The sequence below is a fragment of the Acipenser ruthenus genome, chromosome 6 (genome assembly GCF_902713425.1).
Source record: "Acipenser ruthenus chromosome 6, fAciRut3.2 maternal haplotype, whole genome shotgun sequence".
NCBI classification, from domain to species: domain Eukaryota; kingdom Metazoa; phylum Chordata; class Actinopteri; order Acipenseriformes; family Acipenseridae; genus Acipenser; species Acipenser ruthenus.
In genome coordinates, this window is record NC_081194.1 from 47,873,037 (window position 1) to 47,925,365 (window position 52,329).

A 52,329-nucleotide genomic window follows, 5' to 3' on the forward strand; every position below is an offset into this window, starting at 1 on the left:
CCCTCTCTAAAACAATTCAAAAAGGTTTCATTACCTACAAGCTTGACTGGATAAAACAGGTTTTGTGAATAATTTTATCAATAGGACCATTATGAGATATTTTAATATTTTAAAAGACAGATTTATTTTAACAATTTCAGGAGTATTGGTAATTTATTATCATTAGTAGTAGCAGTAGTAGTCGTATTCATAATAATAATAATAATAATAATAATAATAATAATAATAATGAACCTAATACTTTTTTATGCAATAGGTCAAGCATGACAATGAGAAAGGGCTGCAGAGATGAATTGTTAATGGATTGTTTCCTTTGCAATTAAAATGGTTAAACAGAATTGGATTAGCATTGAAAACTCTACACAAAAAACACTTTGTTTCTAAAGTGTCCTGAGAAAGCTGCTTAACTTGAGATAACAAGTTTAGATCTCTTTAACCTTTAGTGTTGCTGCTGTAGCATCATTTTGTCACACTTTTTTCACGCACATCCCCAGATTGCATCGCTGAGCAACTGTATAGAAATGTCTAAACAAGCAAAGCTCTCATTGTCTTTGCTGTAATGTTTTTGGGGAAACATTTGAACATGATACAAAATATTACTTTAATTAAATGAAGAGACAATAATACACTTATTTATTTTGAATGCTTGTCAAGTACCATAAATCCGAGTCTGACCAGGACAAAATTAACTGGTGATAGCAGTTCAGTGGGGTCTAGAGTCACAGTTGTGACTCCAGCCAAGACATGAGTGGATTGAGACAAACTACCATGACTACATACAAGGCTTAACTTTACATGTGCTTTATATTAACTGCGAAATCATTAACGGTAATTACAGAGAAATTATATGGTAAGTTATATGGAGAGCTGTGCATGCACAGCGCACAAACTGTTTTTATCCGTTTCTTGTTTGCATGTTTCTTTGTTTCTGTGAAAGCTTGTGAGGATTATAACTTCTGAACATCATGTTGGATTGATTTAAAATGTTGTATACTGTTTTATGTTTGGGAAACAGGCAATTTCAGGTTTTTATAACAAACTATTGTAACCCCAAGAACCCACCCGCTGACTGATTTAATAGATCTATGAGCATAATCATTTGCGAGCAACTAACTTTGGAGTGTTATCTGTAGTTTTCCAAATAATAGATGTTATTATATATTATGTTAAAGTTTAGATTGAAGCTGGGGTTAGGGTAACACATATAACATAGTATTTGATTATTTCTTCATATAACATTTATATCCTCTGGTAAGGTAATTATTGCCTGGTTAACATCTGTATAGAATACAAGTGACAGCCATACCAACATGCATAACCTAGAGCTGAATCTCATACAGTTTAAAAAGAAACTAGTGGATACAAACTTTGTGTTTCATGGGATGTGTGAGATGATCCTTTTGAACTTTATTTAATTTTACCATGGCCATACTCTACTGTGTACCATGCCTTATTTATTTATCTATTATTATTATTTATTTATTTATTTATTTATTTATTTATTTATTTATTAGCACTTTTGAGACCTGTCACATGCAGTTCAGACAAGATACAGATCAAAGGTTTGGACAACATAAAGTCAATCTTGTTTTTTTCAATGTTGTTTCAATGTTTTTTTAATATTGTAAATGGGTTATTCAGCCAACATTGATTCATTGTTCTTTCAATGAGCAAACTGATGTTGAATCAACATCGGATTTCAACATTGAATCAATATAACTGTCAACATTGATTCACTGTTCTTTCAATGATAAAATTGATGTTTAATCAACATCTATTTCAACATTAATTCAACATAACTCTTAACATTGATTCAATCTTCTTTCAATGAGCAAACTGATGTTGAATCAACATCGGATTTCAACATTGAATCAATATAACTCAGTGTGGAGTAGTGGTTAGGGCTCTGGACTCTTGACCGGAGGGTTGTGGGTTCAATCCCCAGTGGGGGACACTGCTGTTGTACCCTTGAGCAAGGTACTTTACCTCGATTGCTCCAATAAAAACCCAACTGTATAAATGGGTAATTGTATGTAAAAATAATGTGATATCTGTATAATGTGAAATAATGTATAATGTGATATCTTGTAACAATTGTAAGTCGCCCTGGATAAGGGCGTCTGCTAAGAAATAAATAAATAAAAATAAATAACATTGAATCATTATTAGCCTGTTATCTGGGACGTTATTTAAACAGTTGTAGCAACACATGGGGATGTGTAACACTATATTTTTCAGGAACCCCACTACTTACTCTTTAAAGCCCCCTGTAAAACCTTACATTTCCTTGTTTTACAAGACACTTACTCCAGGGGATTTTGCTCAAGAGACAGACATCATTAGGTAGAGGCCTCCAGACTTCCCTTCTTAAATGGTACTATTGCAGAACAGCTAGTCAGGATATTTAGTCAGGATACCTGGGTGCTTCAGTTTCATTCCAAGCACAATTTTTACACAGTAGCCTCCAATTACTTGCCGTTGACCCCAGGGGTCAGAAGTCTCTACTCCGGAATAGGGTAGGAATAGGTCCATATTCTAGACATTTTCAATGACCCTTGGCATTGTGTAATCAATGACTATGTATGCTTTTGCAAGACTTGTATTATTGCAGATTGCCCATATCCATCTCCATCATTATTTCACCTTTGTTTCTTCTTGGCCCCTACTGAGGACGGTTGTTGCAAATTCCTAGTGCCATTGCAAACTGACGCCTTATTCCAGCATCAGCATTAGTGATTGATTGCTAGAAATTTACCATACTCCCCTTAGGGTTGGCATTCATTTGTTACTAGGCTGAGTGACACTGGGAATGCACGACCGGTACTACCCATAACATAAACGACAACCATGTCGTTCATTATATTTAGGGATTCTGTTTTTCTGTTTTTATTAATTTCATTTTTGGGGCTTATTTTTGCTATTTTCCAGCTTTAGGTAATTTTTTTTTTGTTTGTTTTTTTGGGGGCTTTAGCTTTTTATGTATTGTATGAAATGTATTGTTTTCGGTTACTTTCCAAAATGCTTGGACATTTTTTTTCTGTCACAATATGTATAGTAACTGGACAGTACTTGCACACTTAAGTTGTACCTTCTTTCCTTTGCTGTCTTCCACAACTAAATCCCTATGGTCACGGGCACATTCTTCTGGGGTGTGTAGTAATTTTTTTACGTTTTGTCACAATTTGCAATTCTGTTTTAAATCCTCTGTATCTTAACTGTAATACAGCTTTAAATCCTGTGAACACGGGAATTTTCTGCCACTCAGTAGTTGAGGTGGGTTTAAAATATAAAGAACGAATATTTAGTAGTTTTTTGTTTTTTTTGAGTAATCATTTCCAGTGTTTTTCCGGTGTTTATTGGTTATACATCAATTTCATTTTTTAGAAAACCTGTTTTCTTTAGGTACTTTACAGTGGCATACTTACCTCAAACACAAGCTTGAAATGCAGACTTACATTGTACAATTAGCTCAAGATCTTACAGAAGAGATACAGCTGCAGAAACGCTATCAAATTAATTTTCATTATTGTATTTTTACAAGGGATTCTGTAAAATAGAATAAGTACGTTTACAGATATAACTCAACAGGAAGGAGTTACAAACATCTGCAATCTGAGCTGCTAGTACTAATACCTGGCTCATCCTTTCACCTACACTATATTCACCATATGTGTATTCCACGCCACAGCAATAGCCAATAAATGTTTCTCTTCCAAGGTGCCTTAATCAAACCCAGACATTCACAACCCCTCAAACATCAAGCCTTGTTTATTACATGCAGCATTTGACTTTTAGATGGGTGCCCCCTCCAGCCCTAGTCAGGAAATGGTTTGTTTGGGCACATAACAGGTTAATAATCTTCAGGCATTTTAGAATGTGTATTTACTGAAAATATCTACTGAATAGTGGCAGGTATTTATTTGCATGAACTGTTTACTGTTTACTGTACAAGTGAAGTCTGCAGAAATAAAACAATTCTTAAATGAACTTAGAAAACTGTCATATTGTAACTGTCTCTTTTAACATGTGTTCAAACTGCGTCAGTTTGTGTGGGAAGTTTTTACAAATAGAATAAATGAGCACAAACTTGCATAGGGAATTTATGATTATTAAAAAAAAAAACATGAAATGAGAGTTCAATGTTGTTATAATAATGAATGTGTGTAGTCACAGGTGTATTTATTTGATTATTCAAATTATAATACAAACTTGAAAAGATTGTCGAAACAAATAAAAAAGATACATATAACGTATACTTTACATTTATTTACCTTTGGTTTTGCTTAGTGACAGCACTAAGTGAAGGCAGGGGAGATCTGCGGGAAAGTAAGAGTTAACAACAGGGGGAGGGGGAGTTGACAGCAACCCAGCAGAGAGCAGTATAAAACATTACAGAGAGCAGTCATATACAAACAGTGTGTGAAAGAGGAGTCATTAACAAATACCCCGTACACAATAGCTGTACACATAGACTTCATACTTCAGCAGCGTGTAATATAAATATAGAGGGCATTTTTTCACAGAATGCAGTGTTTTTAGTATGAAAGTATAGCGATTCAGATAAGTGTACTGGAGCAACAAAGTGAAGAATCTGACAGAGGAACTTTACGAACAAGTTAAACTACAAGAGAAAAGTGGAAAAGGACATAAGCAAAGGAATATTAAAAAAAAAAAAAAATTGAAGACTTTAAATTTGGATTAAAAATGCGTAAACAATTGAAAACATGCATGCATGGATGATATCAAGAACAAAAAAAAGCCAGTTAGAAGATTGGCAGGATTGCAAGCAAAGCGAAATGTTGCCCGGTCAAATTGGTAAATTCACCTGGAAGAAATACTTGAAATGTCGTGCATCTTTTTAGATATTAATCACTTAAGTAATTAAGTATCGCTTCTTTGTACATATTTATAAACTGGATGCTGTTGGTTCTGTACATTAATCCGGGTATTAAATTAGAACGACTATAAATTTAAACTCAACTACTAACTTTAGTTTTATACAATATATATCAAGTATTCTAGATTAAATATTAGACTACAATTTAATTACAGTATAACAGGTGACTGGAGATATTATTCCTATACATAATCCTAAAACATAAATTAAACTCGTTTAACAATTGCTGAAATTAGGGTATTTCTATTTCTTTAAAATTTACCAGAGCCTATGCTGAATAAGAATTCGAAATATTTTAAGATGTTTAATAATTGCACTCTGGTTTAACTTCGTTCGTTTAGGGTTTAGTTATTTTAGTTCTTAAAACATTTTCCCTAGTTTGTAATTTTTAATCCCGAAGTGGCTCCACTGTGGTGTGACGGCTCCTCGTCCCCGGCGGATCCGGAGAGCGGAGTCTCTACCGCGGGAGGAGGCGGCAGTGGATCCGCTACTCCCCCGCAGGGTCCCAAAGCCGGTAGGCTGAAGAGGATGGTGCGGCTGGTTGCAGAGCTTCTCTTACTGTTAGGGCTTCTCCTCCTAATTTTACACATTACTGTGCTCCGGAGCAGCCCTTTGAATCAAGGAAATGTGACTTACAGCAGCAAGCAAGACATCGTGCTTACGGAGGTAAAGTACCTATCAGTGTTACCATAATACAAATATTTAGCTGTGTGGCTTTCAGCAGTGGCTTCAATAATCTGTTTGTTCCCATGTAGCTAAATTAAACGTTTACTCCTGCACTCGGCACTTTGATCTTGTTGAGTTGTTTCAGGGTGAATTGTAGGCTAGTTCTTGTTCCTAGTTTGTAAAGCTATTAAATACATTTGCACCAGCACGGGCTGCAGTTAACATTGTATATGTTTTTTTTCTTAGTTACAGAAACATCATATTTAGAAATGACATATAATACATCTAGCGTAATTATAACTTGATGTCATATGGATAATAATATTTTTATATATTTAATTGTCATATTGAGGACGGTGTATTATTATTAAGATGCAGTTGCCGCATAACAGTTAATATATAGGCTTGCACAACTCTGTAACTTGATATAAACATATTTTTCGTTTTAAAGGGTGCAAAGGTAGTTGACATTTTTGCTTTCAAAATGTTCAAAGGTTGCAATGCTGGAAGTCATCTCTGTATTTAGTAAACATTGAAAAGAGCCATAGACGTCAACAGGAGAGAGAATTTAATATGGTATCTGAGGGAGAAATGTACTGATAATTATGGTAAAAATGTTGGTGCCAGGGGAAAAGCCATCCCTTCAGCAAGTTCGAGACCAAAATCCCCACAGATAAAATCTATCTATCTAATAGACTTCAAACACTGAAGTTAGGGACGATATTTGCCATGAAAACGACAGTAACCTGCATAAGGACGTTGTTGGCATATTCCTTTCATGATCCGTCTTTACGGGCTGATATGTGTTGAAAAATTGTGGTATTTCATGGACAATGATAGCAATTCCATGACAACTCTGTGGTATGCATTGAACGCACCTACTGTAAATGTCATGCATATATTGATACCAGAACAACATTATTTCGGAGTTACTACTGTCTCTTTTTATATTCTAGGGTTAGTGGGGCAAGTATCTAGCCTATTTTTCACAATTCAGCAAACGTATGTGACTAACTGGTGAGCAACAAATCGGGTTATCTGAATTTGTAAAAATACACGATTTTGTGGGTGAACTACAGTTTGTCTTCGTAGTAATTTGTGCAGTATAGCCAATCACAGCACTTCCAAATGACCGCGTACCATTTTCTGACGTCCAACATTCTGACTATGCAATTTTGTTTTCTGTGGTACACTTATTTGTCGTTAGTTAAAGCAGGATATAAAAAAAAACTCTGCTCTTTAACGCATTTTCTTGCCTGATAAACAAGTGAATTTCACGATCTGCCCACAAGAGGCACAATATAGTTGAAAAAGCAGAATAGACAAACTGGTTATGATTCGTTACACATATACTCGGCCTTAAAAAAAATAAAAAAAATAAAATTAAAAAAAACCGGCTAGTACATCACTGGGCTTAATACATGCATATTCTACTTAGTTCTTAGAAAGAAATAAAAAAAATCTCATAGTACATCTGAAGCATTACAGCAGTTACAAACTACAAAACGTTTTTTTTTTTTTTTTTTTTTAATGTTATGTCATGTGTTCCCGTGTTTTAATTAAATTACTAATGTGACTCGTGCAGGTTCATTTTCATTTTTTGTTTAAATTACAGGTAGTGAGAGGAGAACTAGTGTGTTTTAATTCTGAATTTGCCTTCAAGCAATTCAGTCTCCTGCACAAGCTAAATGCAGAGGTTTCTGTTTGTTAATGTGGAAGACTGTGGTAAAGGACTGAGGACAGAGAATCCTTGAAATGAGATTAAGGACCCTGTACACTAACTACAGCTACTGTATTGTAAAGCATGTGACAGGAGGGGTGGGGGTGGGGGGGAGAATGTGTCTGGAGCCCTAAATTGAATAAGTGATGATTATTTACCATCCAGTCACAGGTGTATAAAAAGGGTAATCACGGGTGTTCATGTTGGAGTTAATGTCGGTGTTGGTGGAGGTACGTGTTGCTGTCCTGTTTATGTTTGTGAGGTTTTTTTTTTTTTTTTTTTAATTTATAGACCTTTTGTTTTGGTCCTTGTGCCTTTTTATTTGTTAATGTGTTTTGTTTCGCTTACTGTACCATGTTAATGAACATGCACAACAGCGCTTGAACTGCAGCTTCTTTGTCTCTGAGTCTCTCTCCCTGCTATTATTATTATTATTATTATTATTATTATTATTATTATTATTATTATTATTATTATTATTATTATTATTATTTATTTCTTAGCAGACGCCCTTATCCAGGGCGACTTACAATCGCAAGCAAATACAAATACATTCAAGTGTTACAATACAAGTAATACAATAAGAGCAAGAAATACAATAATTTTTGTTCAAGTGTGACAAACCACAATTCAATAATACAGCAGATAATAGTGATAGTTACATCAGGATATGATTAAATAGTGATAGTTACATCAGGATATGATTAAGTACAAAATGCTACAGGTTAAACACTTGGCAGATTACAGTATTCTGAAGTACAGGATTAAATGCAGTAAAATAGGGGGCAGATAAGAGCAAAATAAAGCACATTTAAATGAAGGGTGATAGTGTCCCAGGATACAACAGAGTAGTTCTGCAGGTGCTGTTTGAAGAGGTGAGTCTTAAGGAGGCGCCGGAATGTGGTCAGGGACTGGGCAGTCCTGACATCTGTAGGAAGGTCGTTCCACCACTGCGGAGCAAGGGTGGAGAAGGAGCGGGCTCGGGAGGCAGGGGAGCGTAGCGGAGGTAGAGCCAGTCTTCTAGTGCAGGCGGAGCGGAGAGGTCGAGTGGTGGTGTAGGGAGAGATGAGGGTCTGGAGGTAGCTGGGTGCAGTCTGGTCAAGGCATCTGTAGGCTAGTACAAGAGTCTTGAACTGGATGCGAGCGGTGATCGGGAGCCAGTGGAGCGAGCGGAGTAGTGGAGTAGCGTGGGCGAAGCGAGGCAGAGAGAACACCAGGCGGGCAACAGCTTGGCCGTGACGCCACCCTGTCACAAGCATCCATTGCTACACAGGCATGGCCTTTATGTGAACATGCTATGAGTGCAGTGAGATTTATCCATCATTTCATTCATTCCACCTAATTGAACTGAACAGCCATGCGCTGCAGTAGATACAGGACAAATACTGGCTACTTAAAATGTGTATCTCCTGACCACTTACTCTAAATTACAGGCCATTTAAAAAAAAAAAAAAAGACATACACCCACACTGGGCAAGAGATTGTGTAGCTTTAAAGATTGTTGGTGTGACCCCAGTGCTAAAACGGTGCTCAAAATCCACTCTACGGAATGTGTTGCCACTCAATGGAAGCAATAAATACTGAGCAATGGGAACTTGTATATCCAGCCTTCTGTTAAGGAGAAGTTGGGGATCAAAGTTTCTGGTATGTCGTCAAATCTCATACTCATTTTTGCAGTATTTTTAGCACAGAAAATATGGGTGCTGAAGTCTCAGAAGACTTGCTTTTTAGTCCAGACCATCTTCTGAATGTGCACGACTGAAATTCTCATTGACTGTATATTGCACTCCCAGATCCAGACTGACACTCCTTGTACTGCAGCCTCAAAGCCTGACTGGCATACATATATCATACCCAATATAGCCCTTAGGTGCAGTAGTTAGCCCTGATGTATTTTTATGAATAGATTGTTGTACAGAGATTATACAAAGATCAACTACGTTTTTAGATTGTCCCTTGTTTTTATATCCATGTTTCACTCTTGAGAAATCAGCTAAAGTTTATCTTATAGTGTAGCTAGTGATATCAAACAATCACACTTAGTAGTAATACTTGAGGATTTAAGAGACCAGGGAAAATGTAATTTGTTTAGTCACTAAAAAAGTTACATGTTGTACTATGCAGTGCAAAATATGCCTGGAATGTACTGAGTCTGTGTCACACAGAGTAGTGTATAACTACAATCTAGATTTTTACTATCCACTCCAGGGACTCTGAAAAGCATAATGAATTTGATTTACAATGGTGCTTTAACATTGGGAATCCGAACAAAGACCACTGCTGTTCACAATGCAGTGGAAGACATCAAGTCAAACACATTTCTCATCAAAGCCTTGTCGTGCTAATTGGGGCCAGTATGCATATATCCTGCCAGTTATCTAGAATAGTTTTGTATTTTTTTGTTCATATCGGTATGTCGATGCCGCAGTATATGGCTATATGCGTCTCTATGTGTATGCACTCTTTCTCTTGAGGTGCTCATCCAGTAAAGAAACTTGATAGTGAAATTGCAGGGAAACTACTGATTTTGTTGGTCTTATGGAGGCTATATCTATCTCGCCATTATCATCACCTAGGACAGTGGGATGAGATCTGTAGTATCTGATTTATATATTTTAGTGGTGCTATTAAAGTCTGACACTGTTTAGATCATTAAAAATATAAATCATTATACCAAAACAGTTGCTTGGTTTTGACGAAACTAGCCTGCTGAGAATGTATTGTTTTATCTGTGTATTAATATAATTATTATAGACTGTACAATGTGTTACATTTTATATTTACTTAATAAGACATACTGTAGGGTTGGTATTGGTTAAGTCATGTCTACAGGGTTTTGGATTCTTAAGTTAAGAATCTCAAGGCATGCTGTCACAGAATATACAGTATACATGTCATTTTCTTTTTCTTTTTTCTTGTAATGTCAACTAGTTGCTCTTGATGTGTGAAATAACCTTGTTTTGCTTGGAAAGAGCATCTTATCCAATAGAACATGAGATTTCTTCAGATTTTGTGTGAAATAAAGCTTCTGTATGAGAATCATCTGTTGGGTTAACAATAGTAACAGAAAATGTTCTACCCTCATTTTGCAGGTGGAGTAATATGTATACCTGTTCTGATAAGAAGCACTGTTTGTTGAAAATCCTAAATGGGGCTTTTGGCTTCAAAACCTGCAGGTCAGACCCTTGCTGGATGGCCCTATTTTTTCTTATGGTCCCAGTGCAAAGGCCTAATTGCTAGACCTCCTGCTGGGGTTGAGAGTAGCCAGTGCATCTGGAAGGCAGCAGGGCTTGTGTGATTAGTTTGAGTGTGGCAGTGGACAGGTAAAAAGAAAGCACTGCCTGAAGACCTTCAGGCACCCCTTTTCCTCCTGCACCAGCCTTATCAGCAACCTCTTTAGGATTTTGTCAATGGTACAAAAGAAAAAATCCTCAAAGCAAACCACCAGGAGATGGGTAAAGGAAAAAAAGGAAGATTATAATTATTCCTTCCACCTTGGTGTCCAGTTCGAAAGCAACTGCCATGGTCCTTGTGTATGGTATTCATTTCCTGCTCATAGTTCCATTGGAATGCCCCTGAGTTGTTTCAAATTGAAAATCAAGTCATGCTTCTTTCACCAACCTTAGGAAACAGAAAAGAACATTTCATTCATGTTTTTAAGGCACTTCCTGTGATGTGCAGTGAAACGTGCTGAACGGTAAAATAACAATTCACCTTTGGTCTTCCATAATTAGGATGTTTTGTTAGAAATGCTAATTGAAAATAGTCAGCTGTTGGCAGACCAGCACGTTTCTGCTGTCAGTTTGAGGTCCAAAATTTTTACCAACCTTTCCTCTTTCTAGGTGACCTTAAACAGAACATTTTGGTAAAATGGACTCCTTATTTTATCAGGTTTACAAAATCTACATATTTTGCTGACTAAATTTATGATACTCCGCTAGGGAATAGAAACATTCTAGACTAGACCTGGAGCAAAATCGTTGAATTAAGATAAGAAATGAAAACATATTTAAACAAAGCTATTTAGAAAAAAGGAAATACAGTATTAATCATTCCCTCCATAATCTTACTCAGAATTATTCCCAGCCTTTATTTACACGAGAAGTACACAAGGCTAGTTTAATCTCATTGAAGTTTATATAGGCTGAGAAGTAAGAGCATCATAACAAACCAAATCATATTTTTATCATGAGCATTAAAAGTTTAAATGTTCATGAAAATTCTCAAAGCCAATCATACAGTACCTACAGCTGCATGTTTAAAAAAAAAAAAAAAAAAAAATGCTATGTTGCAGTGGACTGACTTCTAGTTCAAACTTCATATTTATAAATAGTTATAATAGTAATAATGTAATGCGTACAAGAATTATGAAACACATAAATACAAACGCAGTTCGGGTGTCTGTAAAAAGCACCAGTGCAGTATCCAGGACCTCTCTATCCAAGCACAACATTTCTAAACTGGCATTTTGCGTGATGGAGTAACGATCAGCTTGACCTATAGCTGACAGTTTTTCAAGAATTTTGTGCTGTATGTGAAGAATTTCAAAACAACAAACACATTCTTCACGGGTCTTGCTGTGCAGTTATTACAGCAGCTGCACTAGAAATTGTGTACTGTTCTGTAAGGATCCGGATCTCTCTCACTATCTGGATCAGATTCCCAGGAATCTGAATCCTTTCTTTCAGTTTCAATAGGGCCTATTTGGCGCTCTATGATGGCTCAGATTCATACGGCCCTGGAAAGTTTTTCACAATAGATTCTAGCTCTTCTCAGTCTGATAAAGAACTGTCACTTCCAGTGCTCTGTGAGATTTGCCATCTTTGTTTACAAACCAGTCGGTCCAGCGCTCCAACAGTGACGTCACGGATAAACTCTGTCAATATGGTGGAACACATCAACATTTAAGTGCCGGTTGCCATAGTTTTAAAAGTATTTTTATTGTGTTATAGGATAAATACAAGGGTGTTTGAGTGGGGAATGTTATCTTTAGCACTCGATGAATCATTTTAAGTCCTGCTGTTTCCCTTCCCTTCAAAGCTGTATCCACACTGGACACGAGCGACCTGAGCGAAGTCGCCGAATGTCAGTCCACACCAGACAGGAAACGATCCAAAAGAATGGAAATAAATACATGACCCCGCCCATGCATTCCTATTGGACATACTAGAGGTGGGCTGTCCCATTACAGAACTGGTCTTGTTTTGATAAAAGTTTACCACCCTGACCTCCGGCAAGTACAGAGGCCTGGAGAGGGTCTGTCACAAAAGTATTCATGATGTCTCAAAAGGGAGGAGGTCCCAAGTGAAACTGAAGCCCGTTTTGCATGGTGACGAGCATCCAGGAGTCAGTGGCAGTTTGGTGTGGCTGTTTAGGGTGCTGGCCCTGAAAATGCCTCCTGTGACACTGGTGTTTGGACTGGCCACGTCCTGCGTTCCCTCTGCCTGCTGGTTGGGCCCTATCGAGGTCCTACCACACTATACATTGCAAAACAAAGCCAGCAATACGTTTGTATTCTATGTGACACATCCCAACATTACCAAGCTCATTTGTAGTTTTGCAGATTATGAGCCATATTTATAAAGCATTTTATAATAACAATAATAATAATAATAATAATAATGTTGCACTTTAAAAATACTTTTCAAAAGTTAATAAACAAAAAAGATCAAAGAAGCAATTTGTAAAGAAACACAATTGAGATTGCAGTAAGTTGTATATATAAATCTGTAACAATAAAATAATTTTGTTGAAAATATCAGTTCAACTATACTACTATTGTACAGCTGTCTTCCGACAACTGGAGATGTACCGGGCTTCAAATCAGACTATGATAATGATGATAACAATAAAAAAGTTGGATATATAGAGATGTTCAGTAATTCTGATCTATAGATTTTACAAGTCCAACCTTTATTTTACAATGGAGTTGCTGGAGGTCAGGGTGGTAAACTTTTATCAAAACAAGACCTATTCTGTAATGGGACAGCCCATCTCTAGTATGTCCAATAGGAATGCACAGGCGGGGTCATGTATTTATTTCCAGTCTTTTGAATCGTTTCGCGTCTGGTGTGGATTGACATTCGGCGACTTCGCTTGCGTCGCCCTGTCCAGTGTGGATGCAGCTTTAGCCAAGCCTAATGTGTTGATACTGCAATACTGCAGAGTGACAAGATTCTGCATCAACATACATGCTTGCAGTGCCTCTTCACTAATTAGCAAATACAAGTAGACGTTTCAAGATAGTTTGGTGGGGCCAGTTGCTGGGAGGTAGAGAGATTGATTAGTCAGTTCTCTGTTGGTAAAAAGCTGACTATCTGAAAAGCATAGGCCAGTAGTAATGACGCAAGTGTATGTTTTCCTGGTTGATTGGCGTATGATGTAGATTCCCTAACCCACTGCAACTGAAGAGGCTGGAGGCTTAATCATGACTAGGGACCTACCTAAATCGCGATTTCGCAGATTTCGCGGAAACCGTAAAATTGAGGGATCACCGTGAAATTCACCTCTTAGGGGACAATGCATACAAACAAGTACGAAGAGGAAGAAAAAAAAAGAAACCGCGTTTAAATGAACTACTGCACAATGCAAGCGAGGCAAACTACGTATCTTCCTTCTGTAGATAGCCCGTTTTTATTCCTTCGCGGTCCCGTGTGCATTGCACTAAAGCAAAAAACAAACAAACAAAAAACGTCCACAAATAACATTTACACAAAAAAATTCTCCAAAGCAGTTAATGTTCTTGTTTACTATTCAAATGACAAAGTTTTAATCAGCCTATCAGTGCATCTTTACTGCTTTTATGTGATCTGTAGTACTGTGCAGTAAGGGGTGGGGCAAGGTTGGTGCTGCATTGTTTTGATTTATGTTGCTTAAATCTAGTTTTCAGCATTGGAGGTAAAATAGTAGAAATGGATGACAAAAAAAGCAAAGTATATTTCGGATGATGATCGTTTCAAGATATTTCCCAGAGAAACTGTACATGCAGACTGAGGTAATTGTGTTGCACATCTTAATGTGTATTTGGAGAAAATAAGATCGTCATGTTGGCTATTTAGCTTCAGAATCACACATTAAACAAAAGGCTACCACAAAGGCTGCTGAACAGAACGTAAAATAAACAACTTTCAGAAACCAAACTGGAAAGTCAGCCCAGACAAAAAGTATTCCTGTCTGCAAGTTAAATCAGTACTAAAACGATCCAGCACAGCCACCGCGCTTCAAGCTGCTGCTTACAGTTGGAATTTTAGACCCGAATAGCCACGTCTTCTTTGTTTTGACTCGGTACTAATAAAATAAATTATTGGATGGGACAAATAACATGACAACGAACGTACTGCATACATTGCCTTTATTAAAGTATGCCAGATACCCTTGTGTAACCGAGTTTTTGGGCTGTTTCAAATTGATTTCCACATCTGTATAACTTGGCAAAGCTTTGCCTTATCTTCCAACCAATTCAGTGGATGCAGAATGTGCAGTCTCAATGTATAGACAAGTCAACTGCTGAGGGATGCTGCATACTCGCCTTTAACAAATGACAAGACTCTGTTTTAGTAAGGAAAAAAGTACCGCTATTTTTAGGCTTTTATAGTGCTCTGAAATACTGTCTACTTAGGTTTATTTAATGTTTAAACAGGTCCGCGAAATGTCCACGAAATCTTAATTTTATTCCGCAACATACCTGTGAAAAATACGTAAATTTACCACGATTTAAGTAGACCCCTAATCATGACCTGTTGCGGCCCCCAAAATTTAGAAGCAAAGCATGCTGATCCAGATTTCTTTAATTAGGAGGTCATGTCAAGATCTGACCAAGTTCAGACTGCTCAACCTGTCTCAAGATTTGATGGATGGGAGGAGAGGAGGAGAGTTTGTGATCCCTGCAGTTTTTGCACCTGGATGGAATATATTATTAACTGGTCTGGTCACTAAAAATGATAAGGAAGCTTCTGAAGCAATGTAACTTAAAGGCCAATGGCCCTGGCTTCACAGGGGGCTGCGATAAATGGACAGCTGTAGTCCCCACCTGAAGCTATGCCATCTTGGTCACACCTGGACACGCCGCCTGGGGCTATTTAACTTCCAACCAGAGGTTGAGGTGGCATCACCAGAAGACATAGGTTGTCCTGTAAGGCCTCAATTGAACACAATGTTTCATCCAATTACACCAGTGTATTATGCAGGCTTGCCAAAAATGCCTTATTTCTTTCCGGGGGCAGGGTACTATTATGACAACAGAGCCTCAGTCCATTGATAAAATGAGCTGGAGAAACAAGCTGGGGTCTTAGCATACTGCCATTGGCACAGTTGCATCACAAACCTTTTTTATACTCGCCTAATATATTCCCTACCACCTGCCTTTTGGTTTTGTTGTGTTTGTCTGCCTTAGTGCTTCCAAATTTGGACAAACTTGGGTTGTTTCTTCTCAAAGTTTATGTACACATAATGGAGTGTGCAGTTGGGGTCACGCTAAATTGGTCCAATAAAAACACAATTTTAACCTGGGAGCACTTCTGTTAAATCTTGAAATGCACTACATGTGACCAAAACAGCTGTGTTAAAATGAATGGAAAAGTATTTGTAAGTAAAATATTACCAACTCCAGCTAAATGGAGCCCGTAATGCCTGGCAGCAGATGAAATAGATGTTTAGAGAGAGTGTCGATCCTTAACCTTGAAAGTGAACTGCGCTGTTTGTGTTTTTCCAAGGGATGGACAGTGTGAAAGAGGAGTTAAAATTAAGCATGAAAAGATCAAACATGCTTTGGAAAGGCTAAGGTTGCAGCCTAGGAGCCAACGGTAATTCAAAGCTGTTTAAAACAAGCTTGCTAAAACCAGGGTAAAAGCATTGTGTTATGAAGATGATGTCTTTTTTTTCTAAAGAAAAACTATACCGACATTTTGGAGAGGTCACATGTGAGTGAAGGCAGCCACCGGTATAGGCCTTTTAATCTGCCGATGTTTAAAAAATGTATTCTGTTCAGGATGGTTTACTTCATGTGGCTCCACCATCCTGTTGTAATTAATTGATGTACATTTATGGGATCAGTTTATCAAAAGTAGGAAATTGTATTTGTCTGTAGGTATCTGTATGAGGTTGTTCCCTTTCAAGTCGAAAATAACCATCAAGGTATGGGACATTGCCGTCAGGCAGTAGGGATTGGCTGAGCTTTATGTCAAAGCTGCCGATAGGCAGGTATAGTAAGCTCCCCTGGGAGCTTACTATACGCAACGCGCGGAGAGTCACTTCCTCTTTTGCCTTCAGCCTCAGTAGCGGTAGGACTTAGAGCTGTACACTGATTGTACTCCATAAGCTTAGGCTTGAGAAACTGGTTTATCCCCTTCTCTGAGTTGGTTTCAGTTATACTCTTCGGAGTGATTATTGTTATTATTATTATTTTTAGGATATATATTGTTTACTTTATATATTCCTTCTCGCTTTGCTTTTGCATCGCGTTTCTTCGTGGTCTCTCCGTCTTTCCTCTGTTTCTTATTATTATTATTGTGTTTGGGTTTTCTGTATACTATTGTGTGTATATATATATTGTTATTGTGTATATATATTTTTTGTTCGGACGCGTGTTGCGTTGGCCTTGGCCCACGCGTATATCTGCATCCTCGGTCTAGCTTAGGCTTAGGCTAGACCGTGCGTGTGCGTGTAGTCTGCTCTGCAGTGTTCCTTCCCCACCGCGGCGCGTTTCCCACCACGTGGTAATTGTACTACACCCTCTTACTTTGTATTATTGCTGCAGCGTCCAAAAAACAAAACAAAACAAAAAAAAAACAAATTTTTTCCCTTTCACTCTACAGAGGAAGTTGACCACCAACGTGGTAATTCCCCAGCACCATCAGGTAGGTATTGCATGGCATCAGACACTGTACCAGCACTTAGCATCTCCGCTTGGCGGGTCAGCTGACGCATAGGCGTCTGTGCTAGCGTTCCATGCTCGGTACTCGCGCTTTGGTGCTCGCGCTCCAGCGCTTTTGGTGTCAGCGCTTCTGCGCTTGGTGCAGCGCTTCGGCGCTTTGTGCAGCGCTTCTGCGCGTGGTGCTTAGTGCTTCTGCACTTGGGGCTCAGTGCTCGACACTCAACGCTTCGGCGCTCGGTGCTCGACGCTCGGTGCATGTTCCATCAGCGCTCGGTGCTCAACGCTCGGTGCACATTCCTTCGACGCTCGGTGCTTGACGCTTCGGTGCTCGACGCTTCGGTGCTCGACGCTCAGTGCTCGACGCTCGGTGCTCGACGCTTCGGTGCTCAACGCTCGGTGCTCGACAGTTCGGCGCTCGACGCACGCACTTCGGTGCTCGGCACTCGACGCACGCACCTCGCGCTTGACGCGCCGGCGCTCGACGCACGCACTTCAGGTGCTCGACACTTGGTGCCCGACGCTTCGGCGTTCCACGCACGCACATCGGTGATCCTCGCTCGCTACTGCTCGTCAGTGCTTGCGAATGCTACACACCATGTCTGGGTTCCACCGCTGCGTGACCTGCCAGGCCAAGTTGCCTGAAGATGACCCTGAAGTGCTGGATACTAATGACCCTATGTGGTCAGTGGTGGAGAGGGCAGCCCGTCACTTAGGCGTGGACTGGCCTGCGTTAGAGCCAACATGACGCTCTCTATTTGAGTTGCCATCGGCTCCGCCTCTTCAGTCCAGGATGCTCCCGGCATTCCCGGATTTTATTAAGGAGGTGCAGTCCACCTGGGGAGCCCCGGCCTCCGCCCCTGCAACTTCTCGCAAGGCTTCGGCCTTCACCATGCACGGGGCGAGCAAAGCTGGGTTAGCGTCCTTTCCGCCAGTGGGCGCTGCGTTCGCCGTGCTAGTAAAGGCGCCAACATTATCGGGGCTGGCTAAGGACCCCTCCCGCCCTAACATGCAGTGTAGGATTACGGAGGCCCACCTGAAAAAGGGGTATGCCGCGGCTACAGAGGCAGTTAGGCTGTCTAACGTGGCCAGCCTCCTGACGGTCTACCAGGCGGCGCTGATTCGTGATCTGCCTGAGTTCCCATCTGTTGGCCTTAGGACCGAGCTGGGTGCAGTTGCGCAGCTTTTGGTTAAGCTGGCTCAGCTGAATGCGCGAGCACAGGGCAGGAGCATTGCTTCTCTTGTGGTGGCAAGAAGGCAGCTCTGGCTCTCGCAGGCCAGGGTACAGGACCCTGATAAGGCCCCATTGCTAGATGCTCCTATATCACCGGGGCACACGTTTGGCCCAGCGGTTGAGGAGATGCTGCAACGCTCTGTCAAGGCACGTGAGGCGTCGCAGCAGTTGGCAAAGATGTGGCCAAGCAAACCCTTCCAGCCAAGGCGGCCACAGGAGCGCCAGTGGCGCAGGGCACCGCCGCAGCAGCAAGCGTACCCACAGGGCAGTAAAACCGCCCCTTTGGGGGTTTCAGCACGCAGCCAACCCGCGTTTGCAAGACCGCAGCGCGGCGGGTGGCGCCCTAGAGGAGGTGGCAGACCGCGTCCTCGTGGCTCTGGCCAGGCCCCTCGTGAGCGAGCGCAGCCTAAACAGCCCTGAGAAACCCCGGCAGCCGTTAACCCACCCCTACACTGTTCCACAGCTCCTGTTCTGGCAACAATGCACCAACGACAAAACTATACTCACCGGGTACATCCTTCAGTTCCGGTTAAACCCCCCCCCCCCCATTCAGGGGAGTGGTGGTAACTGCAGTGAAGGACTCGGTTCAGTCCTCAGCTCTAAATGCAGAAATACAGGCATTGCTCAAGAAGCGTGCCATTCAACTAGTAGACCCTGCTCTGACCGACCAGGGGTTCTACTCCAAGTACTTCCTAGTGCCAAAAAAAGGCGGCGGGCTCTGCCCTATCTTAGATCTGCGACTACTGAACAAATACCTACGGGTGTTGTCGTTCAAGATGCTTACGCACAGGCACATTGTCTAGTCTGTCCGGCAGGGCGACTGGTTTACCACCGTAGACCTCACAGATGCATACTTTCACGTTCCCATCTGTCCGGGTCACAGGAAGTACCTACGATTCGCATTTCAGAGCAGGGTCTACGAGTTTTGTGTCCTGCCATTCGGCCTGTCTCTAGCTCCTCGAACCTTTTCGAAGTGTATGGATGCCATTTTAGCTCCCTTGCGGGCTCAAGGTGTCGACTGCTGAACTATCTGGACGACTGGCTCGTCTGCGCGCAGTCAAAGGAGCAGTTGGCACAGCACACAGTTATGGTTACAAACCATCTTCACCGGCTAGGTCTGAAGGTCAATTCAGAAAAGAGCCGCCTCGTGCCGAGCCAACAGACCGAATTCTTGGGTCTGCATCTGGACTCTGTGTCCATGGAAGCGACCCTGTCGACACAAAGAGTTGCCTCGCTGGAGCGGTGTCTCTCCCTATTCAGGTTGAGAGAAACAGTCAGCATGGAGCTGTGTCAGCGCATGCTGGGGTTGATGGCTGTCGCCTCGCAAGCCCTTCCTTTGGGCTTACTACACCAGAGACCTCTGCAGGCCTGGTTCAATGCCTTCGTGTTGCATCCGCGGAGAGACAAACACCGCAGGTTGAGGGTATCCCGAACCTGCTGGGGGGCACTGCGCTGGTGGAACGTTCCGTCGAACATCCGCCACGGCGTACGCTTGGGTCCCATCTTCCGAAGGGAGGTTATTACGACCGACGCGTCCAACCAGGGTTGGGGAGCAGTCTGGAACGGGTCGGGGACTCGCGGAGTGTGGTCAGGACCCTGGAGGTCGGCCCACATCAATGCTCTGGAACTCAGAGCGGTGGACCTCGCCCTTCGGCACTTTTTGCCAGTGCTTCTAGGTAAGCACGTGCTAGTGCGGTCAGACAACACCACGGTAGTGGCATATATCAACCGCCAGGGCGGCCTGCGGTCCCCCGGTCTTCACCGGATGGTAACACGGCTGTTGCTTTGGGCACAACCGCGTTTAGCCTCTCTGCGTGCGGTTCACCTACCGGGCAGAGCCAATTACGCAGCGGATCTCCTGTCCAGAGTAGGTCCTCTTGCAGGCGAATGGCGTCTTCACCCTCGGGTGGTAGAGCGCATTTGGGACTGGTTCGGCACAGCCAAGTCGATCTCTTCGCTTCGCGAGAGACCACGCACTGTCCCCTATGGTTCTCGGTGAAGGACCTCGACAGCCCCCTAGGAGTCGATGCACGGCTCACGAATGGCCGCAAGGGCTCCTGTATGCATTTCCACCGATTACGATGCTCCCCGCCTTTTTGGAGGTCAGGGTAGAGCAAGCGACAGTGATTCTGATCGCTCCTCGGTGGCCTCGGAGGATATGGTTCCCGAGTCTGGTGCAGTTGTTGCACGGTCGCCCGAGGGAGCTCCCTCTGCGAGCGGACCTGTTGTCCCAAGCCCAAGGAGGGCTATGGCACCCAAACCCCAAACTCATGCATTTATGGGCTTGGCCCCTGAACGGGAGCGCCTGTCAGCCTTAGGGCTTTCGACGGTGGTTATATCGACCATTCAGAGTGCGAGAGCGCCCTCTACTCGGTCGCAGGATGCGTATAAGTGGCAATTGTTTCAGAGTTGGTGTCTGGCTGAGGGCCATGACCCGGTCTCCTGCCCTATGGCAGTGATATTACAGTTTCTGCAGAAGCTGCTAGATGAGGGGAAATCTCCCTCTACACTTAAAGTGTATTTAACCGCTATTTTGGCTTGCCATGTACGCATTGACGGGTTGTCACCTGGTTGCCATTTTCTGGCATCTCAGTTCCTAAAGGGCACAAGACGCTTGCGGCCTCCAAGGACTACCAGTTTACCGTCATGGAGCCTTGATGTGGTGCTAGAAGCCCTTACCAAGGCACCGTTCGAGCCTCTCCACAATGTGGATATAAAGTTCGTGTCCATAAAGACTGTGTTTTTGCTATCAGTGGTATCAGCAAAACGCGTGGGCGAGTTACATGCACTTTCGGTGCATTTATCATGTATTCGTTTCGCAGGAGACGGTTCTAAGGTCTCCCTGCGTCCAAATCCGGCCTTTTTACCCAAGGTCATATCCCCGTTTCACGTGAACCAGTCAGTGGAGTTGATGGCGTTCCATCCTCCTCCTTTTTCTTCCCCAGAGGAAGAGCGGTTACACATGTTCTGCCCTGTGTGGGCATTGAGGTGTTATATTGACCGCACAAGGACTGTGAGGCAAACAGAACAGCTGTTCGTATGCCATGGTTCTAAGACTTTGGGTCAGCAGTTGTCTAAGCAACACCTTTCTCATTGGATAGTGGATGCTATTCAGTTAGCATATGAGTCTATGGGCCTTCCGCCACCATCCTGGGCCCTCTTTAGAGGGGAGCCGATGTCTGACATTTGCGCTGCAGCCAGCTGGGTTACACCGCATACATTTACGAGGTTCTACCAGTTGAATGTACTGGAATCCTCTGCTCCATCATTTGGAGCATCTGTGTTACACTCTATGACGCCTCAGGTTGCGGACGTGTAGAGTGGTTGCCAATATAGTGTGGCTATTCCACCTTAGGACAGGTGTCATTGCGAGCATAGACGCTGAGGCGCAGCTCCGCATATACGTAGATGTACTGCCTACGCAGTTGCGTTATGACGTAAGTCTGTCCTACTGCCGAGAATCCTCCCTCACGACGGCTTGGGTACACTGTTCCCATACCTTGATGGTTATTTTCAACTTGAAAGGGAACGATAGGTTGCGAATGCAACCCCGGTTCCCTGAAAGAGAAAATAACCATCAAGCCGCGAGGTCGCTCTGGAGGCCTTCACGGCCTGAAGGGCAAAAGAGGAAGTGACTCTCCGCGCGTTGCGTATAGTAAGCTCCCAGGGGGGCGGGCTTACACGGCAGTTTGTGCGGAGGCCTATCGGCAGCTTTGACATAAAGCTCAGCCAATCCCTACTGCCTGACGGCAATGTCCCATACCTTGATGGTTATTTTCTCTTTCAGGGAACCGGGGTTGCATCCGCAACCTATCGTTTTATATTGTATTCCATTTGAAAAGTGTGTGAGAGAAGGGATTGTAAATAAGCAGCATGAACCAGATTATATACCTGGTAAAATAATAAACAATAAAGAATCAACGACTGAAGACTAGAAAATTAACTTTAGACTCTAACAGCTGTTATCCCATTTGAGACAGTAAGCGTGAAAGAACATTTCTGAAACAATAATTGCTGTAATATTTTACATAAACCAAATATTTAGGTACGTATGTGAAAAGCATTTTTAAATAAACACACTTATCATACCTAGTAATTTGTTCGATTTATAACAGGCGGTAAACAAATGTATAATATTACTAAGTATCCAAGTAAAAGATTAACAACCTGGTCATTTTACAAAACTACAACCAAAGAAGTAATACATTTTAGTGCTTCTTGACCACTCAAGTTGTTTGTTTCTCATGTTCTCATGTAACATTAACGTCAGAAAATAATGATACATATAGTAACTATTTTCTAGTTGTATACTTGGTGCACTATATATACTGTAGCATTTTACTAGGGTATTTTGTTTCACCAAATTAATAGAGATGTATGAAAACGACATTTTTGTAAATATGAAGTTATTTTGTGACTAGTTTTAAGTGCAGGATAGTGACACTCCAGTTTGGTTGTGGAGGTCAGGGGTCAGAATTAAGAAGGGGTATCACATGGGGATCTGAAGTCTTACAGCAATTATATTTGCTAAATGTTTCCTGCTGGCACTGTGTACAGTAATATAAGGTGGTGAGTCCCTGTTTATTAAAATGACATACTTTCCCTCGGTATGCCATATCCTGTTTACTTTCCTTCCATAATTGCCGCCCAAATCAGAAACACTTTTTGTGGTTGTTGGCCCTGCAGACATAAATATTGCAACATTTCACTTTATTTTGCTTCGGCTAGTAACACCCAATACTTTAAGGGCAGCCCTGCTACATGTTAGGGATTTAGGCATGGCAGCCTGTAATAGTTGTTTAAAGATGCCAGTGTTGCAAACAGTATTTTGTAGACATTATTCAGTCAGTAACGTCATGCTGGGTTGCTATTAGGTTTCTTTGTTTTTATTTGCTATATTAGTGCATACTTAGGTATAAAGATCAAAGAAAGGTCAGTATGCTTTAATGCCAAGATCTCTGTGTGTTCAGCACCATAACATACAATATTGGGTCCATATGGCCTTCCAATGATTGAAGCTAAGCCAAGCCAGTATCTTCTTAATAATAGAGTCTTGGTAGTCCACATGGACAGATCCAGAATCCACCCACGAATCTAACCACAGAGTCGGGGATACTATACCTTGGCTTTCTTGGCTTTTTACGAGGGTGGAGTAGTGTAAATTGAGATGTAGCTCTAAACCAACTTGACACTTTGTCTGTGACTCCTCACAGTAGCATGATATATAGCTGCTTTGCTATTGGGCTCTGTATTCTGTTACCCCCCGAAAAATGATAAGATTGGTAGGGAAGTTGATTCTTATTGTCTACCACACAAGAACAGAGGATAACTGACTAGTTATTAGTGCCTGCTCAATTTAAAGACATTTTTCCTTTTTTTTAAATTAGAAAATGTATTATTAAAAAAAAAAATACATTTACTGCTCTAAGGATGTAATAGTAACATTGTTGTTTTTCTTAAATCTTTTTTTGTAATAGAACAATCTAAATGACGAGCGTGCAGCATTGTCTTCGAAGTCTACCCTTGGTTCTCCTGGGGAACGGCAGACTTTTCACAAGAACAGGGCTGCACACAGACCATTTCCGAAGCACAGCTTGCAGCCGGACAACGGGGGCACATCCGTACAGAGGGACGGACCTGGATCCTTTGTACTAGACCTCCACAACTTCCCCGACCTGTCCAAAACAGATATAAATGGACAGAACCCAAATATTCAAGTAATAGAAGTTCCTAGGAAGAAATGTGCTTTTTCTTGTTTGTGTGATCGATATCTGTTGAATAATGCATTGCACTCTGTACTTCAGGTTTCTACAATACCTGGCTGTGTAGTTAATCAATAGGCAGGTATCAAATCTCGGACTGATCATTTATAATACTGTTAGGGAAATGTTGGAGGTTTGCGAATGACTAAAGATGAAGAATCAGCAACATTTGTGTAATGTCCGGTTGCAGACTGTAGATGGAACAGCGCCAGCCCCAGTTTGATACTGGAAAATGACTGCATTTTGCAGAATGTTTTCCAGGTACAAATGGAAATATGATATTAAATGCGGCTATGTGTTTTAACAGAGGTTCCATTTCTATTTTATTTTTCCTATAAGTCCTTTTGTTGACTACTGTTCTGTCACTGTTTTGTCACTAGTCCTTTAAACTTTATTCCACAGACCCTCAGCTGAATAAAGGCCCCAGGCCTCTTTTGGATTTGATTTTGTATAATGAAGTATAGGTTATCTCCTGGCTACCAAAAGAAAAAATTCAGGTTTGCTTTCTGCTCCTCAGAATGTATATATTAGATATTTCCACACTTGTGCAGTACTCTGTAGAGGGTGATGCCCGGAAAGGAAGACAGAGTAAACAGAGGGGCATTCTTGTACTGTGCTGTGGCTGCGGCTGCCTAAGCACGCCACGCAGCTGTTACCAGTGAGGATGCAGCCTAAGGCTTGGCTGCACTTGGTTACTCCCCATTTATTGGTGGTGCTTTTTTAAATGCTAGGAGCTCCTGATGCCAAACGCTAATACATTCTGTGTAAGCAATGAAAGTGAGGGTGATTATTACAGTACTGGCCTTTTCTTTTACTTTTAAGAATTTATACTGTATGTCTTAAGTATGCCCATATGCTCTTCCGATTTACAAAACTAATTTTAAAAATGTTATCCAGTTTTACCTAATTATAGCTGTATGTATCTTTACTTGTTTATGAAGTACAGTTGCATGTCAGTTTCAAATACCCCAAATCTTACTGAGTTCATATAAAGAATACAGCCTATATTCTGCATGGCGACTGCTATACTTAATTATATTAAACTGACTGATCACAAACAGGAACCTATTTAAAAGTGTTGCCTTAATTTAGAGATATTCTACATATGAGGGACCCATTATGTGTTTTATTTAATGAAAACATTTCTGTGATATCACCCTTTTGATCTTTTGATTGATTAATTCTACAAATATTGTAACAAAGTGGCTGAGTGGCTTTGAAGAGAAAGGGTTTGCAGGGCAGATTTATTGTAGATGAACGAATCCACAGTTTATGATACAAATCCACAGAAAATTGTTGATTTCGTCAATGAAACCACAATCGGAACAATTCAACAGAAAAGCAAATACCATTTTATTATGCAACAATCATTTCAACACTTAGTTAATGTATAGTATTACATATTATTATATAAAGCAAGACTTAGAAAGGGGCTTGCGGTTTTAAGTTTAGCATTTCATAATGTTTGCTAAAAGTAATACAATTATACATTAGCGGAATGTAAAAAAAAAAAAATTACAAATTCACTTCCACATAAACATCGCCCCTTCTAATTTTTATTTCACATTTCTTCTGGACAGGTTCAGGAGCAACAGCAATTTCATCATCACTTAGTAAACCTCCATCGATTACACTTATGTTAGATGTAAACTCTGCTTTTGTATTTCTTTCATTTACCCATTGTTCAAACAAGCTTATAGACCACTTGCATTTTGCCTGAGCATTTCTCGAAAACTGATCGCTGGCATTGATATTTAGTTCATCATTTTGCCGACCTTAAAACAGATCAATAACTTTACTTTAAATTGCTGGTTCACATTCCTTTGTTTTTTGCATTTTAATTTTTCTAATGCCACATTCATGTTCTATCTTCACTTTCAACACACACATTTTGTCTGTGTAAATGGGACTTTAAACTCCGAGGAACTCATGACACACTTCCCACAACGTGAGAGACAGTGTTTGAACTAAGTGTAACAAAAAAGCAACAAAAATAAATCAATTGACTCTCATTATCGAACACGTATAAATTAGGAAGGAATGTTTTAAGTGGAATAAACGACTTGTTGAAAGTGTGAATTATTTTTACTGATTCAACATGTATCGTTGTTTATCCCGTACTTAATACTTTATATAGGTTTTGTCTCCTACATGCAAGAACAAGACTTACAGTAAAAAAAAACTTTTTTTTATTTTTTATGACAGAATGGAACATCTTTGATCTATGTCTCATCCAGCCTGTAAAACACATTTGCTTTGAACTAGATGTTAAGGTGGAGAGGACTGATCTTATGACCACTGGTTTATATACACATACATAAAGCTTCATATGGGAAACACATGTTTGATACGACAAGAGCCCGACTACAGCAGCTTGCTTTAATTCAGTGTGTCATTTCCAGTAGAACTGTACTGACATAAGGGAAGACTAAACAGTGGTTGAAATGATGTCTCTTTGTGGCTGCTACATGCTAACTACCTTCTAGTGGCTATTTCAGCTACAATAAAAAAAGTCTGGTCTGTTATGCAGGTGACAATCGAGGTGGTGGATGGGCCGGATGCAGAGCCCGAGAAGGAGCTGCGGAAGGAGCCCAGCTGGCCCTCGCCAGACTGGAGGAACTGGTGGCAGAGATCGGCCACCACCGCCCGCCACACTGACAGCCAGCAGGACTACAACTATGACGCCAACACGGAAGACAGCAACTTCCTGAAACCAGTGGGGGGCTGGGACCGGCGTGGTGGACACAACCAAAGGAGCTTTGAGGCCAAGGGGCAGCACGAGTATGGTATGTTCACCAGAGATGCAAACACAGGGAAGAGAATAAGATGGGTGGTATTGAAACATAGCGAGGGAAACTAAACCTGTAACTCAGCCTCCTTTGTGTCACACACATGACTGCTCTACTCACCATGGTCTGGAGTTTTTCTTTTGTCTTGATATTTCAACACCAGATATAAAATAGTGCCTCAACTTTGTTTTAATCTAGTTTCTTTAGTATAAGCATACCTCCAAGTGTTATTTTCTCATTAATTAGTCTTTCGATTAAATGACCAGTAAAACCGTATTCCTATTCTCAAGTGTTAATGATCATTAAAAAAATAACTAAATTAAGTTTTATTTTTAAGTATAAAAATAGTTTATAATGTGGTTTTCGTCAAAAACCTCAAAATGAATGAAAGAAACTTGTGGAGTATGGAGTAGTGGTTAGGGCTCTGGACTCTTGACCGGAGGGTCGTGGGTTCAGTCAGTGGTGGGGGACACTGCTGCTGTACCCTTGAGCAAGGTCCTTTACCTAGATTGCTCCAGTAAAAACCCAACTGTATAAATGGGTAATTGTATGTAAAAATAATGTGTAAAAAAAAATAAATAAATAATGTAATTGTATGTAAAAATGATATCTTGTAACACTTGTAAGTCACCCTGGATAAGGGTGTCTGCTAAGAAATAAATTATATATATATATATATATATATATATATATATATATATATATATATATATATAAAACGACTTGGAAAAATAACAACCTCTGATTGGTTAAATAGCATCACATGACCGTGCGCAAACTAATGAGCCGCTTCACACTGTATAAATCAATACGCACAACATCATAAAAATTCTGTTTCAAAAGTCCATGACAAACTGCCATTTTATTTATCAGCTATAAAACCCATGCCACAAAATGAATGATATTCCACCTGTTTCCTTTAATATATTTGGGGATGAAACTCGAGACAACTGGTATAGGACCAACTTTCAGAGAAGACAAAAAAAAGAGGAAAAAAAGTAAATGCTACAGAAGACACAAGTTTACATGGGGCACAGCTAAATGAAATAGAAGAAAACAAAGATGAAAAAATTGTAAAAAGACAACAAAATGGGCTGTTCATGTATTTAAAGATTAAAATACCGACATTAAGGAAATAAGTCCAGAAAACCTTAACAGCATTCTTGAGGGAATTTTATGCCAGTACAAGAAGTTCAACTGGCGACCAGTATTCAGTCTCCAGCTTTTTAACACTGAGACCACAGTTGCCCGGTGCAGAGCTTTAAAAAAAAAAAAGTGTGTCAAAAAGCCTTTTACCTGTACCCTCGCATATCCTGAACCATAAACCCTACTGACGGTACTCCCGTGGACTGATGGGAATACATTTCCTGAGCAAAATGTTGCCTAAACTAAGCAACAAAGCCAGTCTCTTGCAACGCTGCTTGAGAAGTACTGCAGTGCCCTTACTTTCAGCAGCCGGCTGGCATCAATGGAAATTATGTCTGTAACTGGACATCGATCTCAAAACACTCACTGGACTCTCGCACTGCAAAACAGAAAACAGCAAAGTTCAATTTTATCCTCAAACTCGCCTCTAATCCAACTCCAGCCTCCATTGCAGCAGTGCTACTTCCTTCCTTAGTTTCAAGAAACTCCACCCAGAAAAAACACTTCACCAGCTTGTACTCTGCCCTCTATTTATGAGATGCCGCTTTCAAGGCAGAAATTCACAATGGAAATGTGCAGTTTATTTTTAAAAAACTAATTATTGAATACAAATTAAGGGGTAGATGTACTAAGATGGACCAGTCGCAGCGCAAACATACCGCAATTTGCATTTTCGTTGTGACAGTTCGCAAAGTATACATTTTATCATGTGTACTAAGAAAATATGTTAATAAAAAGAGCCACAGTATACTAATTTAATATTTGTTGCGTCTTCTTAGCGAGATCTCTAGCATAATTAACATTGTTTTTTTTAAATGTAAACGTCATCTATACAATGTATTCTTTTCCATATTCATTGTACCTATTTTAATACTGTTATTTATAATATATATACAGTGTGTATATATATATATATATATATATATATATATATATATATATATACTGTATATATATATATATATACTATATATATATATATATATATATATATATATATATATATATATATATATATATAATGAATTGCAGTTTAATCCCATCAGATTCTATAGTGGGGCCCCAACCTTCACCCCCTAAAAGCTTTTCATAATCATAGAGTAGCCCCTCGCTAAACCGGACATGTTTGTCTGACATAAGGAGGTGTAGGGTTTAAAAACAATAAAATAAAATCGCGCACACATACATTTATAGTTCTCGATGTATTTTACATATAAATCATTGCGCTGGGTAGGCTACACATTACATTATGTACAATTGGAAATATATAAAGTAGGCCTATACAGTGTACAGTACAGTAGTAAAATCAAATGAATACCTAGCACAGTTTCTTTTTACTTTAGCCTACTGATAACATAAAATAAACCATGCTGCTGCATTTTTCAGATTGGTGTACAATGCAAATAAAAGATTAGCATTGTTTATTTTTAACTTGGCCTACTTAGTAGCCTAGACAGTTAACACACAATAGATTATGGTCCAATACAGATGCTCAGAATGAGCTGGAGGGGTTAGTGGCACATGTGTGCAGCCTATTGCGCCCAACATGCTGGGAAAACCAGATATGTCATAGAAATTTGTTTAAGGCTTGTAAGTAGACCCTGACTTTAGTGAAAATTAGGTACTCAAAAATGCATAGAGCACAACTGGCAACGCTCGAGAAAAAGCGGACTGGGAAATGCCAGCAATAATTGCGACTGTTTAAAACATGCTTTCCAAAGCTCTGAACAAATTGATGCAGTTGTAAGTGTCGCAATTCAATCAAAATACAAATAAAATAAAATACATATTAACAAAATTCTAAAATAGGCCACCCCAGTCTACAAAAAGGCCTCTGCAATTGTCTGCAGCTTTAGTACATCTCATTATAATATTCGTGAACCCTCATTTGCACTATCGCCACCCCCTTTTTGCAAATTTATGCAGGAATGCCCATAATTTACATATTCATCCAAGGTTGAACTGCAAAGAAAAACTGTTGCTGCAAAGCATTCCCTAAAAAGTTGCTAACAGCATTCACCCTAGACTTCCGACTCATTTGCAACTGGTTTGCGCCTATTGCGACAGACGCAACACTTTAGTACATCTACCCCTAAGGGTTTTATCCTTTGGGACTATATAACACTGCTGATATACACATAATAAAAGTGTATAGTTTTTTGTTTTTTTTTGTAAGTGTTTTAGTTATATTTTGTCCCCCAAATGACAATTAATTTTGAAATAGCCATTTTATAATTCCACTCCCTTTTAAATCCATTGCTACAACCTGCTATAATCCTCTTTAAGATTTTCAAAGGATTAACTACACTTCCATTTATCCTCTGCTGTATGCAGACAATTTAAATATAAAGCAAAATGAGGGAAGCAAATGTTCCACTTGTATTGTAATGTCTTGGCATAAGTAAGAATTCCGGTATTAAATTGTGTATCATTCCTGTTGAAAATAATGATAACACACTTTCTTAAGTTAACTAACCAGTAGTTTGTAACATTCATAATGTTGGAAAAGCAGTCCGGTTTGTAGAGGGGTTGTACTGGTCCTTTGGGGCTTTTTAAAAGGATCAGTTAGGGCGACATGGTTAAGAATTAAGAATCTGTGCCAAGACTGATGGGAATGCTTCGCATCTTAAGGATAAGCTTGAAATTAATGAACAGCATGCTAAAGAATACATCGCCTTTCTTTTTTGTATTTACTTTTACTCATCTGGCTGAAATGCCTCAATAACCAAGTTGTTTAGAAATCCCTACAATGGGTAATAGGTTTTAAAACTACAAGGTTGGTATGTTACAGCACCCACTTACTGTAAAGTTTCTATTTTAATATTATCTCTTACTGTAATAAATGTTATTACAGTACTGTCTCTTACAGAAGTAGGGCACAGTTTTTTTTCTTTGTATTTCAATATACTACCAAAACTCTTATTTAATATTATTTTGTCCAAAGAAACTGGAATCCTGCTTGTGCATGTTACATTTAATTTCCATTGGCCAGGCAAAAAAAAAAAAAGAAAATTCAGAAGGACTAGTGTCAGATATTCTTACTGGCAGGCAGTGGAGGGTTTGGGCTTACTTTTCTGGAATCCAGTACAGTATCTAGACTGAAAAACACAGCCTCTGAAAAAGATTGTCTTTTTAATGTCTGGCCAAGTTACTGGGTTAAACACTGTGCTCTATGTAATTAATAGAAAAGCACTTTTTAAATTTTGATTTTGCTATACCTATGATCTCCAGACTTTCTACAGATTCTGTTTTAAAAAGTCCATAAAGGTCAACATTTCTAGAAAACTGGAAAACATGCAAACATTGTAAACTGTGCAGTTCAGTTCCAAGCCAAACTATGATATGATAACGGATAAAAGGGAGACAAAAATGACATGAAACTTACTTCATAATTGAATTGGGCCTGTTAACACAACATTTTACCAAGTTATCTGGCTTTTGTCAGACTATCCTAATGCTGGCATTGGTGCAAGTGAATGTAAAATATGGGCTGCTTTAAACACAGTGTTCCAAGGGTACTAAAAATGTAGTATGGATTCAACATAAATCACAGGCTGCCATTAATACCGTTGTTATTGTTATTATTTGAATGTTGCATTTAAGATTGACAAACTACAACATTTTAGGAATTTATTCTAGCGGCCTGTCTCATTGAGACAAGAGCCTGAATGTTTTTACTGAACATGGCAGCAGGAATTGAATGTAGCTGAAGAAATGGCTCCACTGACTGAGCTAGCGGTGGTACCTCATAGAGCACAGGTCACAAGCTGACAGTAAAGCTGCAGGTTTTTAAAATCCAAGAAGTATAGCCCTGGCTGGTTATAACTGATCAAACATTTTAACAAGACAGCTTCTCTAAATATTACTCACTCACGCCATTATGTATGCACTATAATTTACTTTACAGTCCAGCATTTAAGTAGAACCCCCTGCACTGTTAAAATAGACCATTATTGTGCTAATACACAGCCTTTTATTTATGAGGAAATGTTTTGTGGTTTATTGGGAAGGAGCCCAGTAATAAAACCTGGCCCTCCATAACCTGAGATTTACAACTGAAGATTCCCAGCTGCCCATGTCATGGGGGAGAGAGGCTTAGAGGGGTGGAAGGAGGAAATGTGCTCTGTACAGCCCCACGTGTGAAAGCCATTTAGAAAGGTTTGCTAGTGCTTGGGTGCTGGCCTTAGATTCAGGTAATAGACTAGCCTGTTGACCGATTTCTCCTGGTTAATTGGGTTTTCTCTGTTTCTGTTCTACAGATTACATTGATGGGGAAGGGGACTGGAGCCCCTGGTCCATCTGCAGTGTCACCTGTGGAAACGGTAACCAGAAGCGCACACGGTCCTGCGGTTACGCTTGCACAGCTACTGAATCTCGCACATGTGATATGCCCAGTTGTCCTGGTTAGTAAAAGCAGCATTGTGTTTTATTTACCCCCTAATGTTACCCGTTATTGTAACCTTTACTGTCCAACTGCTCTCTAAATCTCTAACCCCATACCTACACTTGCTCAAGCAGTATATGGAAGTCTTGCTAGTCTGCTGCAAACTGCAAAAGTCTATCCTGCATTGTCCAGGATGCTCTTCTTAGTAAAACTATACAAGTATTTTAAGCAGTATAGGTGAATTCTGTTAAGTTTGTGAATATGTTATTAAATGAGTTTGTGCAGGTGTAGGGTGGCTCTTAACTAATAAAGCTGTCTCGTGCTGTTTAACCAGGAATAAGGAGGTGGGAATGGTATAAAATATAAATTGGCCTTGCATGTAAAACTTTAACTCGGGAGTAATTTTATAGAATGTTTTTTCAAAGTTTGATGTTTTTTTTTTTTACGTTTGATATTTATGCAACTGTTCTATATTGTTGGTAGTGAAATGGCAATAGTCCAGAACAGTATCAAACTTGATTTTATTTCTAAAAACAGACTATAAATAACTCAAGAGTTAAAGTTTTGTGAATACAGCTCCATGTCTATTTAAATTACTGTCTGTGTACTTCACATCTTCTTTATAGTCATCATAAAAGCTACTTCCACATTCCAGCACTTTCGATTCCAGCGGTTTGCATCAGGCAACCACTGAAGCTGCTGTCACTCTGGGATCTGTAGTCAAGGGAACCTCGAGACCTGCCCTCCTGTTAAAGCTCCCATAACGAATACAAAACTGCGTCACAAACAAAAACGCACAGGGAGCGTAGTGTAGTATCAGAACTTCATTATAAATACTTGTCAGAGGAAGAAGGTGAGCGAGTGTTTCAATACTATAAGTTCATAAGTACAAACTATTTAAATTTGATTTACACATTTATCAATAACCTTATTAATGCCGCTTTGTTCTGCAAGAGAAAAGCGGAGGATGTTAAATGATATAAATATAGGGTCAGTCCATGTCAGATCAATCACCCTTGAGACCGAAGGTTCATGGATTTTGATAGAAATATGTATTTATAAGTGAGCTACCCAAAAGTATTGTATTGTTTTACTGGGACTTTCACTTGTATGAATACAGTGTCAATTTTAGGACATCTTCCAGTGCCCTCATTGAGTCAATCGTCAGGCATCAGTCCTCCTCGATTTTTTTTTGTTTGTTTTTTTTGTTTTGTTTTGTTCGTTTTTCGGGGAGAGTGAGGGGTTGGACGGAGTCGTTTGAATCGCCCAATCGGACAACAACAAAAAAACTTTTGGTGCTTCCATTGGATGAAACAGTTGTCAGTGTAGCTGCTGATTGGTGCATGCGTTTTTACCTTTCTTTAGCATTTAATATTTATATTGTACTTTAAAAGTTACGATGTGCAATTTCATTATTTGTTTGGATTTAAATTGTAAGGCAAATCTTCTCAGCATACGGCATCTGACAACAGGAAACAATCATTTGAAGAAAAGCATTAGAAAGTAGACATTTGTGTCTTTGTGAAGAAAAAGCAAGCTTCTCCCATGTACCCCATAGTACAGTTACATTTTGATGTGTTAAACCCTTTTTTTAAAAAAATTCATAATATAAAAAGACAATATGAAGACTTTATTACCCAGTCCCTACATAAAAACACACACTTTATTAAATCAAAAAATGATTAATGACATGGTTATCAATGAATTTATTTTTATATAGCGCTTTTCACGTAAGACATCTCAAAGTGCTTCACATAACAAAATTAAATAAAAAATACATCAAAACTGTTTAAAAAAACAAACAAAGTTATGTCTGATGCCATATGCTGAGATTTGCCTTATAATTTAAATCCAAACAAATTCAAGCAATGAAATTGCACATTGTAACTTTTTTAAAGTATTTTTTAAAACATTTACAGTATACATATTAAATTAATCCAATGGAAATTCATGTTTGATTGGGCGATTCAGATGACTCCGCCCAACCCCTCACTCTCCCCCCCCAAAAAAAGAAAAAAACACTGAGGAGGAGTGACGACTGAGGATGTCCTAAAATGGACACCATATATATATCCGTTATTGTTGACTCGTTTTCTCATTTTAGTTTGGTCAGCGAGGCAGGCTAAGAAATTGCATTTTTTTAATTAATAAACAAATGTTTCAAATTACTATTTCGTGTATTACGTTTCATTTTATAATTAGTAATTATTAAATGAAACATAAGAAAGAATGGCAACGTGAAACAAAATATTTTAGAATTGTAGTTATTAATTACAATTATTTTTTATAATGTTTTATTTCAGGTTGCCATTATTTCTTGTATTACATTATATTTAATGAGTTAATAAACTGCCAGTCATTTATTAATATTATTATTATTATTATTATTATTATTATTATTATTATTATTATTATTATTATTATTATTAACTTCAATATAATACTTACTGTATCTTTTGTAGGTTTGAAAGTGCTGTTGAAAAAAGTTAAAGTTTTATTGTATACATTTATTTATTTATTTATTTATTTTATTTTTTTGGTATATAGGAATTGAAGATACTTTCAGGACTGCAGCTACCGAAGTAGGTCTACTAGCAGGAACTGATGACTTCAATGCTACTGAGCTGTTTGGAGTTGGTAAGAAATCATTGATGTTTAAATGTAAAATCTACATTTATGCTGGTATATAGAATGAAACAACTGATTTAATATGTGACGAATAAATATAGTTTGCTCTCTTGAAAATATTTTGTTTTTAAAAAGACTTCATTTTACTTTGGAAGTTGGTATTGAATCCCGAACAATAAATGCCAGATATTCCGACATTGCCGTACAACATTAATAGCTACTGCTCATAAATTCTCATAGATGAGGAAAGCACCCTTCATTTCCATGTATTCTATAAACTGTAAAATAGTTTATTATGCTGTAATGCTTTCCAGACACCGACAGCTGTGAGAGGTGGATGAACTGTAAAAGCAAATTCCTGAAGAAGTACATGCTCAAAGTGTCAAGCGACCTTCCCAGCTGCCCTTGCACCTACCCCACTGAGGTGGCCTACAGCACCGCGGACATCTACGACCATGGCATGAGCAAAGATTTCCGCTGGAAGGACGCCAGTGGCCCCAAGGAGAAGCTGGAGATCTACAAGCCCACGGCGCGCTACTGCATCCGATCCATGCTGACCTTGGAGAGCACAACCCTGGCTGCCCAGCACTGTTGCTATGATGACAGCATGAAGCTCATCACCAGAGGCAAAGGGGCTGGTGCTCCCAATCTCATCAGCACCGAGTTTTCAGCCGACCTGCATTACAAAGTGGACATCTTGCCATGGATTATCTGTAAAGGTGACTGGAGCCGATATAACGAGGTCAGGCCCCCGAATAACGGACAGAAATGTGTTGAAAACCCATTAGAGGAGGACTACTATAAACAGTTTCAAGAAGCCAGGGAATTCTAATGGTATTGGTAATCTATCCTTATACCCAATTACCCAAATCCCACCAACCCTGATCTTTACAGATCAAGAATCCATTTTGAAGAAAGTTTCTGAAACAGGGTTCAACCACTTTATTTCCACTAGACTTGCTGTTAAAGGTTTGTGTGAAGAATACAGTGTAATTAGAACTGACCTCAATTTTATCTCCCACAAAGGCTTAATTATGCCTGGTGCCAGATACTCGGACACACCGGACTGCCGTACATTTATCCTGTATAATTTCAATTCCAGCAGAAGTACAAAGGATAGTTTTGTGACAATAATGAAGTACAGTTGGCTTCTTCATTTTCTAATATTGCGAATTTAGCAACATCTTTCAATCTAAAACTGTTGAGATATTGTTTTGCAAAATTGTGTTTTTGTTTGGTCTGTCATTCAGTATCGGGCTTCAAAGAGAATGGGCAGTAATTTCTGTTGCACACGGGGGGGGAATACAAGAAGATCTTTTCTGATGACAATTCTTGGTTCCGTCTGTTAAGTAAAATGTATATTTTGGAACAATTATTGGTCGACAAAAATGGAAAAAGACAAACAACGCAAAACCACCAGTGACTTGGCACTGGGCTGGTGTTTCACTTGCAAAAAGGACTGATGCAAGTGCAATATGCTTTAAAGTCTCCTGTTCTTTCAAACACAGGCAATCAAAGGGAAGCAAAAATGCATTTAATCTAATTTTCAACAAAAGGGACTGGGTGCAGAGTCCAACCGCAGCATTCAAAGTATTTCTGTGGATGGGAATCATTTACAGGGACTCAAACCATGAACAGAGGAAGTGGCACTTTTGATATTTTAAGAGCTTGAATTTGTTTCCCATATTTGTGTGGTTACAATGTTCAGGTCCCCCCCTCCTTCTTGTTTATTTAGCATGTACCGAATACTAAGAATATGCTAAAGAGTCCTATTGTTTTTTTTACGGCTTCTTTTGGTCCTGAAGATTTTTATTGATGTATAAAAAAGGGGGAAAAAAAGTCTGCATTATTTTTGTAAAGTATTTATTATTTTGTAGCTGCAGCCCACACACTGGGTGTTTTTATGTGGTCTGCATTTGTTGGTCACTAGTTGGTATAAGCAAAAGGGATGCCTGTGCACTGTACCCAAAGGCCTCTCTGAAAAATGAACGTATAAATAAAAATATAAATTAAATTTGAACTGCCCTTGTTTTTTTTCATATTTTTTTTTTTTCAGGGGGTAAGTGTGAAGGATGACATTGCCAAGTCCAAGACCACGCCAACATCACCGTGCGGGCCATTACCGCGCCAGTCATTACAGCGACTACAACATCACCGCGCCGACCTACAATTCAATTCCCAGAAGACTCTGCGAAGTTCACAAACGCGTCACTTACCAGGAACTCCCCCCGCCCCCCTCAGTATGCAGGTTTTAATATGATCTAGCAGTGTCAGCAAGACTCGTATTGCACAATTGCAAAGCAGTTGCATTCCAGGTTTTACTACCAGCCCCCCATCCCATTTCTCAGAGCGTCCATTTCTCAAGGAAGAAATAAACAGTGGTTGTTGTTACCACTATTTTGGCCCCAAAACTGCCTTTGGTGTGTTTCTTTTGTCTGCCGCCGCCACAATATGTAGAAACGTTCGTTTGCCCGTTTGGCAGAGCACCTAAAAATGTAATCCTGTAAGCTGCTTGAGAATAGATTTATACTGTGTCTGTGCGTATACAGTGGTCGTCCAAAGTTTACAAACCCTAATTTATGGAAGTGTAACACCTTAGAATTAATGTTGAATACATGCATATAGTACATTCTTATAAACACCCCTTATTTATTTATGGTAAATATATGTAGATGGTACATTCCTAAAATCCCCCTATTCTGTTTTCTAATATATGTTTTCTAATATTTTGTTCCAAAACAAAAAAAAAAATTGTCAGTTCAGCTTGTTACAGTTACGTACGGTGAGACCTTGAGGGTGGAAAACTCACTCAAATAAAGATATGAATGCACAATTTAATAATAATAATAATAATAATAATAATAATAATAATAATAATAATAATAATAATAATAATAATAATTACATGCCCAGCAAGTACATAAAGGGGAATTATCTGACTACAAAGTATAAAGTTAAACTCTTTATTTAAAAAACAAATCTGTACAAAATATACATTAAAAAAACCAAAAAAAAAACAACAACATCATGTCCTTGTATCCGTCCCCAATCCCGGATGTCCTGTGGAGGAGTAATCATATACAAATATACATATCAAAAACACGTGCTGAATATCATTCTGCAACAAGTGAAAAACAAACAAACAAAAAAAATGGATATGCAGCCCAACTACATAAAAAATGCTCATCAAAACACGCTTTTATTGCATGGAGGTTTTACTTACCGTATTTACCAGTCTAGTTATGAGGGAGCTGTATGGGAACAGTGGAAAAAAAGGACTATAGTCTTCAGCAATCAGAAAATCAATCAAGTTGGTCTCAATGTTTGCTCAGTCAACTATACAGGGAAACCTCCCAAAGCTGTCATAGCTCCGTCTATGCAGCCCGTGACGTCAGGCGATGACTCCCGACTGCAGCGTAGTAACGCGAACGCAGCCACCAACTGCACTCATCGTCATTTACCATGACTAGTTCGCCAATACGAATGCATGACAGCTGCGTCCTTTTACGAGGCTGGTGAGTTGACTCTGTGGTGAACCCCGCTCTGACTGCGTCGTGTGTCCGAGTTCCTGGTAAGTGACGCTATTGTGAACTTCGCAGAGTCTTCTGGGAATTGTAGTTCGGTGCGGTGATGTCGTAGCGCTGTTATGGGCAGTCGCTGTAATATCGTAGCGCTGTTATGGGCAGTCGCTGTAATGGCGCCCGCAGTTATGTCAGCGAGGTCTTGGACTCGCTGTAATGTCATGTAACCTACCACCCTGTTTCAATTATAACAGCACAACTGAATGCTTATGTTTTCCAGTTGTTGTTTTTTTTTTTTTTTAATCTAAGCAAAAAAAGAATGTTGCAGACATGAGAATACTGTTTTCTCACAATATTTTAGTCAATAAAAGGATCTGATGCAACAGTTGACTAAAGAGAATTAGTCTGGCAGTTGACCGATTTGGCAAGGTTAGAACGTACTGCACAGACAAGGTCAGCTACAAAGTTAATGCCTGATAATCAGGTTTTTATTGCGGTTAGGAATCTGTTAACAGTACCTTCATTGGTATTTTAAACATTCTAAAGTACAGATTTATTTACCATTCCTTCAGTTTCATTTGCTTTAAAGCTGGGCATTCTTCCTTGTTTTGTTAAATGGAAGTTCTGATGTTTAATACAAATGAGAAAACATTAGGTTATTATCATAACCCTGGTTCCCCGAAATAGAAATGTAACAAATTTCTGAATGGGTATTTACCTCTTTAAAGACCCAAAAACCTGAATAAATATATCAAAGCTGCTCGCAGAGCCTGTGACACAGTCATGTCCCGCCCCCGAGGACAGGACATAAATGAACTGCACACACAGATCTCGGTGTTATTTTTCCTTCAAGCTTGATGCAATCATGGATGCAGCGACCTTGAAGGTTAATGGTTAAATTTATATTTCAGGGAACCCTTTCAAGTACTAAATGTAACCATTACCGAATGGGCGCGTATACCCAAGCTGTCGCAAGGACAAGATTGCCGCACGACCGGAATGCTACAAGGCTAAGCCTTGGGCTAAAAAATTGAGGGAGAAATGCTCCTCTATGCCTGTGTCGTAAGGGTCGACTCAGAAGCCGCCCTTAACCCTTTGCGGCCCATTTATTCAGCGTGTATCAGGCGTGTCAGGTCCAATTTATTTTCACACACGCAGTTCATTTTAGACACGCTGTTTAAAAGTTTTTTTTTCACAGTAAAACAGGTTTAAAAGGCACTGCATATCAACAGGACACTCAGTACTGCATCTCCAGCACCGCCCCACCCCTTGTTCGCTATATTTTTCAAATAACTCTTAATAATAGTACATACCAATAAATCATCTCTTGATCAACTCCTCAATAATGCGATCCAAGTCGTTATTTTATTCCTATAAGATCTAAAAAAAGCTCTGCAAATGTCTGTGATATTCTTTGAGCGCTGGATGCAGAAGCAGCTATCTTGTTTGTTTATGTCCGTGTTATCTATGTGATGCTGAGTCTATCAGTATTTCATGAGATACGCCCTTTTTTTCGGCTTCTCTCGGCTCCTATCGGTCTCACTCGGCCATTGAATGGTTTTCTTGGCTTTTTCTGGAGAAAAAACGACTAGAGACCTGCTTTTTGCATCTTTTTGATGATGTCGGACAGGGCCCAACATTGGACCGGAAAGGGTTAACACTAGTTCCAAAAACAGGGTTTCGAGGATCCACGGCCTGTCTGTAGAACCTAGTAAAGGTACGGGGAGTAGCCCACACCGCATTGCAAATGTCCTTGACAGATGCATCCTGGAATAAAAGCCACAGAGTTGCCATGCCCCTGAAGGAATCGGCAGTGAGCTTTCTGGAGAGGGGGGCAAGTTGGCCAGCTCACAGGCAGTCCTGCCTGTGTCTGCTATCCATTTGGACAGCCTGTGCTTAGACAGCGCTTGACCATGGAACTTTGTCCCAGAGCCGACAAAACATTACTAGGACTGCCTCCAATTTTTCGTCCTGTTAACATACTACGCCAGGGCCCGCACTGGGCAGAGTGTATGGAGATGCAGTTCCCTGTCAGACTGGAAGGTGGAAGGAAGTCTCCAATTCCACAGACTGGTTGACATGGAATTCCGAGATAGTGCTTGGCAAAAGGCAGGATTGGTACGGAGCGTAAGCCTTGTAAAATTAAGCAGGCTCTTGCTAATGAGAAGCCTGTTTCTTGCTCACCCGCTCAACAAAGGTGATAACAAGCAAACAGTCACTTGATCGATAATATTTCAGCTCAGCTGAATGCATGGGCTCAAAGGGAAGCTTCAAGAGTGCATTGAGCACCACATTTAACCTCCAGTGAGGAACAATGTCCTTCATAGGCCGTGAAGCCACCGAACCCCTTTAACACTAGAACCGCCAGATTTTCTTACTACCTAGAACCACCGTGCCGGTCATTTTAACCGGTACATTTTTTAAAAAGCTTCAATATGAAAATGAAAGACAGACTTTTGAGATACAACTCAAAAGTTTTATTCATGAATATCAGATCTAACATTTGCAAAGCAGAAACACTGTATTTAAATGGAAAATTAAAGATAAAAGGCTTTATTTTCAAAATTAGCACATACAGCACAACTACAAAACAAAAATAAATAAATAAACATTTCAAAAGAAACTAGTGTGTAAACAAGAATGGACATGTGCATGGAATTCACTAACACAGAGTTAAAGTGTTAAAATTGCCCCACCAGGAAGCTGATCTCCTGGACAGACCAAATCAATTTTGACATGGCTAGCTGAATGGCTGCCAGATGGACCTTTAATGTAGGGGGATTTCCCCTCATTAAACAGGCCTGCAAAAATTACAGTATTACTGCCACGAGGCGCTACACTTGTACCCATATTGGGAACGTGTGGACGCTGCTCTGGCATTTTGTAAGGTGTCAATAACCCTATTGGACAGACCCAGACGGCTCAAATGCAGCGGTTCAGGGGCCAGGCCCAGAGCTACGGGCTCGATGTGTCGGTGTGCCATAAGGTCCCCCGTGCCTGACTGAGCAGATCGCGGCGCTTGGGCAGCACCTTGGCCCGGTCCTGGCTGATTTTCCCCAGACACAGCGGGAGCAAGGTGAATGGTGGGAAGGCATACAACAGTTTCCTTGGCCACTGGTGTGTCAAGGCACCTACCGCCAACGTGTCCCCTCCTCCTGTTATGGAGAGCGAGAGTGAACAGTGGGTTGATTCCTGGGAGGCAAGAGATACATCTCTGCTCTCCCAAATGAGGGGTTCGCCTCCACTCTGAGGTGCTGAGAACCTCCTTAAGAGAAGGTCCACTGCCCAGTTTTTTCACCCCGGGCAGATGTACTGCCCGCAGTGAGAGTAGGTTCTTGTGTGCCCAGAGGAAAGCTTATGGGCCACGCGATGGAGACTGGGCAACTTGAGGCCGCCATTGTGGTTGATGTAAGCCACCACTGTTGTGTTCTCAGCCCATGCCTCCCTCGAACCTTCTGCAACAAATGCTGCAAGGCTAGGTAAACTCTTAACAGTTCTATTCTTAAAGCAAACAAACATTAGAAGTAAACTTTGTTGTCCATTGAGCTTATTTGTTTGAACTCCAGCATGCTAACTCATGATTCGGGTCTATTGATAAACTTGTAATGTTTTTCCTTAGCTTGAGATCTTGAAAATACCAAGACTGGAACTAAAATAGTTTGGAGTGATTTTACTAATGTCTTTCTTTGTCAATTGTTTCCAAATGCTCTCTACCTATCTGTATCTGTATATCCAAGCCACTACACTGTTTAGCCAACATTTCCGAGGCAACAGAGCAAACCTTTGGTAACCCGATCACACAGCTCAATATCAACATTTAAATGTGGATTTCCTTGACAGAACTAACTGTGGTAGTCATGTGTTTATGTTTAAGTTTGTTGGGAAACCGAGGTTCATACAGTATTTCTAAATGAGACACCTATGACGGAAGACAATGGTGTCTTGAAGTAGTATTTAATCAGACTGTCTGGCCAGATCAAAGCAAGGGGCTTTTATTTAGCAGTATGTCAAGTTAAAAACAGTTTAGCTGGAGATATGCTCCTCACTAACTATTTTCTTTGCAGGGTTGTGTCATTCAGGAATTGTGAATTAACCTTTTTATACCCCCGTTTACACTAGCCACTTTTACGCTTTGTAGTGTAAACACAGCCGTCCTAGGTCAAGCTGTCCAAAAAGTGGCCTTTATAAGTTACATTTATTCATGTTTTTATTTTGTTTTTTGTTTGATAATTCACTGATGGTGAAAATAGAATGTCTTTAAAAGGTGAACATAAAACTAAATAGTCTACAATTTAGCATGTACTGTTTTTGAGGTAAGCATTTAAATATTTAGGAACATTTGTTGAATAATATTACTCTAGAGACAATGATACATTTTGAATGTGACAAAGCGATTTCTTTCTGCTTTAATAAATATTATGTTAATGGTGAAATATCTTGAAATACCTATTTTTAGGTGTGAAACAAGTTAAGTTTTACCCCTAGGAAATCTTTTGATTTATGGAAGGCTTTATTTTTTATATTGTATCATGGAAAGTATCGGAATGTGTTGTTAGTATACAGACGTGCTCAAATTTGTTGGTACCCCTCCACAAAAAACGAAGAATGCACAATTTTCTCTGAAATAACTTGAAACTGACAAAAGTAATTGGCATCCACCATTGTTTATTCCAAATTTAATAGAAATCAGACTTTGCTTTTGATTTTTTATTCAACATAATATTGTAAATAATAAAACAAATGAAAATGGCATGGACAAAAATGATGGGACCGCTAACCTAATATTTTGTTGCACAACCTTTAGAGGCAATCACTGCAATCAAACGTTTTCTGTAGCTCTCAATGAGACTTCTGCCCCTGTTAACAGGTAGTTTGGCCCACTCTTCCTGAGCAAACTGCTCCAGCTGTCTCAGGTTTGATGGGTGTCTTCTCCAGACTGCAAGTTTCAGCTCTTTCCATAGATGTTCGATAGGATTCAGATCAGGACTCATAGAAGGCCACTTCAGAATAGTCCAATGTTTTGTTCTTATCCATTCTTGGGTGCTTTTAGCTGTGTGTTTTGGGTCATTATCCTGTTGGAGGACCCATGACCTGCTACTGAGACAGAGCTTTCTGACACTGGGCAGTACGTTTCGCTCCAGAATGCCTTGATAGTCTTGAGATTTCATTGTGCCCTGCACAGATTCAAGGCACCCTGTGCCAGGCGCAGCAAAGCAGCCCCAAAACATAACCGAGCCTCCTCCATGTTTCACTGTAGGTATGGTGTTTTTTTCTTTGAAAGCTTCATTTTTTCGTCTGTGAACATAGAGCTGATGTGACTTGCCAAAAAGCTCCAGTTTTGACTCATCTGTCCAAAGGACATTCTCCCAGAAGGATTGTGGCTTGTCAATATGCATTTTAGCAAATTCCAATCTGGCTTTTTTATGTTTTTCTTTCAAAAGTGGAGTCCTCCTGGGTCTTTTTCCATGGAGCCCACTTTCGCTAAAAAATCGACGGATGGTGCGATCAAAAACTGACGTACCTTCACCTTGGAGTTCAGCTTGTATCTCTTTGGCAGTTATCCTTGGTTCTTTTTCTACCATTCGCACTATCCTTCTGTTCAATCTGGGGTCGATTTTCCTCTTGCGGCCGCGCCCAGGGAGGTTGGCTACAGTTCCATGGACCTTAAACTTCTTAATAATATTTGCAACTGTTGTCACAGGAACATCAAGCTGCTTGGAGATGGTCTTGTAGCCATTACCTTTACCATGCTTGTCTATTATTTTCTTTCTGATCTCCTCAGACAACTCTCTCCTTTGCTTTCTCTGGTCCATGTTCAGTGTGGTGCACACAATGATACCAAACAGCACAGTGACTACTTTTCTCCATTTAAATAGGCTGAATGACTGATTACAAGATTGGAGACATGTGTGATACTAATTAAAGAAACTAATTAGTTTGAAATATCACTATAATCCAATTATTTATTATCTTTTCTAAGGGGTACCAACAAATGTGTCCAGGCCATTTTAGAATATCTTTGTAGAATAAGCAATAATTCATCACTTTTCACAGCTTCTTTGCTTTATTCTATGACATACCAAAGGCATGCAAGTATACATGATAAAATAGCTTTTAATTTCATCACTTTTCAGGAGGAATGAAGCATTATTTCAATGAGCTGTAAGGGTACCAACAAATTTGAGCACGTCTGTATAGTGAATAAACTTGAGTTCTGAAGGGAGAACGTACACAATTGAAAGATGTTTCTTTTTAGCTATTAAACTAATGAGTTTTGCTTTTGTTGAATAGCAATAAATATTGTTTTTGTGTGTACGAAAATAAATGGGAATTATTGTTTACATTTACATATAAGAATTGTCAGACTGTTGTGTAAATGTATACAATAACACATTTTTCTTTAAATGTCCACATACCCCTGAAAAAGAGACTTCGGAAGTTGAAATGTATACCGTTACATGTCCCAACATGTTGCTATAACTGTTTAAATAATGTACCTGTCATTTATTTTCATTGTTAACATCCTGACAACGTTTTACACTAACTTACATAACTTTAAAGTCTTTTTGAAAGCTCTTTTCAATATTGGTGTCTTACCTGTTTGAGAATGTGGGCAATAATCCTTACACTATCCGTGCACTAGAGCACACATTTTGAAAAGAGCTTTGAAACAGTCTTTAAAGGCATATGTGTAAAAAGTTGTCAGGATGTTAACAACAAAAAGAAAAATCATAGGTATGTTTATTTAAACAGTAGTAGCAACACATGGGGACGTACAACGCTGTATTTTTTGGAACCCGCTACTTACTCTTTAATATAGATTCTTGATATTAACAAGTAGATAAGCATCCCATCTTCAAATACATACATAAGATATCAAAGGGTAAAAATGTGGTAAAACCGCCCTATTACAATAATTCTGCTTGTATTCATTTGTTTAATTAGAGGGTTGTGTATGTTTGCTCCATATGGATGACTAAAAAATCTAGGGGCAATTTGACTAGAATAGAGGCTGGGTCACAATCATTAAAATCCAGTAAAGTTACAGACAATTCTAGCGAGGTTGAGATATGAGAGGCCATACACAAAATGCATCCTAGTGGCACAGTACAGTATCCTTGCTCTTGCATGTCTGGTTCCTTTCATATGGCTTAGTGAGGTTTAACCACGGTCCACAGAGCATTTCCACAGGGACACTTGATACCTCTCATGCAGTGCGCCCTCCAATTCAAGTATGGTTTGTGCAACAGCGGTGCCATCTAAATTTACAGCCTCTTTGTATAAACACACACAATTTGAATTAAAATCTAAAATCTGGTTTTAATGTAAATTCCTGATACATTATTGCATTTCAGAGGCAATTTGATGCAATTTGATGCATCCATGACAATATGGTGTGCTACATTAGCACACCATATTAATTAATTACATTGCTGGACAATGAACTGTGACTGACTTACATTCTGAACCCCCTTACTGGTATTTGCATGCAACGGGGTCAGTGCTGTCTGATAAACGATCCTGACATCGTTTCGTTTAGTTGTTATATCGTACACTTTCATTTGATTTCACAAGCTTGGTTTAGGTATTAACCACAGTATTGCTCAATTTCCACTTTCCAATGTATTTACCCCAACTATATTACATCTGATATTAAACATACTATCACTGGAATGAGAAAGAATTAGCAACCCAAGATTTGGGATTTCAACTTATTTGAAAACATATCTATCCCCTGCTTACTGTCAGCACCAATTAGCCTTACTTTTAACAGTCTGGTGTGTGATCTTAAATGTATAACCTTCTCTAGCCAAAAGTATAACTAATCTGTTCTGCTTAGCCAGTGTACAACATTCAGTAACAACATCAAGCCAGACCTATGCTGAAGACAGGAAAGCAAGTTGTTTTCACGTGGACTTTGCGAAAGACAGCGACACAACTAATCTCTTCTTTTGACACAGTGCAGATGTGGTAGCAATGTTTAGCTTCCGCTGCCAGTTTGGGTGGTGTTGCACATTTCAGGAAGTGTCTAACCACAATGCCACAGGGACGTTATTGCACGGGAGTCTTAATTAAAAGGCTCCTTTGCAACTTGTAATCTATAATGCTTGACCTCACTCCCAGGGTCAGCAGTTACGCTTCAGACATAACTTCCTGTTTGTTCCCAACTGGAGAGTCTGAAGATAAGCTGAAGATCAGCTTGGCACATAGCTAAACAAGGTTGTATACTGTATACCAATGCTGCCCAAACCTGGTCCTGGAGAGCCCCTATCCAGCAGGTTTTATAGGTAACCTTTAATCATCAATTTATTAAATACCTGGAACAATTTAATTGTGATCAATTAAGCAGGTGATTTATTTATGAAGTCATTTAGAGATCATTTGGTACAAAAAATGAACTACCCTTTTGAGCCCTCAATGGCCTGGATTGCTGGGAAAATGTCATGACTTATCTGTCTCCTGTCATGGCTTATTTAAGGTGGTATGGCTGAATTATAATTTTTGATAATTTTGGTTTAATTTAACAATTCCTGCTTTGAAACTTCATGTTGTATTTGATTTTTTTATAATGCATTACATTTGTATTCAAACATAAACTAAACATAAACCAAAACTAACTAAAATTGTAATCCAGACCGTACCACCTTAAATAAGTCAAGACAGTAAACAAGTCATGACATTTTCCCAGCATGTAAACTGGCCCTTAATTGAACAAGTTATTTGCTTAATTGATCAATAACTTCCATGTGTTCCCAGTCTTTAGAAATTAGCGATTTAGGGTGATCTGCAAAACTTACTGGATAGGGGCTCTCCAGGACCGTGTTTGGGCAGCACTGCTGTATACAGACAGTTAGGGGAAAAAAATGCTGTTTTCGGGTTCCAGACCTACTGAAGTGTAGAGGAGAAGAACCTTAATACTTAGTTCAGTACAACATAGACATCATGCCAGAGCCACATTATATCTGTATTGTACATTTATGTAAAATAGCAATAAAGTTAAGACAGGTGAGTATTAAAGGTCAGAATCCTGAATCTCAACTCATGTGTTTGATACCGTGATACAATAGAAAATGTACAATTAAAATGTAGTCTGAACATTGTAATTTCAAGGTATAATAAAGACCAAAAATAACATCCTATGAATCTGCAAAATCGTCTTCTAAACATCCCTGCGTGGATTGTTGCTGGAATATTCTACAGCACCAAAATCTATTTCCTTTCTCATTAGCTTGACTTACATTATTACTGGTCCTCCTTTTAATGGGCTGAGAATCATTTGGTCCTTCATGTGAATTCAGTATATGGAAATATTTCAAATTCAACTCTATAAATAAACTGCTGCATTTTGATATCTTTGCTGTGGGTATCATGGGCTAACTGCAGCTAGACCACTGGAGTGAGTCTGAACTACAACACACAAACTGACTGTGAATTAGGAAGCAGCAGCTACTTTTCATCTATAGCATTGCCTTAAATCTCAACATATTCCAAATTGAAGTATAAAACCGAAGCAAAGAACCACAAAACATTTTACAGAAGAAAAAGGGCACCAGCGATAACATTGCTAGTGCTAGAAAAAAAATTGTAAATCCTTGGTTAGCTCTCTTTTATTATAACCTGTATTTTGGCCAGGACTTTTTTCAAAAACATGTCACTCACCGAGCATAAATCAATAAACCAAAAAAAAAAAAAAAAAAAAACACTGTGTATCTTGTTGACTATTTATTTATCTTGTTCTTTACATGACAACAGCAGTGCATCCTCTGTTCCATGCATAGTTAGTTTACTTCAACAACTGGCTCGACAGTTTATTTTTGTCCCAGCCTATTAAGAGGAGGTCTACAAACCAGGCACTGTTCACAAAGTTCACCAAGCATGCTAATGTCAACAGTGAAACTGGGTTAGGCCTGGGAGAGAATTAAACAGAATAGGGGAGTAAGGTGAATGACCATTAAGGCTCCTTCCCCCATAGTCTATATTTAGATAAACAACAACCCATTGAAAACAAAATCTTTGAGCTGACCCTCTAGGAGGCAAGGTAATGATTCTGTGTATTTGGTGTTTAGATACCCTGCTGCACTTGTAATGGAGGCAGCCCATTGACAGGCTCACTTGAAAGTTGGGGCTGTATGATTTACACCAACAGACGCTGCAGCCTCAGAGGATAGCTGTAAGTCGGTCGGGGGCTGTGGCTTTGATCTTCAGAGTCTGGTTTGAATTTAAGGTCTTGCTGCGCAAGAAGCATTTGATACACCTTGAGTGCCCCTGGGCTAGTCCTGTTTTAAAGATGTGGGGCTCTATTCTGATTAAATGAGTGCAATCGCAAACACAGTGGTTAAAGTCAATCGCATCTGCCCTCGCAGGGAGTGGCTTCTCCAAAAGTGTGATTTGGATGAAATTAAAAACCCAGTGCAAGCGTGTTTCTCGGTAGTGATCTGCAGTAACGTTGCAGGACGTACAGAAGAGCTTACCTCCACCGCTGTGTAAAACTCCTGCTGCATACTGCTTTACACGATCTGCTGCAGACATATTTTTAGCCTTTTTAGAGACATCCATTCTCTTGTTTACAGTGTGTAGTATTTTACTTTCCTGCCTAGATTGCATAGTAACATGACAATAGCAATTGCTTATTAGGACTACTTTGCTTTATATAGTGTGTTTAATTGTTAAAGTTCCTGATTGCACCACTAAATAAACCTGGTTTCAGCGTGTCTTAAGACAGTGCTCAATTATCCATTTGGGACTCCACTGCGCTGTCATCAGAATTGCTTTGGCGAATATTTTAATGATACCACACCCCGAAATTAATGCCGACATGTGGTGATGGGGCAGGTGCTCTATAACAGAGCAAGACATGTCTTCAGAATACCATTTCAGCGTAGTGGGTTTTTTCTTTTATGTCTTCACTCCATTGATGCACCACAGAATCGGGGGTAAGCGCCATTCGCGCTTGCACTCGCATTTGCGCTGTGATCAGAATACAGCCTGTGGTATCCCTTTTCAAAGGAAAAAACAATAGCATTTTTAACAGACTGCTTGTGCTGAATGTGACATTCTGTTGTAAGTATATCAATTAATGTGCTGAATAACATGCCCCTCCAACAGCACGGATAATTGCATCCTTATTCCTTCTTTTAGATCTCCTGTAAACTGCCAATATCATTACAATCAAAAAAGCCACAAGAAAAAGTTTAATTGTGGTGATCAAATTGTGATGATTTAATTATTTGAATATTTTTCATATATTTCACATGATCAGTCAAGGCAAATCCGTTTTACACAACATTACACAAGTATTGTATTACTTAATAAAACAGAAGAATATACTAAATATATAGATCTCAAAGATTATCCATAACTAATTAAAAAAAAATCTCACTCTTCCAAACTGCTTTAGAGAGGTACACAGTCTTTTTCACTTGCTCGATTTTATTTTTATATGGTGCAAAAAATCAAGTGAAAGGTTTATGATTGTAATAATGCGCATCAGGTGAGTCTTTCCCTGGTGACTGCTATGACACCTAACACTACTCTTAGGCAAGGCATATAAAGAATGCTGCTCATACCAAAATACATGTTGACATCCATTTTAAGAAGTACAAATGTTAATAAAACATCACCAATTCATAAAGACAAAATTCAAGAAAAATCTAACCCACTCCGTCCAAGGTTTTCTTTAGCAGGACCAGTTAAAGCACATCTCAGAATGATATCCTGACATTTGAGTGCTGTGATTACTTTCATGTTATACCCTTACTAGTGGGTGGAAAAATAAATAACAACAAAGTTATACTTTCAAAGGCAAGGCATTACAGAGAATTTAACATCAAGGAGTAAGGTGACAAGCATTTTGACTATCAAATACAAGATAAAGAAAACTATTTATTATTTTACACTCACAAGAGGATAATTTCAAAATGTTACCGTGCCCCAGCAGTTAATGGTTTACATCAGCATATATTTAAAGTTTAAAGTTCATTGAAGTTGAAGTTGGTTTAATGCTCAGACTTTAATAATGTCTAAAATCAAAACGTGGCATCTAAGAAAAAACACCTGTTACAAAACGAAGGCATAAAACATCATTCATGTGGCGCATTCCATGTATTGTGATCTTAACGGTTTTCCTAAAGTATAGCAGGAAACATACTATGCAGAATTAGGCACTACATGTAGTCTATCATAACCCTGTAGTCTGTCATTGCCTTTTTTATCTGAAAACCAAAGCTAACAAAACCTGCTATACACATTATGTTCTTGCTTTATTTGTACCTCTCCTAACATCAGTAAGGTAGATACAATATTTGAGGACATTGGCAAGTTGCAACACACCATAATGGTGCTTTTGACAAATCGCAGTAAAAAGTAACCCGCACAGTAAGCAAACAAATCTGACACAGAGGAAGGCATTGAGTTTCCAATTGCTGTTTTGCAAGCTATGTTTTGTTGGAGTTTGTGAAAAGGTGCAAATGACTCTCTTGTTTCAGTTTCTTTTTAATGTAGTTTCTCTAAGATCGTAGCACTGCTTGGTTATAACAGAATAAACTTATAAATGTTGATAGGCCTACAAAGTCTAAATTCTAGGATAAATGTGCAGTTCTGATACTGGATAAAAATAGCACATGCATTCAAACCTGGCAATGTTTTGGAGACAAGGTTTATCCTGCAACAGAAATGTAAGAAGTGCAAACTAATGCAGTGCCATTCCACCAACAAGACATGCAAAACAGGAAATGCACTTACTGCTAAGCAGGGTGCTCAGCACACATTTTTCTTCTTACTGTTTCTAAAAAATAAAATACGAAAGGGAACACTCTGAAAAACTACAATGAAACACAAATGTAAAAAAACAAAATAATAATATCCTAATTGCTTGAATTCAGTAACCCATTTCATTAATGCCCAGAACTGATTCTCCAGTAAACAGATGTCAAATGGAGCAACTACATATTTGTCCCTTTAATAGAAAGCATTTTGCACATTTAGCTCCTTATTTACTTACTGAAAACTTCATTATACATTGAAAAAAGCTATCTTCAATTGAAATTTTACAACTTGACATGGACACCTAAAATGTTAAGACTGATGTACCGTTTAAAATGGTCCTGTATAAGTTTGTTCACCCTTCCTCTTTTATGAACGTAACCAATAACTGTTTCTTCCAGGACTCGTGTTTTCATTGTCTCTGTGTTCCAGTAATGACAGTAATTAATACAAGGTCAAATTTACTAGAATTATTTTGTATTGTCCATTTACTTTAAATATTAAAGCACAGTGCAAATCGAAGACCCTAGCCTCCTTAATCAGTCAATGACTGAATTTAGGAAACAGCATTTGGATGGCATCTTTACTAGACTGAGTGTGCCAAGTCCCATTAGCATTAGCAAGAACTTAAAAAGTATATTACTGAGATTACTACATAGTGCTTTTCATTAATTTCCTCGACGTCAACTTTTGACTAGTGTGTGTGTGTGTATATATATATATACACCGAGCATCAAAAGAAACATCACTATTATAACACATTTATTTTCGAAAAAATAAGGTATATAAATGCTGGACATTGACGAAATGTTTTTGGTTTCTTTTTAATCACTCGATCATTCATCCTTGACCATGACACACTTGAGTGACTATGACTGAAGCATATGCACTTAATCACCTAATTAGTGAGACAGTTGATTGGACACTGGATATGGAGTGATTTCAGCTGTTG

At 39.4% G+C, this 52,329-nt stretch overlaps 1 protein-coding gene across 1 annotated transcript; it reads left to right on the forward strand.

Annotated features, from left to right (window-relative positions):
- Positions 1 to 4,392: 4,392 nt before the first annotated feature.
- On the forward strand, positions 4,393 to 37,114 carry ism1 (isthmin 1). The gene is made up of 7 exons (XM_034019001.3): positions 4,393 to 4,815; positions 5,298 to 5,563; positions 23,863 to 24,102; positions 26,678 to 26,933; positions 32,342 to 32,485; positions 35,014 to 35,103; positions 35,409 to 37,114. Exons 1-7 carry the CDS (start codon positions 4,725 to 4,727, stop codon positions 35,924 to 35,926), a joined length of 1,605 nt encoding a protein of 534 aa, XP_033874892.1. The 5' UTR covers positions 4,393 to 4,724; the 3' UTR covers positions 35,927 to 37,114.
- The last annotated feature ends 15,215 nt before the right edge of the window (positions 37,115 to 52,329 follow it).

Excerpts from the sequence above, each read along its gene's own strand:
- ism1 (XM_034019001.3), top strand. The coding sequence starts at position 4,725 with ATGCATGCATGGATGATATCAAGAACAAAAAAAAGCCAGTTAGAAGAT. Across the intron at positions 32,486-35,013 it reads TGATATGCCCAGTTGTCCTG|GAATTGAAGATACTTTCAGG; the intron begins GTTAGTAAAAGC and ends TTTGGTATATAG. Across the intron at positions 35,104-35,408 it reads TACTGAGCTGTTTGGAGTTG|ACACCGACAGCTGTGAGAGG; the intron begins GTAAGAAATCAT and ends AATGCTTTCCAG.